This window comes from Balaenoptera ricei, chromosome 10 (assembly GCF_028023285.1).
Source record: "Balaenoptera ricei isolate mBalRic1 chromosome 10, mBalRic1.hap2, whole genome shotgun sequence".
NCBI lineage: Eukaryota > Metazoa > Chordata > Mammalia > Artiodactyla > Balaenopteridae > Balaenoptera > Balaenoptera ricei.
The window spans coordinates 96,845,799-96,903,143 of NC_082648.1; the positions used below are offsets into that span (position 1 = coordinate 96,845,799).

General features: G+C 39.1%; 1 protein-coding gene, 2 non-coding genes and 1 pseudogene across 4 annotated transcripts; 3 read left to right on the plus strand and 1 right to left on the minus strand.

Annotated features, from left to right (window-relative positions):
- Positions 1-4,024: 4,024 nt before the first annotated feature.
- Positions 4,025-42,784, minus strand: DMC1 (DNA meiotic recombinase 1). 2 transcript variants are annotated; one of them, XM_059934853.1, is made up of 13 exons: positions 42,734-42,784; positions 42,008-42,052; positions 40,948-41,094; positions 37,506-37,588; positions 31,050-31,102; positions 29,640-29,681; positions 28,457-28,529; positions 25,101-25,192; positions 24,612-24,685; positions 24,365-24,479; positions 23,496-23,556; positions 12,424-12,540; positions 4,025-4,108 (listed from the first exon to the last, which is right to left on the minus strand). In XM_059934853.1, the coding sequence occupies exons 1-13, from the start codon at positions 42,782-42,784 to the stop codon at positions 4,039-4,041; spliced, it is 1,023 nt and encodes a 340-aa protein (XP_059790836.1). In that variant the 3' UTR covers positions 4,025-4,038. The 2 variants fall into 2 exon arrangements, with proteins under 2 accessions (XP_059790836.1, XP_059790837.1); XM_059934854.1 differs by lacking the exons at positions 25,101-25,192; positions 28,457-28,529.
- On the plus strand, positions 13,945-14,096 carry LOC132373859 (small nucleolar RNA SNORA79). Its single transcript, XR_009505517.1, has one exon. It is a non-coding gene; the product is annotated as a small nucleolar RNA SNORA79 (small nucleolar RNA).
- LOC132373827 (small nucleolar RNA SNORD58) lies at positions 37,911-37,976 on the plus strand. Its single transcript, XR_009505489.1, has one exon. It is a non-coding gene; the product is annotated as a small nucleolar RNA SNORD58 (small nucleolar RNA).
- Positions 38,062-38,801, plus strand: LOC132372803 (large ribosomal subunit protein uL22-like; annotated as a pseudogene).
- Positions 42,785-57,345: the final 14,561 nt, after the last annotated feature.

The following is a 57,345-nucleotide window of genomic DNA, read 5'->3' on the forward strand; positions in this document are numbered from 1 at the left end:
ATTTATTTATTTGGTTGCACTGGGTCTTAGTTGGGTCTTAGTTGTGGTAGGCAGGCTCCTTAGTTGTGGCAAGTGGGCTCCTTAGTTACAGCTCCAGGGCTCCTTAGTTGTGGCATTCAAACTTGTGGCATGCATGTGGCATGCATGTGGGATCTAGTTCCCTGAGCAGGGATTGAACCCGGGCCCCCTGCATTGGGAGTGTGGAGTCTTATCCACTGTGCCACCAGGGAAGTCCCTGTTCTTTGTTCTTTGCGGAATGATTGAACAGGAAAGTTAGAAAGGATGGAAGAGATCATCTGTTTCAATCTCTTCATTTTCTAAATGGATACTAGGTTTCCCCAGATCTTGACTTCCATGTTTCTGATTGTAGCAGGTACTGAGTTCAAGTGGTATCTTGTGCATCCTGGTGTCTGACCCTTAACTGTACCTGATTCTTACTGTTATTTAATTGTGTCCCCCTTAAAATTTATATGTTGAAGTTCTAACCCCCAATTAATCAGAATGTGACCTTACTTAGAAATAGAGTCATTGTAGATGTAATCAGTTAGGCTGAAGTCTTACTGGAGTAGGGTGGGCCTATAATCCAATATGACTTGTATCCTTATAAAAAGGGGAAATTTGGACACAAAGACATGCACACAGGGAGAAAACCATGTGAACATGAAGGCAGAGATCAGGGCGATTCTTCTACAAGCCAAGGAATGCTGAAGATTACCAGGAAACCACCAGAAGCTAGGGGAGGGGCATGGAACAGATTCTTCCTCATAGCCCTCAGAAGGAACCAACCTTGATCTTGGACTTCTGGCCTCCAGAACTGTGAGACAATAATTTCTGTTGTTTAAGCCATCTAGTTTGTGGTGCTTTATTATGGCAGCCCTAGCAAACTAATACAAGCTAACCTTCCCAGGTAAAATACCTAATCTTTATTCTACACTTCTTCATTCGTGTCCACGATACAAACATAATCTCCTCTCATAGGTTAAAGAACTTTGTCAAGTCACCTGTGACTCTGCCTTCTCTTCCTCTTTTTATATTCAATCTCACACCAAATCTTAACTACCTTTTTGAACTGTCCATTTCATTGCTATCACCCAAGTCCCATTCTTTTTTTTTTTTTAAGTTTATTTATTTATTTATTTTATTTTTGGCTGCATTGGGTGTTTTTGCTGCGCGCGGGCTTTCTCTAGTTGCGGCAAGCGGGGGCTGCTCTTCGTTACGGAGTGCAGGCTTCTCATTGCGGTGGCTTCTCTTGTTGCAGAGCATGGACTCTAGGCACGCGGGCTTTAGTAGTTGTGGCTTGCAGGCTCTAGAGCGCAGGCTCAGTAGTTGTGGCGCGCGGGCTTAGTTGCTCTGCAGCATGTGGGATCTTCCCGGACCAGGGCTCGAACCCGTGTCCCCTGCATTGGCAGGTGGATTCTTAACCACTGCGCCACCAGGGAAGTCCCCCCAGTCACATTCTTTATCACTTCACAACTGACTTAATCATAACCGTTCCTAAATTATCTCCCTGATGCCAGTATTATTTCCTTTATCCATTTTCTGCATCTCTATCAAATTAATCCTCCAACTTCCCATGCCAACAACCTCCAATCAGAGCATACCTGAGGCCTTTCCTATTTTTCTCTATAAAGCTTTCCCATTCCTCTGCCTGCCTTTGAGTCTCTGCCAAAAGCAAATGAAGGTCACTGACTCTTGCTGTAGCAAACTCTGAGTAATTAGCCTCTGTTCTCATTTGGTGGTTTTTGCTTATTTCCACAGAATGAATAATCTGTGGAAGAAAAAGGCATGCTTTTTCTAGTGTGTTTTCTAACTTGCTGGGATATAAGCCTAGAGATACAAGCAGCATCTTGGCTATTTACTATGTGGCAAGAGCGTGTCAAAGAACAATAGCAGCATGGAAATGAGCCGAGCAGGAGATGGAGACAGAGAGAAAAGTCCTAATGATTCTCTTTGAGATCTTGGCTCCAGCTGTGGCTAAAGTTAGCTTTACTTCTGGACTTTTCAAACTCTCTTGAGCCAGTGAATTCATGTCTTGCATTTGCTAGTTTGAGTTTCTGTGGCTTGCGACTAAAAGAGTCCTGACCAATAACATCTCTTTTTTGAGTCTCTCTCTCCCGCTTGGAATAAGCCAAAGCTATTTGTACAGTCAGATGGAGAGGGAGGACTGGAAAGACCTGATGCTTTGATCATTGGTGGCAAATTGAACCCTGACCTAGAAAATTTCAGTGGGCACTGCACAATCTGCTATGCTGTCCCAAAGTTGAGCCCCAAGTTTACAGCTTTTTAGTTCACATTCACATGCTCAGCTACTGTTCTCCAAAGTAGGACATATCAGAGTGGCTGGATCCAGAGAGGTTTCCAGCCTTAGCCACGAGCCATATTGAAACCAGCCTTCCCCACAGAACTGTAGGCCCTTGTGTTGAGCCCTGGTTTCCAACTCTACACCAATGGGTAAATTCTCCTTGTCAGGGGGGTACTCAGCTTAACCTAGAAAATTTTTCTGAAATTCAAATCTTGGGAGTTTTATTTCCTTTCCTATCAAACAGCTCTGGGCTCCTATACAAATTAGTCCATTCCTTCTCCAGGACTTGGCATACCGGGGAATCTCTAGTAGATGCTTTTTTTATCAAGTAGCAAAACCTTCCCTTCCCCAGGAAAAAGTGTGCATTTATATTTGCATACTAAGAAAAGGCATTTAACTGACTTTGCAGAATACAGAAAATCTGTTCCACAGTGACTTTTAACATCTGCTTATTCAGAGGAGCAGCTTCTGAGCTTTAAAAATAATAAAATTAAAAAGCTCTTATTTCCCAGAACTCCACACTGTGAACAATTTCTGCTTGCCAGTTTGGTCTCTTTGTTTCCAAATCCCAGCTTCTATACCTTGCACATGCTGTCCTACAGCTTAACCTTTCCTCTCCGATTTTTGGAATCACAGAATCCAAATTAATTATAATCATTTGTCCTCTCATCCTTTCATAAATATTAGTCTTGTCTCTTAACTAGTATACACATTCTTTGAGGGCAGGAACCATACTTCTTTTGTACATTCTTTAGCACTTAGCATTCAATATACAATTGGTGAGTTAATGACTTAATGGATAATCAAATACCTTTTGTAACAAATGGTACTTTCAATACTTGAATTCTCATACAAGTGGATGCAACATAAGAAATGAAATCTTTCTGAGATCTATAAAGATTGTCACTGTAAATATTATTAGTGTTTTAATTAATAAATATTTTTATCATACATACATTTTGAAAACTAGATTTTATTTTCATTTAATTAGAGAAACCAATATTTTTTATACATTTATAAAATTAGTATCCAGAAATTTTACATTTAAATTAAGTTTAATATTTTAAAGAAGATTCTGAATTCTCTACCCAAAACTTAAAATATAAAAGTCATGCTATCTTGACCACCCAAAATTATAAAGTTCCTAATTACCTTCCTTTTTATCTTCCCAATAAAATATGTATGTATCAGAAGTACATTTTTAAAAAGTAATTTCAACTTGTCAAAAAGTCAAATGATTTAAAATTTAGCTTAATTTAATGTTTCTTTTCTGTTGCTATAAATGTGAATATATAGTTTGATATCATAAATTAAAAAGCTCTTTTGTGTGTCCTGTAAACATTCTTCCCTTAAATGTCTCCCTCCTTTGGAAGTGTATTCACTTCTGTGTTTGGGGGGCAGCTGTAAGAGGAGGAGACATTTCTGAGCTCTTAGACTTGCCATCTGCTTAGTGGCTCACTTTGGGAAGCTAAAGTGAGGTACCCCTTCCCCAACTATTTTTCAAAAGGTTTATTCATTCATATACATATTTATATTCCTGAACCGACATACAATGTGTAGTTATTATAAATCAGAGACCTTTAAGATAAATATGATTTAATTCTCTTTTGCTGACTTTCCTTTAATAACACATGAAAAAAACCAGACTCTTACTTCAAGATCTGAAATTTGAGACTGCTTTTCCATTTCTTCAGCTCCTAATAAGCACTAAGAAGCAATTTGCATCAATTCACCACCTACTCCTTGGCATCCCCAATTCCTCCAGCAGTTATTGCGAAGGTGGCTTCATTTTCAGGCATCTCGGGGCTAACAGAATACAAAGGAACACAAGTTTATAAAAAGCTCTATTTCTATAAATACTATATTCATGTCACAGCATCATATTCCTATTAGTCTGAGTCTCCAGAGACATGTGAGCTGGTACAGCTAAATGTGGACTACAGAATTTTCCTACAAGTATTATCAACCATCACAAACATTTATCGAACAACTTCTATATGTAAGGTTCTAAACGTCAAGAAAAACTACCCCACACTTGGAAATAGGCAAAAAAGGATAACTGTGTGCTCTTACAGTGCACTGTCAGGTATTGGGTAGCAGACCCTTAGGGGCTTATCTGATTCTAAATGGGTATGTACCTCATACAACTCAATAACAAAAAACAACCCAGTCGAAAAATGGGCAGAAGACCTAAATAGACATTTCTCCAAAGAAGACATACAGACGGCCAATAGGCACGTGAAAAGATACTCATCATTGCTAATTATTAGAGAACTGCAAATCAAAACTACAATGAGGTATTACGTCACACCGGTCAGAATGGCCATCATTAAAAAGTCTACAAATAGGACTTCCCTACTGGCGCAGTGGTTAAGAATCTGCCTGCCAGTGCAGGGGACACAGGTTCGAGCCCTGGTCCGGAAAGATCCCACATGCTGCGGAGCAACTAAGCCTGTGCGCCACAACTACTGAGCCTGCGCTCTAGAGCCCGTGAGCCACAACTACTGAAGCTTGCGTGCCTAGACCCTGCGCTCCGCAACAAGAGAAGCCACCGCAATGAGAAGCCTGCTCACTGCAATGAAGAGTAGCCCCCGCTCGCCACAACTAGAGAAAGCTGCGTGCAGCAACGAAGACCCGACGCAGCCATAAATAAATAAATAAAAATTTAAAAAAACAGTCTACAAATAACAAATGCTGGAGGGGGTGTGGAGAAAAGGGAACCCTCCTACACTGTTGGTGGGAATGTAAATTGGTGCAGCCACTATGGAAAACAGTATGGAGCTTCCTCAAAAAACTAAAAATAGAGTTGCCATATGATCCTGCAATCCCACTCCTGGGCGTACATCCAGACAAAACTATAATTCGAAAAGAGGCATGCACCCCTATGTTCATAGCAGCACTATTTACAATAGCCAAGACATGGAAACAACCTAAATGTCCATTGACAGATGAATGAATAAGGAAGATGTAGTGTATATATATATGTATATGTGTGTATACACACACACACACACACATATACACAATGGAATATTACTCAGCCTTAAAAAAGAATAGAATAATGCCATTTGCAGCAACATGGATGAACATAGAGATTATCATACTAAGCGAAGTAAATCAGAAAGAGAAAGACAAATGCCATATATCACTTATATGTGGAATCTAAAATATGACACAAATGAACAGAAACAGACTCACAGATACAGAGAACAGACTTGTGGTTGCCAAGGGGGGGATGGGGGAGGGAAGGATTGGGAGTTTGGGATTAGCAGATGCAAACTATTATATATAGGATGGATAAACAACAAGGTCCTACTGTATAGCACAGGGAACTATATTCAATATCCTGTTTCCATAATGGAAACAAATATGAAAAAGAATATATATATGTATAGCTGAATCACTTTGCTGTACAGCAGAAGTTAACACAACATTGTAAATCAACTATACCTCAATAAAAATTTTTAAATGGGTGTGCACATTTCCATTGACTAGACTAATGTAGGCAAAAACCATGAAAGACTTTGAAATGAACTAAAAGATAACTGAGTACCTTCAGCGAAAAAATAGGTTTCCTAACACATCCTTCCAGGTTATCCAAATCTATGAGGACTCCGTGGCTTTCATTGTCTTTGAGCTGTTTTACAACTCCATGAGCTGTAGAAAACTATGAGTAATACAAATTATCCTAGTTCATAGAAATGTAAATTGTGTGAGGAGGAATGCAATTGACTATTGTCTTATGGATATTGACCCATTTTTTATCAATTTATAATTAATTTCAGCATTACTTGTTTGACTACATATGTGTGGTAATTTGATTTTTCCTTTGATCTGGTTATAAAATCTTATTGGTTCCTGCATGAGTTAATGAGTTAAATAAAATCTTTGACATTTTATACTTGTACGAGTCATGATTTCATGCTCTTTTAAATTTTACCTTTTAACTTATTCTACAGCTCTATAGGAGTAGAGATTAATTTGTAGAAAACTGATAATGCAGATTATTCTTATGATGCCAGTCTATAGCAATGGAAATGAATTTCATTGTGTACAGAAACAATTGATTTCTCTCCAGTAGAAAACACAACTTCAAATTTACAATTTATTGCCTGGTAGGATATTAACCAGTTTTGCATCTATTATCAAATTTATTTCAGCATTGCTTTGACCGACTACATAAATCTCTGTTCCTCAAATTATCCTTTGAATCAGTGGTTTCCTCATTAATTAAGGAGTTGAATAAAATCTTTGACACGTCCATTTTATGCTTATTTGCAGAAAGTGATATTTTAAACTCTTTGAAAATCATACTTTAGCATGTACTAGACCCCACAGAATTTACAAAAATGAGACAGAGTCTTTACTCTCAAGAAGCCTAAAAGGTGAGCTATGACATAACAAATATGCAAAGTAAGCTAAGTTCCATAAAGTCAGTATATGTTATAGAACTCTAAGGAAAGCAGAAGTTATGCAGGCTAGGTTGATCAGGAAAGATTTCATAGATAATAGAGGACTTCACAGAAGCCTTTGAGGCAGAAATTGGGGTATTCCATTTCTAGCATGAACAAAAGAGTAGGAATAGAGAAGCTTGTCTTGTGTATAAGAAAGAGAGGAAGAATAAGAAGTTAGGTTTAGATATGTTGAGCTTGAGATACCTGTGGGGCACTGATGTTGAGGAGGTCTGCAAGTAGTTGGAAATGAATATCTAACACTTGAATAAAATGTTAGACTAAAAATAGGAATTTGAAAATCACTGACCGTGAGAGAAAGAGCCTACTGCTACTTTGTGCTGTTATTATATTCAGGTTATGGTGACTGTACGGTAATATTAATAGCTTCCATTTATTAAGTATTTACTAACTATTATGTGTCAGGCTCCCTTATATTATTTCATTTAAACTTTACAATTACTCTGTTGGGTATGTATTATTATCCACATTTTATAGATGAGAAGACTGAGGTTCAGGGAAGTAATTTGATCAAGGTCACAGTGCTGGGAATTGAAGATGCCAGGATTAGAGACTAAGGTATTTGATTCCAAAGCTCATGATCTTAATCAGTAGGCTATATTGTCATGCAAAATTGGTTTTTTGTTTTTTGATTTTGTTTGTTTGGTTGTTTTGTTTTGTTTGGAGGGTGCAGATTAGCTAGTCTACTTTGAGCACACCATGGGTAAGGTTACTTCCCTTAAGAAAGAGCAGAGGAATCTCCCTGGAGGATAGAACATGAGCTATAGATAAAGTAGGTCTTGCTAGACTGAAGTTGGAGTTAAAGAATAAGAAGGCCTGAGTGGAATTAGAAAATAACTTTTTGACTTTGATGGAAAATAGTCAGCCACTTAAAAATGGCAGGAAGACAAGGAGTTGAGAAAGAGGGAAGCCAAGCGAAGTATCTGCAAAGTTGAACCAGGGTTTTTTGCTTGTTTGTTTTGGTTTTGAAACAGAATAAAAAACAATTACTTTAGAAACTTGACCATTTGTATGTCTTTTTATTTTTTGTAATTGTTTAAAATTTGATTTTCCTTTGAATTCAGTAGAGTTTTAATGTTCACTGATCTCAGATATGCTAAGTAGAATAAAATAAATGGGGGTTTTATTCACTCAAAGTTTTAAAGAGAGATAATATACACTTGAGGGCCAGTTATAGTTACTTACGGAAGCAGTAACTATAGGCTATTCAAGGAAAAAGGCTAGGTTCCCTTTTGTAGTCACTCCTGTACTCCTGGGAATTATGAGAACCCTTTTCTGCTCAGTTCTTGGGGAATACTGTTTTAACAAGAAATGTCTTTCTCTTACATCTGTATAAGGTAGTAGTTGAAGCCATGGGAGTAGCTATAGCAGACTAGCTATTACTACCCTGAATAGATAATCCTTAATAAACTAAGAAATAGTGTAGTGGTTAAAAGTGTAGACCCTAGATTCAGACAGCATAGATTCTAATCCTGGTTCCATTACTTATTGGTTTTGTGATGTGGGGCAAGTCCATTCACTTACTCATTAAGAAAATATTTACTGGGACTTCCCTGGTGGCGCAGTGGTTAAGACTCCGCCTGCCAATGCAGGGGACAGTGTTTGAACTCTGGTCCGGGAAGATCCCACATGCCGAGAAGCAACTAAGCCCGTGCGCCCCAACTACTGAGCCTGTGCTCTAGAGCCCGCACGCCACAACTACGGAAGCCTGTGCGCTCTAGGACCTGCGTGCCACAACTACTGAGCCCACGTGCTGCAACTACTGAAGCCCGTGTGTCTAGAACCCATGCTCTGCAACAAGAGAAGCCACCACAATGAAGCCGTTGCAATGCACATCGCGACGAAGAGTAGCCCCCGCTTGCTGCAACTAGAGAAAGCCCGCGTACAGCAACGAAGACCCAACGCAGCCAAAATTTGAAAAAAAAGAAAAAAGAAAAAAAAATTTACTGAGCACTTCCTATATCCCTGTTGTAGGCACTTGAGATCTGTATGTGAAAAAAATAGACAAAGATCTCTGGCCTTGTGGAACTTATATTTGGGGGAAGGACAGACAGACAATAAATAATGGACATAATAAATAAATAAATATGTGATATGTTAGAAAATAAGTGTTATAGGGAAAGAAAAAAATAGAGCTGGATAAGGGAGATTGGAAGCATGGAAACTGGGACAAGGCTAGCTGCAATTTTAAATAGGGAGATCAAGATAGGCATTTTGTTGAGAAGGTAACATTTGATCAAAGACTTGAAGGAGGTGAGGGAGATAGCCAGAAAGAGGGCTATGTGGGGGAAGCTTATTCCAGGCAGGGAGAGCAATAATCACAGAAGCGAGGCCCTAAGGGAGGAGTGTGCCTGGCATGTTTCTAGAATATCAAGGTGCCCACTGAGGTTGAAGCACGGTGAGCAAGGGGGAAAGCAGGAGGAATAAGAATAGGGCCATTCATGTAGTGCTCTGTAAACCAGTGTAGAGACATGGGCTTTTATTCTGAGTTAAGATGGGGAGCCATCGGAGTGTTTTAAACAGAGGATAGATATGCTCTGACTTGGTGTTACAAAGGATCATTCTGGCTTCTGTGTTTAAAATAGACTGTAGAGGGGCAGTGGTTACCTAACTACTTGGGGGGCCTTGGTTTCCTCATGTGTAAATGGGGATAATAATCTCTATCTCTTAAGGTAGTCCTTAAAAACAATGAAAAAGTAAATAAATAAAGCACTTGGCAGAAGCCTAGCACATAGTAGCCACTCAGTAAGTGTTAGCTATCATTTTTAGCATCATGATCTTCTCTACCAAAAAGTTTTTTCTAAAGTCAAGGAGAATTCTTTGTGAGAAATCTTTAGGGACCAGAAAGAAGGCAGTACAAGATGCACAGCAAATTAAGTTTTCACATTTTAAGTTCTGATCTAGTTTTGCTATTTTTATTCAGATTTATGGAAAGTTGACATGACTAACTTCTATGATAATTTTAATTATCCTTTGTTGAGTCTGCAGAACCCTAGTGTTCTCTTAGGACTGTAAAAACTGCAGGGGTTATTTGTTCCTAAAAGTTTGGAGGACTTGATGAAATATACAAATGATTGAATATGTAGATGGAATTCATTCATTTATTAATTCAACAAATAGTTATTGAGCTCTTACTATGTGTCAAGGACCATGCTAGGTGCTGGGGACATTAGTGAACCAGACTCAGTCCCTGTAGTGAGGGAGAAGTACATGTAATCAGCTGATTACAATTCAGAGTGAAAAATGTTTGGGAAAGTTCTAAGCACAGCAATCTGTCCAAGATACAGACCAAGAAATTTTAGTAAAAATATGGAACAATCCTACTATCTACTTAATTCAACAAAGAACATTTGTAACAAATTTCTAGAGATTGCTGAAGCTCCACAAAGCATAGCACTTGCATATGTGTATCACAGTCTTCTACAGGGACTGATGATGAAAAGCAAAATGGTCTGCATAAAAACCAGATAGAGGGGGGAACGGATTATTTAATATTTTTCAATGACAATACATAGTAAGTACTGTGATTCATAAGCCAAAACCAGATTAAGAGCTCATCTGATTCCTTTTTGGCTGATTTTTCCCTCCCTAGGGTAAAGAGTTATTACAAATCTTTACCTTGTTGCCAGGATTGCTAATCAGTCAGTCACAAATACATCTATTATGTCCGAGGCACTAAGAATACAGTGGTAAGCAAGAGAATAGTATCTCTGTCCTCAGGGTATATTTACTGTCTAGTGGGGATGACATATGTTACATAAATCATTACCAATGGAATGTAAGCTCATGAGGGCAGGGCCTTGTCTTTTGGTTTTGTTCACTGCTCTATCCCCAGAGTCTAGAACAGCTGATATGTAATAGGTTTCTCTGTAAAAACTTATTAAGCTTATAACTCTTTTTTTGTACTATTTGATTTTTTTTTTTAAAGTATTTGTTTATTTATTTATTTATGGCTGTGTTGGGTCTTCGTTTCTGTGCGAGGGCTCTCTCTAGTTGTGGCAAGTGGGGACCACTCTTCATCGCGGTGCGCGGGCCTCTCACCATCGCGGCCTCTCTTGTTGCGGAGCACAGGCTCCAGACGCGCAGGCTCAGCAATTGTGGCTCACAGGCCCAGCCGCTCCGCGGCACGTGGGATCCTCCCAGACCAGGGCTCGAACCCGCGGTCCCCTGCATTGGCAGGCAGACTCTCAACCACTGCGCCACCAGGGAAGCCCCATACTGTTTGATTTTATTTATTTATTTTTTACCATGTACATCAATTATGTTGTCAAAGTTTATTCATATATTTGCACATGTATATATATGTATAATATATATAATACTTGCATGTACATACATATATATAAAATGAGTGTATGTGTATATATATGTACATCTACACATATGCATACACATACACACACACACACACACACACACACACACGTATGACTCCTTTTGAATTTGGACAGAAAACCCCAATGGTTTCAGTTTCCACAGGAGAAGCTGAAGGTGACATGACCTTCCAGAACATTCCAGCACCATCTTTGCAGGGGGAGACAGGAGAGGGGTAAGAAGTACTATGCAAGCCTTACAGGAAAAGCCACATTATTGCTTTTTTTAACAATAAAACCACCAGCCTCCTTCCAAGCTGCATACTTGCAAATCTTGAAAAGTTCGAGAAAAATCTTTAGCCCCAGCCCCATGCCAGGCTCTAGTTTTGCAGTTTATCTCTAAGTGGCTGAAACATTAGTTTTCTCACTCTAAAGACTGTTTCCTTACTCTCTCGGTTTATCAGCTTCAAGGGCCCAAGGAACTTTCTCGGATCAGAGAGGGGCCTAGGTCTGCAAGAGCTGGAGCTAGAGGCCTGGAGCCCAGCAACCCTACCAACTGGCCCAGCGGCACCCTATGTGTTGAAATCCAGCTCCAACAGCGGTCCCACCAGCCCCAGGTCTCTGAGACATGTGCCCAGAGAGCGACCAGGGGCCACCCCTTCCAGCTCAACCTTTCTAGACCCAGTCAAAGTCATGACTCCTGAGGAACAGCTGCAGGGAAGGCGGGGGTACCCTCCCCTGCCATCCCCTCAGAGATAAACACAACAGATGGGCAAAAATGGGGGAGGTCCATAGAGAAGGGTCAGCAGCAATGCTCAGGAAGGGGTGGGTAATACCTCCCCAATTCAAATCGCTTTAGGTTTGTTGCTGGTAAAATCTAAGCTTATAACTGTTAATTAAATAAGTAAAGTACTGTGAAAGAATAAAGGGTGTAATATAGAGTATTAGCTTAGAATGTAAGGGTCAGGGAAAGGTTCCTTGAGGAAGCGATGTTTAAACTGAAACCTGAACAGAAAACTGGCAGAGAGAAAGAAGAACATCCCTATCACATGCTGTACTTTTCCTGTATTTACCTCACTTCAACTGGAATCAATTATTTCATTTTCTAGCTTCACTGTAAGATTTGGAAGGTCGGAGACCAAGTCAGTTTGTCAACAAGATCCCCGAATCCCTAGAACCCAGTATGTAGTAGGGACTTCCTAATGAATTGAATACTTTTTGAGAAGGAAATTCAAACATGTAGTGTCTGCCAGTGGAATAATTATAGCCTCTCAGGAGAGGCAATTCTATATAATACCATATGCACAAGAATCTGATTAAGATAAGAAATATTTACCTGTCATAAATCTTGGCAATTCTCAGCTCTCCTCTTCCCTTTCGCAAGCTTATTCTTGTTGTTGAAGCATGAGCTAGAATGTGTCCCCCGATGGGTTTTTTGGGGTCGGCCTGAAAACTGAATTAATAAAACACCTTTTCAGGTTTCATCATATGGACTATATACAGTACTACCTGCAATTACAAGGCAACTTTTCTGTGGAGTATGGCAGGGGACAGAGTAGGTTTGCGTTCTAAACAAGCAGAGGCTTGTTCATAAACCAGGGAATGGGCTAGAGTTTGGAGCTGCTATGTACCCCATTGCCATCCAGTTCAGGCTTCTGAGATTCCTATGATAAATGGTTCATGTTTTGTGTGATTTTTTAAAAGAAAAAACACAAATAAAACACTACTCACTGTTTTAGGATAAATCTTGGGGTTAAGCAATTTTTCTTTACAAAATACAAAGATTGAATTTATTCATTCATTCATGTATCAGAAGTATTTATTAAAGGCTTACTGTGTGCCAAGCACTATTCTAGTCTAATGAATAAGTAATACCCAACCCTCCCTCATGATGCTATGCTGTAAATGAGAGCAGATTGAGAACCTCCTTCTTATTCATTAACTGTACATTGGAAGCCTTCAATGTTGTACTGGTTATGAATTTGAGGTGAGAAGAATCTCAGAAATATCTTTATCGCTGATGTCTAAAGTTTATTCTTCTAAAATAGGATACAGAAAAGATAAGCTCTTACTATGATCTTATCAATTCAAAAATAAATTATGATTGCAATGTAGTTACAAATATTGACACTCTTGAGAGATATACTCACTAGGGGACTAACACTCACGTGGCAAGAAGTGAAAGGTTCTTAATAAACCTAATATAGTAAGCCTTTCAAAAAAGCCTAGGTGCAAAAAGCCTCCGCAAAATACTAGCAAACCGAATCCAGCAACATATCAAAAGGATTATACACCATGACCAAGTAGTATTTATTCTAGGAATGCAAGAGTGGTTCAACATAGGAAAATCATCATTGTAATATACCATATCAGTAGAATGAAGGAGAAAACCACAAGATCATCTCCTTTGATGCAGAAGAAAATCTAGGCTTCAAAATCATCAATAAATGGAACTGAACTTAAACTAACAGGTTACACTTGATCAAAATAAATTTTGGTGTAGCATAATAGCCTTAGCTTTGGGAGAATTCAGTTGCAAGTCAATTCAAATTCTGCTTGCTCCATGAAGTTCAGGATTCTGTTTACTGTAAGCATGAGGCTTGGTGTAGTGACGATGTGGCTGATTGACGCGAGGCTAAAGAGATTGTAGGTTAATGGGGATATGAAGCTCTCTGGGAAAGGAGTCTGCTAATATAAACTGCTGCATTTATTTTATTTTATTTTTTATTTTTTGGGGCCACACCTCGCAGCACATGGGATCTTAGTTCCCTGACTGGGGATCGAAACCGCACCTCCTGTGTGGAAGTGCGGAATCTTAACAACTGGACCACCAGGGAAGTCCCAAACTGCTGCCTTTTGATGGCTGTTCATTTCACTGCTTAGAGTCTTAGGTGGTGGGATTTTAGTCCATCATATATCTAAGCTGACTTGTCTTCACTCAGGGTACCACGGGGATGGGTTGGTTGGCTGTCCGTTAGTGCCTTCTGATTTTTGCGGAGTCAAACAATTGAAAAAAATAAAAAATAAACTGCTTCTTGATTAAATGGCTCACAGGTTAGGACAAGCTGGCTGGGGTTGGATAGGATTGATTGATTCAGCAGGTCCAACGTGAGAACAAGAACAGAGAGTTAGTTTTGGAGTGAACCACTATCAAGAAAGTAGCATCCAGGCAGGTGAGACTGACAGGAGTTAAGAAGTCAGAAGATAGGTTGCTTTACTCAGACAGCTGAAAGGGTAGTAAAGCAATGAAGCCCTTTCAGTTGGATGAAATAGCTAGAGATGAATTGTCTCTATAATGCTTACAGATCAATGCCACTCTTTTTAATGGAATAACTCTAAACCTTCCAGGTTACCCTCCATTACAGGTGGTTCTTCAAGGTCTTAAAAGAATCCTATGTTCTACATAGATGGGCTGCTTGAGGGCCTGATGATATTCTCAGCTGGGCTGTGAACTCTGAACTTGCAAACACTGTATTTATGCTTCTTTAGCGCATTTTTCATGTCCTGCCTTTAGTGCTATTATTATTTACATATTATATTCCCCCTCAATCCCTCGCCTATTACCTATCACTAAGCTCCTTAAGGGCACATGACATTGTATTCAGCTCTGTAGCAACCAGCCACACAGTGGGTGCTCAAAAATATTTTTTGAACTTAAGACATAGAAGTTACAAAAATACCAAGGAGAATATTGGGCAATAGAAAGATAGGTGCCCCCACAGCAGGTAGACCAGTTAGAAACTGCTATGAAGAGGGGACAAGAAAGGAGAGTCGGGGTTTGCTAAATGGGCAGAGAGAAGTTTTAACAGCTATGTTAATGCTTCTCACAGATGGTCTCTCCATACTGCCTAGTAATTCTTCTATATGAGCATGGTTAACCTCACCTCCCTTTTACCAAACTTTCAGTAGTCTCCTTAAGCGCTCTTTTCTGTTCTTTTCCCTAACTTTGGATGACATTGCCTGCTTCTTCACAAAGAAAAGGAGGGCTCTCAGGAAGACAGTCCCTCAACTTCTGCTTCTTTTTTTCTGCTACCTACATACAGTCCTCCCTCGGTATCCACAGGGGGATCCGTTCCAGAACCCACCTCCCCACCATGGATACCAAAATTCACGAATGCCCAAGTCCCTTATATAAAACGGTGTGGTATTTGCATGTAACCTACACACATCCTCCCATATACTTTATTTTTATTTTTTTAAGTTAAAAAAAATTTTTATTGGAGTATAGTTGATTTACAATATTGTGTCCTCCTCTATACTTTAAATCATCTCTAGATTACTTATAATACCTAATACAATGTAAATGCTACATAAATAGTTGTAAATACAATTTAAATTCTATGTAAATAGCTGCTAGAGCACAGCAAATTCAAATTTTGCTTTTTGGAACTTTCTGGCTTTTTTTATTCTGATTATTTTTGATCCTAGGTTGGTTGAATTCATGGATGTGGAACCTATGGATACGAAGGGCCCACTGTACTTATCTACAACTGTACTCATTCTTCCTCCTTCCCTCTCAAACTTATATTTTTTCTTATTTCAGCAAGTCCTCTTATACCTCAATGCCTTTATAAACTCAATTATCTCTGAAGCAAAAGCCCCTTTTCTACTGTGTTTGCTCATTTAGCTCCTACTCACCCTTCTTGAAAACCATGCCTGATACCCTGAAACAGAGTAGAGCCTACCTCCCCTGTCCTCTCATATCACTATGTATATAACTCTATTAAAGCACACTACATTATAAGTTTTAATTCATGGGTCTCATTCCCCAACTATACTCTAAATCCTTATTCATTTTAGTAACTCCAGTGCCTAGAAAAGTACCTATAATATAAAAGACACTCAATAACTCTTGTTGAATGGATACGGGAAGAGAAGACAATTTGGGTTTCCTCCAAATTAGATCCTTTTAGACACAGATTTGTGATATATCTTCAAAGAAGCTGTAATTCAAGGAACTTTTAAAGGGTGTTCTGACAGAAAGGGAAATGTAAAAGGAGACAGGATTTCCCCCTAATTAAAGTAATCCTCCCCGCCTCCACCCCCTTACAGATAATCTAATGAAGAGCAGGAATCTGTAGGTTTTAGCTGTATGGCTATGTTTTTTTCTTAGCAAATTATTGTTTGTTATTACCAATGTGGTATCCTATGCACAAAAGAGAATAGGTACTACTGCCTGTCATTGATTACTACAGGTGAAGAGCCTGAGTGTTAAGAATGTTGTTTCCGGACTTCCCTGGTGGCGCAGTGGTTAAGAATCCGCCTGCCAATGCAGGGGACACGGGTTCGAGCCCTGGTCCGGGAAGATCCCACATGCCACGGAGAAACTAAGACCGTGTGCCACAGCTACTGAGCCTGCGCTCTAGAACCCACGAGCCACAACTACTGAGCCCACGTGCCACAACTACGGAAGCCCGGGCGCCTAGAGCCTGTGCTCTGCAACAAGAGAAGGCACTGCAGTGAGAAGCCCGCGCACCACAACGATGAGTAGCCCCCGCTCGCCGCAACTAGAGAAAGCCCGCACGCAACAACGAAGACCCAACACAGCCAAAAATAAAAATAAATAAAATAAATTAAAAAAAAAAAAAAGAATGTCGTTTCCAAAGGGAGATGATTTTGAATGAACTAAATGAGAAATAAATGATAAGATCTGCAAAAGTGCTAAGAAATCATATAGGAAAGATAATATGGGGAGAAAAAAGTCCTAAAAAGTGACTCATAATGTAAGAGGTTATACTTAATTAAAATAAATTGCAACATAGAGTAACAGGCTTAGCTCTGGGAGAATATCAAGCCAATTCAAATTTTACTTGTTCCATCAGAGTGTTCAGGATTCTGTGCAGAATTTCATGTAGAATTTATGGCTCTTGACTTTTCTTGTAGGTCACTAACACTTTGATAATTTAATAAAAGATATAGACTCTCCCCCAGAAAAATGCACATATGTACACATACAAAAATTTTCATATAAGCTTAGGAGATTCATGGACCACCCCGCCCCCTGCCCCAGTGTGGTTGGCTATTAAGAATAATATTCACAACCAAGATTTACTGAGCCCTTACTATGTGGCAGACACTCTTCTAACTCATCTAATTATTTCCCTTTGCTTGGATTCCATATTTAGTAAATAGCTTTGGACTAAAATTTGGATTCCTATAGAGGTCTGCCTACAAGGAGAGAATGCTCTGGTCAAAAGAACTTCAAATGTAGTTACATTTTTCTTTATCAGTACACTGGCCCTCTGATCTTTCATTGAGTCTCATGAGTTTGATTAATGTGAGTCTGTCCCTGAGAAATGGATTTGTACTCAGTAGGATGACCAAATCAAATCTCTGTCTGTAAGGCTGAGGGCCCTGAACACTGGTCAACTTACCAGGGTAATGGATACATCCCTGCAAAGCGCCTCATATGACAGCATGCTAACCTTTCCCCAGGCACATACAGCCTCAATGTGCTAAGTGGTGTAAGAGCTTTAGAGTTAGACCTGGGTTCAAATTTTGGCTTATCAGCCAGCCATATGACCTCAGGAAAATTGTTAATCATTCTAAGTGTCTGTTTCTTCATTTTAAATGGAGTATAATAATTGTACCTAACTGGTATGGTAGTTGTAACAATAAAATGAAATAATTTAGGTAAGGCATTAACCCAGTGACTGCAATTATTATTATCTGCCTTCCTAATCCTGATTCACTTATTATCTATGTTACCTTGGGCTAATTATTTACCTTTATGAATCTCAGTTTCTTTAACTGTAAAATGGGAACCAAAAAAACCCCCTTACTTTTTAGGTCTGTTGTGAAGATTCAAGATATATTTAATCTAACTCATTGGGAGCCTACTACATGCCAGGAACTGTGCCAGGTCATCATAAAGTATTAGATTTACCCTTTCAGTAATCTTGGCACATAAGAGATACTCAATAAATAGTAACTATTATTATTTAACTAAATGATTCAGTTAAAACACTCTTTCAGTGACATGTAAATCAAGAAACATTTCTTAAAGTTTCTTTGAACTTCTTGAGTATTCTAGCAGTTATAAACAAGTCTTGAGGTAAAGTACAAGAAGGTGTAATAGCATTCCACATTCTTTTAGAGGGCTTTAATTTACTTCTATTTCTGACCAAGTAAAAACGGCTTCAGAAAACCACCCACATGCCTCCTTTAGCCTACTCTCTTATTTCCCCTTCTTTTATGTTATCTTCTCTTCTTTCCTCCTTTTCTCAGGGGATGAGGGAGTATGATGAGAAGGAGGAAGAGATGGGGGTGGATATTAGGAATAAAGAGGGGCCAAGAAAGATTGTTTCATTTATCCCCCTCTGGTTGAACAGGATACAGCCTGTTATATTGTTGACAGTAAGATCCAGAACCTCCTGACCTTCCAACTGCAAATTAGGGTGCAGGAAGTATAGGATTATGGTGATGGTAGGGCAGGTGATATTTTTCTGGGAGTGAGATAGGAAGAATAGCACAGTGAGACTAAAAGAGCATAAACTTTGAAGTCAAAGATACCTGGGTTCCAAATCTGACTCCTGTTTTTTAACTGTATGATTGAGCAAGTAGGCACTCTGAGCCTCTGTTTCCTCCTTTATATATTAGGAATAATAATAGTGTCTACCTCAAATACTGGTTGGAGTGGAGACCTTGAGGGGTCTGGGCAAGGGCAAACTTGAGGGACAACTGGTACTCCTGGTACTTTTGACGTGCTAAGGGTTAAGCTTAAAGATGGAATTTTTGCGAAGAGGTCCATTGAGAGAAAGACTGGGTGAACCATGTCCGAGAGAGGAGGATGTTTTGAGATTAGAGGAAGATAAAGAGAATCTTGGTGAAAAAGAAGAGACGGTTAAAAAAAAAAAAAAAAGGAGTATGTTTAAGAAGTTTTGTTAAATAACCCCCACCCCCCATTTCCTCCCAAAATATGCAGAAAAATCTACACATTTTTCAAACTTTTGAAGGTAGAATTTGGGGGGGGGCGGTTGGGGGGTTGGGGAGAGATATAGCAATATACTGAGACTGGCTTCATAGAACAGGGAGGTCTAGGAGGCTGAGTTATGTTGGGGTGATATGAGAATTATATAAGATGATACACGAAAGCACTTGGCACATGCTAAGCAACCAATAAATATAAGTGCTCTTAATTTTGAGGGAGAGGAAAGTAAAATTCAAATAATTTAAATGTTGCACAAGGTCACCATGCTAGTGACTTTGGTTTAATGTTTTTTCTCTAACCATATTGCCTCCTTTTTTAAAATAATTAATTAATTAATTAATTTTTGGCTGCATTGGGTCTTCGTTGCTGTGTGGGGGCTTTCTCTAGTTGCAGTGAGCAGGGGCTACTCTTCGTTACGGTGCACAGACTTCTCATTGCAGTGGCTTCTCTTGTTGTGGAGCACAGGCTCTAGGCACGCGGTCTTCAGTAGTTGTGGCTCACAGGCTCAGTAGTTGTGGCACACGGGCTTAGCTGCTCTGCGGCATGTGGGATCTTCCTGGACCAGGGATCAAACCCATGTCCCCTGCATTGGCAGGCAGATTCTTAACCACTGCGCCAACAGGGAAGTCCCGATATTGTCTCTTAATTTATACTAATGATGTAGAATCAGTAAGTGACATCCTTAAAGAATAAACTGCACATTTACAAGACTGCAAATGTTCTAAGATGACTTTTAGGGAAACAAATACACAAATGAAGTACGGGGCAACATCATGGTCTTATTTGTTACTTATCTTATTTTTGCTGTGGTATGGAGCTTTACAGGCTGATAACTTTGACTTTATTTCCAGGCCTTCATCAACTGGATCATTCTAGTTCTAAAATCTGTATCTGTAAGCCTCATCTAGGAGTTACTGCTCTGGTGTATCATATGGCAGCTCCTCGCCTCTATAATTTTGTTCCTTTTTAATACAATGTGCCATCAAGTATAATGCATGGGATAGAAGCCTCAATTATTGTCAGTGTACTTGGGTACTCATACCAATTATAGTGATATTTCTCTGACAGGCTCCAGGGGAGTTGCAGCTTGGAGTTCCTTAACACTGAGAAACAAAGATATTTCCTTTATGGGAAGTATTCCAATAGCATTTGAAATCCTTTAGTTTAAAGCTGTCTGTTTTCTTTTTTAATTTAGCTGTGGCAATTTATGTGCTTTACAGCACATGCATTTAATTTGTATTGTTATAATGTACTTTAGAATATACTATAGTGAAACTTGTTTCCCTATAACTTGGCTAGGTGGAGGAGATGCTGTTTCAAAGCAGATTCACCCAGCAAAAATACTAGTCTTTGTTACCTTCTTTGGCTCTTTTCTTAGCTTACTTCATTATAAATCTCCTCCCCTCTTTGAACTTCTGCAATTATTTCCTGTCACCTCTCTATTTTTCTCTTATTGGAGTCAATTCAAAATGGTTTTACTCTTTTTGAAACTTTCTACAAATATAAGAAAAAGAACCCTATCTGACCTAATTTCCACAGACTTCCTTTGTCTTCTAACTCTAGATGGATAGTTTTGACCTCTTCAATGTTCCCTCCCTACACCTGAAGAAAGAACATTGCTCTTTAACTTGTACTGTTTTATTTGAATGCAACCCACTTCCTCCCTCTGAGCCAATGAGTCATTTTATCTTTTTAAAGCGAGCCTTAAAAATCTCCCATTTCTCTTCAGTTTAAAATTATTCTCTTTGTGAAGTACTTCATGTCCTGTATATGAAAGACACCCTGTAAAACAGAGAATATTGCCTTAACCACTCAGGGACTACAGACAATGCATGACCTACCAAGACTTTAAAATTTTGAGTTAAATGGACATCATTTATTTTTTTCCTAGTGGAGGCAAGGCACATAGTCTCTTTTGTTCACTAGTGAATTCCTAGAACCTTGATACATAGTAGATTTTCAATAAATATATACTGAATGAATAAATGATTGATTTCCCCCTCCTCAATCTTTTTAACTTGCTTGGACTTCCCTGGCGATCCAGTGGTTAAGACTCTTTACTTCCACTGAGGGGGTGCGGGTTCGATCCCTGGTAGGGGAGCTAAGATCCTGCCTGCCACACGGTGCGGCCAATAAAACCCAAAAATCAAACAAACAAAAAAACCTTGCTTAAAACCTTTCGTGTAATTAATACTTTTCACATTGGAATCTCATGTAATTAAGTAGAAAATATTCATAAAAGCATATTGAAAGTGAGAGCTATAGCAAACTACAGAAGATGCAGCAATACTCTTAGGGTTTAGTTTAGAAAATGCCTAAAGAGAGATATATTCATTTCAGTACAATTTACATAATTTAGAATATCATATCAAATATCTTCTAACATATATGTCAATGACTGATTTATCTGCTACCAAATGATGTACTGACTCAGTTTTAAAGTAACAGAACTTTGTACTGCAACCATCAGAGTAATGATTTAAGCAAGAATCTCCAATGGATATTAAATCCAATGGGTGCAGAACATGATATTTACACAAGTCTCAAAGTATCACCCCACGAATTACTTATTAATTACAAGCAGGAGAAGGTCTTTTACAATGGAGAAATCTTGTGAACACCATCTTAATCACATGATCAAACTTATCACTAATAAAAGGACAAACTGCCAGTGTGCCTCCTGATGCAATATATGGAAAAGGTCGTAACATCACTTATATATTAGTAGTTTTTCTGCCAATGAGAAAAAAATCAACTCCAAATTGAGAGACATTCTGAAAAACAGTTGGCCTGTGCGCTTCAAAAATGTCACTCACTCCCAATACAGGGGGCATGGGTTCAATCCCTGGTCGAGGAACTAAGATCCCGCATGCTGCACAGCGCCACCAAAAAAGAGAGTCAGTGTCACAAAAATCTAACGAAGGTTGAGGAGCTGTTTTGATTAAAGGAAACTAAAGAGACGTGACAAGTACGTGGGATGCATGATCCTTAACTGATCCTGAATCAAAAACAAAACAAGAAACCCCCCAAACTACAAAGGATATTATTGGAACAATTGGAGACACTTGAATATAACTATGTATTGGATAAATAGTACGCCAATGTTAAATTCCCTGACTGTGCTAATTATGTTTTAGTTATGTAGAAGAATGTCCTTGTTCTTAGAAGAGATATGCTGACGTACTAAGAAGTGATGTGTCATGATGTCTGCAAATAATTCTCACTGGTTCAGAGAAAAAAACTCTCAAAAGGTTCACAAAACATACACACTTTTACATATATGAGCATGTGTGCGTATGTAGCATATAGAGAGATTTTACATACACATGCACACTCACAAACACACAGAGGGAAAAAATGTGGCAAAATGTTAACAACTGATGAAACTAGGCAAATGATATTTGTGGATTCATTGTGCTAGTCTTGCAACTTTTCTCTGGCTAAAAATTATTATAAATAAGAAGTTGCTGAAAAGACCTTTAAAAAAGCAGTACATAGATTCAGGGCTATTTTGACTGCTTATTCAGATACATAATGCTCAAAACTCTTGATGGTGGCAACTGAACTTTCTTCGAATTTTCTTTCTGTTTTTTTTTTTTTAATATATATTTATTTATTTATTTGGCTGCGCCAGGTCTTAGTTGTGGCATGCAGGATCTTTTTTTTCTTTAGTTGTGGCTTGTGGGATCTTTTAGTAGTGGCATGCAGGATCTAGTTCCCTGACCAGGGATCGAACCCGGGCTCATTGCATTAGGAGCACGGAGCCTCCACCACTGGACCACCAGGGAAGTCCTTCTTTGAACTTTCTGTTTCACTATACTACTTTAGCTCTCCTTGTCTTTCTTTTTTTTTTTTTTTAATTTAATTTAATTTATTTTTTTATACAGCAGGTTCTTATTAGTTATCCATTTTATACATATGTCAATCCCAATCTTCCAATTCATCACACCACCATCTCCTTGTCTTTCTATCCACTGCCATCTTTCAAGCAGAGCCATCAATATGTTTATTATGTACACAACTACTTCAACAAATTCTGAATATGCCTAGTGTGGAGTGAAATTCTGTTTCTTCAAACAGGAGACTTCTCTCATAGGACCTCTTATAAATATATCTCATGTATATCCTGTAGAGAGCCTGCTTTTTTTGTTTGTAGGCTAACAGCTTATCAGTGCATTAGAAACCATTCATGTATCTGGAATATAAGTTTTTATTTCCCTAAGATCTTTTTCTTATTGTCCTCCAATATCCTTTTAGTCCTAGACAAAAAGGAACCCAAATTATCTCTGAAAATAGTTAAACTATTGCTTTGTTTTATAAAAAAACTAGAGAAAAATAGATCTGGATAACAAATAGTGATTTGTGACATATCTGTGTCCACATCAAGGCTGATGATTTTGGAATTATTTCCTATTCTACACTCTAACCCTTTTGATATTAACTTTTGTGAAATACAAAAGCAGAATATTAGGGCTTACGTCATAGTTGCTCCTGGGTCAGCAGTCATTTGATTGGTCACAAACACAGCCACATTATATTCTGCATCAAGAAATAAAATTAAGAAACTAAGAGAATGACAATGTGAATATTAAAAGTTCATTGCTTAGATCTCAGAGTTTAGAAATATTGTGCCATGAATTTATTTGATGAACAAGATTACATTCCTGTTTTTACATTGATATCATAAGTTAAAGTTATTATTGTTATAATATTTAGGTACCTTATTGTATTAGAATCAGTATTTTTGGTTTAAAAAAAGAGATGTATTCCCATGAAGGAAATTTTATTTTTAAAAAATGGATTGCCTCCTGACATTATTCTGAGCTTCTCTACAAAACCTACTTAGCAAACAGTCACAGGTGCTATTCTGACATCACCATTTATTTAAAAAATCTGCCTTCTGAGGGACTTTCCTGGTGGTGCAGTGGTTAAGAATCCGCCCGCCAATGCAGGCGACACGGATTCGAGCCCTCGTCCAGGAAGATCCCACATGCTGCGGAGCAACTAAGCCCGTGCGCCACAACTACTAAGCCTGCGCTCTAGAACACGCGAGCCACAACTACTGAGCCCATGTGCCACAACTACTGAAGCCCGCACGCCTAGAGCCGGTGCTCCGCAACAAGAGAAGCCGCTGCAATGAGAAGCCTGCGCACCGCAGTGAAGAGTAGCCCCTGCTCACCGCAACTAGAGAAAGCCCGCGCACAGCAATGAAGACCCAACACAGCCAAAAAAAAAAAAAAAAAAAGAGTAGCCCCTGTTCACTGCAACTAGAGAAAGCCTGCACACAGCAACGCAGCCAAATATAAATAAATAATTTATTTTTTAAAAATTAAGGAAAAAAATCTACCTTCTGAGATTTTTTGGAGTCGTGACAACATCTGGGCCAGTTTTTGCTGCCGTTCAGCCAACTCCCCACGACCACTGAAATCCACTCGGAAAAGTGCCATTATTGAATCAATGATCTGTGTAGGATTAATGTAAAAATAAATAATGCATTTGGAAATGGAAGGAACAAGTTAATTTGAATTGGAATCAATAGAAGAAAGATAATATGCTAAATAGCTCTAGATTGAGCAATATTTAAAAGCTCGTACCAATAGTTTGAAGATGCCAGCTTCTTCGTGGAACTTTGCTGCTACATAATCAAGTAGCTCCATCTGATGTTCACCTGGTGGGAAATGCAGTGGGAAAATGTTATAAAAACTAGAAGAAGCAGAGGCTAAGATCATGTATGTTCTTGGGAGTCAGGCAAAAGAGAGTCCTTGAAGGATTTTCTTAATTATTTATGACTTTATTAAATATGATTTCATATTCTACATTAGCATACATACCAAATGCTACCTCATCCAAAAAGAATGTTACTCTCCATTTCAAAGACAAAGAATAAGAAATAATTTGAGAGCATTTCAATGTCTAAGGACTTACCAGATGATAAAATTTGTGGACTGACTAAATAAATTTGGAGAAAAGTAAAATAGAAAGAGAAAAGAATAGTGTCAAAATGTTGTAAGCATCACTCAAATAATAAATCAGTGCTGCCAACCTTAAAACAGCCTAAGCATCCAATTGCATGGGGCTCTTACTAGTATATGCACGTGCATAAAGTACATTGTCCAGGACTGCATCATGGTCTACATTGAAGCGATCAGCAATGTCCCGAAGGCGATCTGGACGGCTGGAGTATGCCAGGATTAAGGATTCAATAAATCAATTCCAAAAAGTTTAGACAACAAATACAAAAAATAATACCGTAGCAAGTGTATCAAAGAGAGGCAAAACACTGTACCTGCGAAGGTATTCTGGAGGATACTAATAATTAGTTAAAATCTATATCAGACTTTGTTTTTCATAAGTGCCTCAATTAATGAATACCTTAGATAGTGATAACAGTGATAGAAATAATGAGACAGTAATGAATTTAAATATTAAATTATCTAAACAATAACCTTGGAAGTTAGTTGTTATGGCCTCTATTACATTTTACAAAGGAGGACACTGACAAACAGAGATTAGGCAAATGACTCAGGATTATGCAGCAAATCAGTTCCAAGAGAAAAACTAGAAACTAAGATTTGTGAATCTCTGTTGTTCTCAGTTCAATAAATATAGACCTATTCTAGGAAGATAATATCACTGAATTATAATTCAAGTCACTTCAAAGTGAATTAATTCACTCTCTTCATATTCCTCACTTGTTCAACATGAAATAGTTTAACATATCACTAACCACGTGTTGCCAACAAATGATAAATTTGACTACATAAACCAAAGGGTTAAAAAAGTAACTTCAAGGGTCCAGAAGGGAATTATTATCATATAGTTTTTGGTTTATTTAGGGTTTAAAATCCACTTTCTTCTAAAGGAGTTGTGTTAGCCTTCTGAAATTAGTAAATTCATAGGGGGACAAATTCAGTGTACCTGAAAAGGTATTCTGGAAGATGCTAATAATCACATACCTATCTAGACTATAAAGGAGTAATAAACATTCTTTATAGGTCTTTGGTGATCCCAACAATATGTCTATAATATTCTCTAAAGTGAAGTAAGATAAAATAAAATGCATGTCTGTGGTCTCATTTCACTTTGTTTACAGTATTTGTATAATACTGATCATACTATAAGTAACTGTAAAGTAAGAACTATTTATAATCTTATTTGTGACACTTGGAACTAGTTCAGTAAACATTTAATTGAATTGTCTTTAGGATTTCCCAGCCATCTCTGTCCTACAACACTATATATGTTTTCTTCAGAGCTTTAGTGACAGCCACTTAAATCTTCTATTGCTGCTGAGTATACCCAGTAGATGTTTTTGGTGGACAAATCAAAGAAGACAAGGAATTGGTAGAGGCAATAAAAAATGTTTTTCACTATGTCAGTTTTTACAAAACCGGGTGACTATGTAACCAGGAATGTAAAAGTTGGGCTTATGCTGAAGGGAAGTTCAAATCAATTTACAAATGTTTATTAACTGATTCCCGTATGGAATCAGTTACCATATTAACCAATTACCAGTGCAAGGCACTGTGGAGGATTTAAGGGTCATAAGATAATCTATGCCATAGGTAAGTGTAAAACATAATTATGTAGGCAAAATATAAACACATAAAAAGAAAAGTACCAAGAGAGAGCAGTATACATGTAAGAGACACTGAAAGAGTGAGAACATTCCACTCGGGCCCCTGCATGTCCTTGTTCCTCCCAGCTGTTCCTCCCTATTCCCTCTTGCATGTGACCTGGCTCCTAACTGTTTCTTTCAGCCATTCTTGATAAAATCCAAATTGCCCAAACAGTGGCAGCTATTCTGCAAGAACAATTCCTCCCTCTCAAGAACCATCCTTAATCCACTGTTTCTGAAACTAGCTGAACTCCAGCTGAGTGCCTCTTCCTACAGTCCTATTGTTAAAAAGAATGTCCTCTGAACCTGATATCTCCTCAAACTACCGTATTTCTTCTATTTATTGGTTAATTACACACTGCCTCAATTCCTTACTGTTTATTTGCAACAAGCTTCCATCATCTTACTTTACTGCAAATGGCCTCTTGGACTCCTAATTGCAAACCTCAGTGATATTTTTCATTTTGCACCTTCTCTCTCTCTCTCTCTCTGTGGAACATCACTGACTACCATTTTCTTCTTGAAACTTTCCTTATGCTTAGCATCCACAACCAGATATCCTCTTACTTTGTCTGTCTCTATTGATTCGTCTTTTTAGTCCCTCTTCCTAGACATAGGCACACCCCAAAGTTATGTTCTCAGTTCTCTTCTCTTCTCTCTATGTAAGTTCTCTTGCCTCCCCCTGGCTATTCTATCCATATCCTTGGCCCTACCCCTTTCTCAAGCTGAGTCCAACATTTCCAACTGCCATATGGTGGATGTCCTTCTGTACCTCATATTCGACATATTAAAATGAAACATCATCTTTTCTCTGAAACATGATCTTCCCAATTCTGTCATCATTATTTTCCTAGTATCTAGACAAACCTAAGAGTGGTTTCCCAAGCCTCTCTTTCTTTTGTCTACCAAATACAGTCATCAAATCTCATTACTTGCCTAGAATATTGCAAAAGAATCCAATTTACACCCATCATCCAGCTTCAAGGCCCTTCATGTCTAAGACCCACATTTCCAGTCTTGCTTTCTGAAATAACTTACACTTCAATAAAACTGCAATTCTTTTTGTTACCCAAACAGGTTCTTCTCTTTTTCCTTCTGTATTTTTGTTCAATTCAGACCTTTTCCTTTATTTGAGACCATGACTTTGAATGAGTCAATAATCTTCTATCTATTAAGTTAAATCTTTGGAGAAGTAAGAGAATTAAAAACAAATAAGATGTAGTTTCCTCTCATGTATTTGTTTTGTCAATTTTATACCAAACCCATTTGGAGAAGTGAAACCTTTTTTTAAAAAAGGTGATTTGAACATAGAAAACAAACTTATGGTTACCAAAGGGGAAAGAGTGGTGGGGAGGGATAAATTAGGAGTTTGGGATTAACATATATACACTAATATATATAAAATAGATAACCAACAAGGATCTACTGCCTACTGTATAGCACAGGGAACTATACTCAATATTTTGTCATAACCTAATAACCTATAAGGGAAAAAGAATCTGAAAAAGAATAGATATATATGTATATATACATATATATATATATGTATATAAAACTGGATCACTTTGCTGTACACCTGAAACTGACACAACATTATAAGTCAACTATACTTCAATAAAAAATAAAATAAAATAAAATAAAAATTTCAGGGGGAAAAAGTGATTTGCGAACTCGACTAGCAACTGTTTTCCCTTGGCTTTTCTCATTATTGCTGGTTTACAGGGTGATCACAAAATGACATATTTCAAACAAATTCTCTTTTATAGTAACAGTACTATATCTCACTATTATGTTAGCAACTTGCATAAATAAAAGGGTTACAAAGTATTTTCTGTATCAATGAAGATAATCTTTCCTCCTGAGTAACCACCTGCTCCTGGAAGTTGAGCTGTCACTAGAAAGCAATTAAAATTTAGTTAATATTAGTAAGAGTGAATAAACTTTGTACAAATGCGTATATAAATTAACATGGTATTTAGGCTGGTTGCAACTCTCTAGCCATGTAGCAAAGAATAATGATCCTTTAGTTTCTAAACAGCATGCTATATTTTTATATTACTAACCAGTGGTAAAATTATAAGTATTCTGCCAGCATAGTAGTAATTCAACAAAGAATGTCAATATCTTTCACAATGGGAGATATTCATGAAATTTAGTTCTCCTAAAGAAGTAGAATTTAAGTATCACTAACTTTTTTCTGTAAGAAATAATCATAAATATAATTTATGCTACATAACTCATTTAAGTAACTTTTCAATTAATGTATGTCAAAATTTTAAATTCATTTTCTTTATATGTAGTAGTTAACACTAAGGAATTACTTTACATAAAGTACATGCATTATTTCATTTATTTTTCAAAACAACCCTAAGTTTGGCACTATCATTACTCCTGTTTTACTGATGGGGAAAATCTGAAAGGTGAAGCAACTTGCCCAAGGTCACGCAGCTATTATTGGCAGAGCTATTTTGATGCCAGAATCCCCTTATTAAACACTTTTCCATGCTCCTTCTACTTAGGTCAAAGAAATGTAGTGTGATGTCTTTATGCAAAAGGAGGTATTTTTGCTTATTTTGCTTTAGAAACATTTAAGTCTTTTTTAGTTCCAACCTTACTCTATGGAAAGTAAGGAATTCTAGGCCTCAAAAGATTCTGTGACATTCTCATAAATATAATATAGAAAAGATGGAATGGGAAAAATCGAGACCATGAATGAATACCTCTCTCCACCAATACATTCATATACCCATTTACCTCCTCCGTATTTCCATTCATGTGTTCAGAGTGCAGTACATACATCACCTCAAGCATCACACATTCAAAGACCAGCTCTGGTATTTGTGTAACCATGGGCAGTTTATGTAATGTCGCTGAGTTTTAGTTTCCTTGCAAGTTTGTTCAGATTACATGAGATTATGTAAGTACCAGGCACAAAGTAGAATAGTAAGTGATAGCTATGATTATTATTGTTATTGTTATTATTGTTGTTGTTACATATCCTTACCACAGAGGGTATGAGAGAGTTGGGTTTTTCCAGTTCGAAATTCTGTGAAATGTAGAAAAAAAACATACATAGTTAATTTTTAGATATTTTCGTAAAGAATAAATATGGCCTCAGAGTATGGTTTTCTTTTCCAACTGTCAAATCTCACACATAAAGTACCTCTGTGTCATGAATGGATTCTGCGTATATGAATACCAGTAGTAAAAACAACTTTTAAAAGGTTTTCTTTTTCAGAACTGTCCTTTATATAATAATTAACTTAAACCAAATTTTCCTTAAGAATAGTTATATAAATGAAAGTTTAAGACTCCACCACAGGAATGAGAGCCTGGGGTTCTCCCACTGACCTGAGATCCTCAGGGGGGATCCCAGAGGGATCCTCAGATTGGTGGTATTCCCTAGCTACGAACAAAAGCAAATTCTCTCCAGAGAGAAATGTCCCCACTCACCAATTTAGGTCTATTGAACTCCAACAGATTAAAATCAAGAAATAAGCTCACAAATATCAATGAATACAACAGCAGGAAAGCCATTAAGACTGAGAGTCAACTGAAATAATTAAACACAGATTTATTTCTCCAAGTCAACAGAAACATCAACACCAAAAAAACAAAACAAAACAAAAAAACGGGACTTCCCTGGTGGTCCAGGGGTTAAGACTCCACGCTCCCAATGCAGGAGGCCCGGGCTCCATCCCAGGTCAGGGAACTAGATCCTGCATGCTGCAACTAAGAGCCCACATGCTGCAACTAAAAGATCCCGTGTGCTGCAACTAAGACCTGATGCAGCCAAATAAATAAATAAATAAAATAAATATTAAAAAAAAAAAAAGCAACAACCAAAAAACGGATTTAGTTCTCTGAGGACTGAAAATACTGGAACTGTCAGGAATAGTACGTAACATAGCTATGCATGAACTTTTTTTTTTTTTTTTGACCACACTGTGCGGCCCGTGGGATTCTTGTTCCCCAACCAGGGACCAAACCTGGGCCCTTGGCAGTGAGAGCGCAGAGTCCTAACCACTGGACCGCCAGGGAATTCCTGACTTTTTTTTTTTAATAGAGGATACAATAAGGGAAGGGAAATCCATTCTCTATGTTCCTGAAACATGTATTTCTTAGAAATAAGATCGGTCTCATTATACAACTACCCCCTGAAGGTATGAGAGAAAAAAATTCTAATCTCTTCTATAGGAATCAGAGATAAAAAGATGAAAAATGACAATAAAACTCATCTGTTAATGTTGGAATATATTTTAATTGCAGCCCAGAATGATCTTGCATTATGATAACTGATATTTCACAAGTTCCAAAATAGATACAATTTACAATTGACTACTTAATTATATATATATGGGTGTGTATATATACACATATTTTTCATATAACAAAATATTAAGGTTCTACCTACCTCCAAAAGCTTCTGTGATTGCCATGCTTTCAATTCCACCTCCTAGCAACTTACTAGAAATAGAAAGTAAGCTTTAGTAACGGGAATAGAAATAGAGATATCAAGAAAGGAGAAAGTGCTAATATCATTAGTATCATTTATATCTATCTATATATCTTTCTATCTGTCCAACATGAACAGGAATTCTTGGCTGAATAAACGGCTTCCCACCTGTTTAGATCACAGGTTATACTGTGTATGGGCAGGGGGATCAACAAAACAATTTATAAGCCCTGTTGTTCTTACTCCTGTGTACCAATAGGAAATGGGCTATGCAGGGCTTATATTTCAGTAATTCTAAAGAACTGAACTGGAGTGCGAATAAATGATTTTAGTTATTAATTGGGTTTTTCATATTGTGCTGGGACTATGTTTCTAAAAGTCAACTGAATATCCAATTTTTTTTAATGTACTGAAAAACATGAAAAATAGATTTTAGGAGAATCCAGTGATTGTCACCATTACTGGCTTATCTCACACAAACCAAATTCTATGAAGAACATGTCAGAATAGAAAATATTCAAAGACGTGACAGGTAACGCTAGCAGACAGAAGAATAACTGTCAGATTTTGACAGTATGCACTTAACTGGTAATGCAGTGATTCAGCGCATTTAATACATACTCTTGATATGGAAAGACCTAAAGTTAATTAATCTCATTCATTCATTTAATGCAACAAATATTAATTATGGCAATTGTGCTAAGACCTGGTAAGAGCACTTTTAAAATCTTTGTAGTTATTTATTTATTTATTAATTTATTTATTTTTGGCTGCGTTGGGTCTTTGTTGCTGTGCACCGGCTTTCTCTAGTTGCGGTGAGCGGGGGCTACTCTTCGTTGTGGCGCACGGGCTTCTCATTGCAGTGGCTTCTCTTGTTGCAGAGCACGGGCTCTAGGTGCATGGGCTTCAGTAGTTGCAGCACGTGGGCTCAGTAGTTGTGGCTCACAGGCCCTAGAGCACAGGCTCAGACAATAACAGACAATAAACATAATAATAAACACAATAACAGACAATAACATAAGTAAAATGTGTGGTATGTCAGTTGTTATTAAATGGTATGGATAAAAATTAGATCCAGAAAGGGGATAAGATGTGCTGAGGATGAAGATGGGGAGTTTTCGAATAAATTTTCAAATAAATTGATCAGAGAAGGCCTTAGTGAGAAGTGGACATTTTAGCAAAGACCTGAAAAACCTGACAGCAAGTCATGAACGTAATGACGAAAGAGTGTTCCGGGCAGAGGGAATGCTAAGTGCAAAGGCCCTGAGGTGGGAGTGTATCTGGCATGTTCTAGGAATAGCAAAGAAGTTAGTGTGGTTGGTACATAGTAAACCACAAGATGAATTAAAGATGAGCTTAGATTTGAGATTAGAGAGGATTTTGGCTTTTGCTCTGAGTGAGATGGGGTCATTAGGGTGTTTTGGGCAGAGGAGTGTTATGATCTCACCTATGTTTTAATTTTTATTTTTAAATTTTTTTTAATTTTTATTTATGGCTGTGTTGGGTCTTCGTTTCTGTGCGAGGGCTTTCTCTAGTTGCGGCAAGTGGGGGCCACTCTTCATCGTGGTGCGCGGGCCTCTCACTATCGCGGCCTCTCTTGTTGCGGAGCACAGGCTCCAGACGCGCAGGCTCAGTAGTTGTGGCTCACGGGCCCAGCTGCTCCGTGGCATGTGGGATCTTCCCAGACCAGGGCTCGAACCCGTGTCCCTGCATTGGCAGGCAGATTCTCAACCACTGCGCCACCAGGGAAGCCCTGACCTATGTTTTAAAAGGATTATTCTGGCTCCTATGTGAAGAATAAATGGTAGGGGCAAGGTCTAAAGGAGGGAAGTTAGTTAGAAGTTATTATTAATAATCCAGAAGAGATACTAATAGGTGTTTTAGACCAGTGAGGTAACAAAGGAGAAGGTGGTGAGAAGAAATTGAATTCGTATTTCTTCTCTTTCTCTGTACATATATAGACACAAATAGAAAAAAAAAAAAATATATATATATATACACACACACATATATATATATAAACTTTCTATTATGGACAATTTCAAACATACAAAAGTAGACAAAAACAGTATAATAATGAACCTTCATGTACCTATAACTCAGCTTCAAAAATTATCAGCTATGAACTCATGGTCAACCTTTTTTCATATAAACCTCCAACCACTTCCCTCCCTTTTCATATTACTTTAAGCACATTCTAGGCAACATATCATTTCATCCTAACTATTTCAGTAGGTATCTCTACAAGATGAAGACTCTTATTTTTAACATAACTGTATTACCATTATCACACTTAAAAAATTAGTAATTCCTTAATATCAACTATCTAGTAAGTGTTCAATTTTCAGTCTCATATGTCTTATTATCCGTGTGTGTTTGAATCAGTATCCAAAATAAGATCCACATATTGGGATTAAGTGACATGTCTTTTAAATCTCTTTTAATCTCTAGGTCTTCTCCCTGATTCCATCTCTTTTTTTTTTATTCCTTATAGTTTATTTGTTGAAGAAACTGGTTGGTTTTTTTTAATATAAGGATTGTTTTGTTTTTTATAAATTTATTTATTTTTATTTATTTATTTTTGGTTGCGCTGGGTCTTCGTAGCTGCGCGGTCTTTCTTTAGCTGCTGCAAGCGGGGGCTACTCTTCTCTGCAGTGCGCGGTCTTCTCATTGCGGTGGCTTCTCTTGTTGCAGAGCATGTGCTCTAGGCACGCGGGCTTCAATAGTTGTGGCATGCAGGCTCAGTAGTTGTGGCTCACGGGCTCTAGAGCACAGGCTCAGTAGTTGTGGCGCACGGGCTTAGTTGCTCCGCGGCATGTGGGATCTTCCTGGACCAGGGCTCGAACCCGTGTCCCCTGCATTGGCAGGCGGATTCTTAACCACTGCGCCACCAGGGAAGCCCGGTTGGTTTGTTCTGACTAAATATATTTGAAGGTAGAGCAGCCAGGATTTGTTAATAGATTAGAGTTAGGGTGTGAGAGGGGAAAAGAGGTGCTAAGGATGACACTAAGGTTTCAGATCTGAGGATCAAAAAGAGCTCAGGATGAGGGAGATTTTAGGAGGAGCAGATCTGGGGCAAAGATCAGAAGTTTGGTTTCAGACCTGTGAAGTCTGAGCTGCCTAGCAGACATTCAAGTGGAGGCATATTTGACTATGAACTCTTTTTTTCTTGCAGTTTTTTGTGAGGTCAGGGTTTTGAGGAATACTTTGAAGAAATACTGCTTTTGTTCAAATTGATCTTGGCCACTGCTCTGACTTATGAAACAGTAACTCTGCCTACTAAGGTAGAGAAAAAAAACCACATTCTAGTCAACTTGCATTGGGAAGATGATGACTATGTCTCAGGAATCATAAGATGATAAATAAAAAGGGAATTTAAAACTGCTGAGGCTGAAGAGCAAAACCAACACTGCATTATTTCTTCTAAAATATTCACTCTAACAACCGATTTTTAAGTAAAACCAAAAGTGAAATGGAATTTCCTTCATCAATGGAGAAGAAAAGGGAAATGAAAAGTTAAACTAATTTTTTAAATGGTTTATAGATTAATATAGGCTGATTTAGAAACTACTTATATTTTGGGTCTGAATTTCTTGTAAGAAATTTAATCCTGTTTTTACAAGCAGTCTGGAATTTATTTGCTTCAGTTGCCTTTTGAGAAAAAAAAAAAAAACTTCTGCAAAATAGGAAGCTATTTCTACTACTTATAGTCAAAATAACAACCTGGGGCTTCCCTGGTGGTGCAGTGGTTGAGAGTCCGCCTGCCAATGCAGGGGACACGGGTTCGAGCCCTGGTCTGGGAGGATCCCACATGCCGCGGAGCGGCTGGGCCCGTGAGCCACAATTACTGAGCCTGCGCGTCTGGAGCCTGTGCTCCGCAGCAAGAGAGGCCGCGACAGTGAGAGGCCCGCGCACCGCGATGAAGAGTGGCCCCCGCTTGCCGCAACTAGAGAAAGCCCTCGCGCAGAAACGAAGACCCAACACAGCCAAAAAAATAAAATAAATAAATAAATAAGTCAGGAGCGCTTTAAAAAAAAACCTAACCCATGAAGGATTTTAAGTCCTTATAAAAAAGCTACAGTAATCAAGACAGTATGGTACTGGCACAAAAAAAGAAATATAGATCAATGAAACAGGATAGAAAGCCCAGAGATAAACCCACGCACATATGGTCACCTTATCTTTGACAAAGGGGGCAAGAATATACAATGGAGAAAAGACAGTCTCTTCAATAAGTGGTGCTGGGAAAACTGGACAGCTACATGTAAAAGAATGAAATTAGAATACTCCCTAACACCATACACAAAAATAAACTCAAAATGGATTAGAGACCTAAATATAAGACTGGACACTATAAAACTCTTAGAGGAAAACATAGGAAGAACACTCTTTGACATAAATCACAGCAAGATCTTTTTTGATCCACCTCCTAGAGTAATGGAAATAAAAACAAAAATAAACAAGTGGGACCTAATGAAACTTCAAAGCTTTTGCACAGCAAAGGAAACCATAAACAAGACGAAAAGACAACCCTCAGAATGGGAGAAAATATTTGCAAATGAATCAACGGACAAAGGATTAATCTCCAAAATATATAAACAGCTCATTCAGCTCAATATTAAAGAAACAAACACCCCAATCCAAAGATGGGCAGAAGACCTAAATAGACATTTCTCCAAAGAAGACATACAGACGGCCACGAAGCACATGAAAAGATGCTCAACATCACTAATTATTAGAGAAATGCAAATCAAAACTACAATGAGGTATCACCTCACTCCTGTTAGAATGGGCATCATCAGAAAATCTACAAACAACAAATGCTGGAGAGGGTGTGGAGAAAAGGGAACCCTCTTGCACTGTTGGTGGGAATGTAAATTGATACAGCCACTATGGAGAACAATATGGAGGTTCCTTAAAAAACTAAAAATAGAATTACCATATGACCCAGCAATCCCACTACTGGGCATATACCCAGAGAAAACCGTAATTCAAAAAGACACATGCACCCGAATGTTCATCGCAGCACTATTTACAATAGCCAGGTCATGGAAGCAACCTAAATGCCCATCAACAGACGAATGGATAAAGAAGAGGTGGTACATATATACAATGGAATATTACTCAGCCATAAAAAGGAACGAAATTGAGTCATTTGTTGAGACGTGGATGGATCTAGAGACTGTCATACAGAGTGAAGTAAGTCAGAAAGAGAAAAACAAATATCGTATATTAATGCATGTATGTGGAACCTAGAAAAATGGTACAGATGAGCCAGTTTGCAGGGCAGAAGTTGAGACACAGATGTAGAGAATGGACATATGGACACCAACGGGGGAAAACTGCGGTGGGGTGGGGATGGTGGTGTGCTGAATTGGGCGATTGGGATTGACATGTATACACTGATGTGTATAAAATTGATGCCTAATAAGAACCTGCAGTATAAAAAAACAAACAAAACAACTAATACTAAACTTTCATTGGGTTATTTGTATGGAAATATGTTAATATAAATGTTTCAGACATTACATGAAATTTCTAAAAATCTTATATTTGTATGTGTATGGAAATATGTATGGAAATATGTTAATATAAATGTTTCAGACATTACATGAAATTTCTAAAAATCTTATATGTTCTGGTATAATGTTATATGTAATAATCCTAGTTATTACTTTAAAATGTATATCTCAGAAATAACTAATTTTCTTGTCAACTGCATTATTATGAACTTTCATCAAATCTTTAACTGTGGTCATTTTTAAGTCTTTTGTCATTTACAGACAGTTCTGGGTGTACTCTGATGATTTTGCAAATATGTTCCTATAAAAGGGTTTCATCTTCAAGAAATTCATGGAAAAGACTCTGACAAGTACAGGTTTCTGGTAACTGACTGTACTGCTGAACTGAATGAATAAGCATTTTCAGAACTCTAATGAAAAACTGATGAACTCATAAAAGTGCTAACAAAAGATCAAGATGAAAAAAAAAAATTAATTACATGGGACTGAGTGAACTGATGAGGATGAGTATAATTTTTGTGACTTTCTGTCTGAATTAAAAAAAAAAAAATCCCACAAGGACTCAGAGGCAAAGAATATACAAATCAATTTTCACTGCAAAGTAAAGGAGCTGTTACAGTGGAGGATTACTGGACTGAATGTCAATATTATGACATAGTATGAGTGTGTTTCATGTTTGGTAATTGCAATCATTGTTGCTTTTGTTGTGGTCATCCATGTACAATGCTTGGTGTCAGTCTATTTATCTCTTGTAAAAATAAAATACAGTGTGTGTGTGTGTGTGTGTGTGTGTGTGTGAAAAAAAAAAAAAAATAACAACCTGGATAGAGGAAAAGAAATACAGTATTCCAAAGATTGTGCTTAGTGGTTATAAAAAATATGAGATACATACTCAAATTCCTGGCTCCCAGTGCTGATATGGAAAACCATCTTCCTCTTTTCACTATACTCAAATGCAGTCAGGAATCCTGGTTCCTACAGAAAGACAAAAGAAAAAGTTCAAAAAGGGTATAAGATGATGGTTTTAATTTCAAATCCCACCAAAAGCTATATACTTGATTACCAGGGTCATCATTTGATATAAGCTACAGTTCATTTGTCTTTGAAGGCAGCACAAGATCATGGTTAAGAACATAGGCTCTTATCTTAAAATAGATAACCTTGTTAATAGATAACAAGGACCTACTGTATAACACAGGGAACTCTGCTCAATATTCTGTAATAACCTAAATGGGAAAAGAATTTGAAAAAGAATAGAAAAAAATAGATTAATTAAATTAAATTAAAAAAAAAAAGACTGCAATGATGACATTTCTTAGGACACCTTTGGATTAATCATGAAAACAACAACTCTCTGGGTATCTTCCGGCAGCGTTTAGTAAATATATAAACTATATGAGTTACTGTAAATATATGTTGACAGAATTATTCTTGCTTGCTTCCAGGTGACCTCTAAAAATGGTTCGCTATTCACTTGACCCAGAAAACCCCACAAAATCATGCAAATCAAGAGGTTCAAATCTTCGTGTTCACTTTAAGAACACTCGTGAAACTGCCCAGGCCATTAAGGGTATGCATATCCGAAAAGCCACCAAGTACTTGAAGGGTGTCACTTTAAAGAAGCAATGTGTAGGGGTGGGATAGGGAGGGTGCGAGGGAGGGAGATGAAAGAGGGAAGAGATATGGGAACATATGTATATGTATAACTGATTCACTTTGTTATAAAGCAGAAACTAACACACCATTGTAAAGCAATTATACTCCAATAAAGATGTTAAAAAAAAAAAAAAAAAAAGAAGCAATGTGTGCCATTCGGACTTTACAATGGTGGAGCTGGTAGGTGTGCCCAGGCAAAACAGTGGGGCTGGACTCAGGGTTGGTGGCCCAAAAAGAGTGCTGAATTTTTACTGCACATGCTCAAAAATGCAGAGAGTAATGCTGAACTTAAGGGCTTAGATGTAGATTCTATGGTCATTGAGCACATCCAGGTGAACAAAGCCCCCAAGATGTGGCGCAGGACTTACAGAGCTTATGGTCGGATCAACCCATACATGAGCTCTCCCTGCCATATTGAGATGATCCTTATTGAAAAAGAACAGATTGTTCCTAAACTAGAAGAGGAGGCTACACAGAAGAAAAAGATATTCCAGAAGAAACTGAAGAAACAAAAACTATGGTCTGGGGATAAATGCTGCAAAAAAATAAATGCAAATAAAAGTAAAAAAAAAAAAAAAAAGAGTTAAAATAAAATTTAAAAATTAAAAAAAAAAGAGTTATGGGGAAGGGATGGTGGTAATGGCTGCAACAACAACGTGAATGTATTTAATACCACTGAACTGTATACCTAAAAATGATTAAGATAGTAAATTTTATGTTGTGTATTTTACCACAATAAAAAAAAGAAAAAATTAAAAAAAAAAAAAAAAAAAGAACACAGGCTCTTGAGCCACCCTACCAAGGTTCAAAATATGTCTCTAATACTTATTAACTGTGTGATGTCAGGTAAACTACTTAATCTTGCTGTACTTTGGCTTCCTCTTTTGGGTCAAATGGGGATAATAGTGTCTCTTTCATAGGTGAGTTGTAAGGATTAAATGAGATATATTTATGGCATAAAGTAGAATCGTACTTTACTAAGTGATTCAGTTGATTTCATTCAATAGCATCATTTCCCCCAGCTCTAGAAGTTGGAAGGAGCACAGGAATTTCAGTTTTCAATATTCATGATACAATATTTTTCATGTTAGATATACTACATATTGGTTGAATTAATGAGCTACAGCTGATGCAGTGTTATAACTAGTGAAAATAGGTCCTGATGTGGTCTAATGTATTCCCCTCTTTGTTGTTTTATACTATGACAGTGGTTCTCAAACTTCAGAGAACTTGAAGTGGGGGAAAAGCCCATGCCCAATCCTAATTCAATGAGCCTGGGCCTCTGTGTTCTTTACAAGCCACTCCAGATGATTCTGATACATACCACTGTACTGTGAAGTTAACTGTCTCTCTCTGTCTCTGTCTGTCTCTCCCTCTATGTCTCAATCGCTTTTTCTTTCTTTCAGAATAAACAGCTTTAGTTAAGAAAGGATAAGACTCTTGGTGCATTAGTAGGTACATGAGAAGGAGAGAGGTTCTTTTCTTTGGTAATAGAATTATTTTCCAAAGAAAAGAAGACTAATGCCTAGGAGCTATAAAGTAGCAGTTTCCCAAACCCTGGGTACTGCTCTAGGGCTTCATTAGATACCCTGGCAGTTATGGAACTGACTTGCAGGTATACTGCCCAAGAGTACTCAGAAGGTAAAGCAACTGAGCTGTGTTCAGAGCAGTTCACTTGGGTCCTCTCCAAGCTCAGGACCACATTGCATCACTCTCATGCCTCGACTGCCTCTGGGGAAGGAAACCGGATGGCTGTCAGTGAAGAGACTTTCTAGGACTTGGTGGGAATGAGAGCCTCACATACACATGTAGAAATGGAGAAGCCTGCTCTTCTGCAAAGAGGGAGACTTTGCCTTTCTGTATATTCGTATTTCCAGAGCTAGTGCTTCCAGTGGCCCCAGCTCTACACAAAAGCTTGGGTCAAAGGCATGTGTTTTTGCTTGGAGCCTCTCAGCTGCATAGGTCTCTTGCGTTCTATGGGCCCAGCTACAAGGTATAGGTTTCACTTAGCTTTAAGCTCAGGTGCCTCAGTGAGCACATTCTTGGTCATATCTATCTTAACTGCACACATGTAGACCCAGCCACTGCTGTCGTTTTCAAATGCAATGCTCTCTTATCAAATGCCTATAGCAGGAGAGAGCAACTTCTTTGTTGCTGAGCACTTCACAACAGCCATAGATACAATGTTTGAGGAGATAAGACAAAAATAAGAAGGAGGAAGATAAAAAATATGAAAAGGAGGGAATTCCCTGGCAGTCCAGTGGCTAGGACTTGGTACTCTCACTGCCCGGGGACCGAGGTTCAATCCCTGGTCCCGGAACTAGGATCCTGCAAGTCACGTGGTATGGCCAAAAAAAAAAAAAAGAAAAAAGAAAAGGAGAAGGAAAGGCAGAGACACAGAAAGGGAAAAAAGTAATATAAGGGGAGACAAAAAGAAAAGTTTTGGTAAAAAATAATTACCTTCATAGTTTTCCAGGTCTCTTAACCCTGTCTCATTCTTTCAGAAATTAATTGCTTTGAAACCGACATGATGAAAAGTTAAAATGGGGCGTATAATATCTTGTGATCTACAGGAATTCAGAGTTCTCACAATAGTTTCTACTGTACATAATGAGAAAGGCTACAGAGACTCACAGGGCCCTTCTAAGCTAAAACAACAAAGAATGGATTTTGCTTACAATAAGCTTGTTGGCTGCCTCTTTAATCTTGTCCACTTTTGCTTCTGAGAGCCCTTTGACATTGCATAGCGCTCTTCTTGTTGTCATTTGTATCCCTTTGATGGTACAGATGCCTACTGACTTCAGTTTCTTAATGTCAGCCACATTCTGTAAGTAAAAGAATGGGTGCAGCAGATTGAGAAAATGCCAGCCTGAAAGGCTCCCATACTATGTCATGTGCTTTTGTGTCCATCTACTTCCATCATGATGCCAATTTTATACAAGCAGCCAGGTGGAACCCACCCACCATGTAGCCAAATGTTCTGGAAATATCTGAGTAGAACATACCCAGCATGATGCCAAATGTTCTGGCTGTGCCCTGATTTCCCAAGAATGTTAGTGAGACCATGGCAATGTAACAAGGAATTCAAAAGAAAATTCTGTTGGTAGGAAAGCTAACAAATTTATCACACGTTCACCCCCTCAGTTCAGCTCCTTCCTTCTACAGAACTTCATTACCAAAATGTTCTTTAAAATTTTTTAAAAGATTTTTTTCTTTACCCTTGGAGAATGCAAATAACTACATAACCAAAAGACCAGGATTTTCTCTTGCTCCAATTTTCTAAATTCAACTGAAAAAGATTAAATGTGAGGGCTTCAAAGGGTAATGTCAGAGAAGTTTTACTGCCAACTGATTGCTATTGAAATTCATCTAGCTAGTTACTTAAAGTCTTGATTTCTGTCAACGTCATTTAATCACATGACACAGAAGGTGAATTTTCTGTTGATGAAAACAGTAGGTAGCTCTGAATGCCTCCAGCTGGACCAGTGGTTCTCAACTGGGGGCAATTTTGCCCCCTGGGGACACTTGACAATATCTGGAGAAATTTTTGGTTGTCACAACTAGAGAGTTGCTACTGGCATATAGTGAGTGGTTAGGAGTCAGGGGTGCTGCTAAACACCCTAAAATGCACAGGACAGTCTCCCACAACAAAGAATTACCCAGTCCCAAATGCCAATAGAGTCAAGCCCGAGAAACTCTAAAATGGACAATTTCACACAGCATTGAAAAAATACTTACAATTCCATGTTTTTGTAACAGGTCAATGTCTTGAAACAAAGATTCCTAAAGGACATGGAACAGAAAAAAAGGAGTGTTGATTCTTCATATCCACTGTTTCCATATTTTAAAGAGTTAATTCAGTATTATGAGTCACTCCAAAATGCCTCAAATTCCACTTCTCTAGACAGACTGAGGTAGGATCAATAATGCTTTTTCAAACACATTGTTACATACTTAAAAGAAGTGCCAACACTGAAAGCGCTGTGAAGCCCAACAGGCACTCGTGATCTTAGTTCCCCGACCAGGGATCGAACCCGAGTCCCCTGTAGTGGACACACGGAGTCCTAACCACTGGACCACCAGAGAAGTCCCATGGCCTCTCCAAATTTTTAAGACCTTAATCCAAAAGAGTGGAACAGCACAATCTATTTTTAAATATGTTTTCTCAGTCTTCTTCCCCACCAGACCGTGCACTCCTTCCTCTGCTATTCAGTACCAGTAAGCATAGGTACCAGTATGGCCATACCAGTTGTTAAATTATTAAAATAGTTTCATGCCAGCTGCTAAGTAGCTAATCTTAGCACCCCTTGCCAAACAAGTTGTTACATATTTGTGATATTGCCTCTCTCCAGAACTATGTTTTATTTCTAATCTCAGTTTCTAAAAATAGTAGTTAACAGAGAAGGAACTTCATTTTTGTAGAATGACTGAGTGTCCACATATCTTTCAACATTCTAGCCATACTTCTTCATCTTGGAATCCTGGTTCTTCCAGCACAACTTGATCCTCCTTCATATTGAAAGGTGAACAGCAGAAAAATAATCAATTCTGGAAAAATAAGAAATATTAAGAAGTAGTCATAGATCATATAGTACAAAATCCTTTGCCCATAGACCTTCTTGATTTCATTTCAGATATCAAGGACCAGAAGGACAATGAGAAAAATATTTAGTTTGGAACAACTGGGCTGGCCTATCTTCTTTCTCCAAGCCCGTGGCATTCTTTCGTTGGTGTGTGTATGTGGGGATGGGGACTTAGTTTCTTTTCTCTTTCCTCAAATCTGGCCACTTTGTATCATCTTTCAATTTCCTATAGCACAATTAATCATGACTAATGATATCTTTTTTTGTTGCCTTGGAATGTTATTTAGAAGTAGAATATTAGAATTCCATATTGTTATTCAACTTTTATGTTGCTTAACAACACTCTTAAGAACTTTGGCCTTAAGTCACTCTTCCTTGTACTCTCCCTGGCACCTAGAACTTAGTCTATCCTCAAAAAAAAAGATACATTTTTTTTCTCATATTTGAGGGATGACTTCCTGCTTGGGAATTATGAATGGGCTCTCTTGTAACATATATATTTTTGTTTAATAAAACAGATGTATTTTGTTTTATAGTATTTACTAGTTTCATGATGTATTTTTTTTTTAAGATTTAAAATTATGGCAGATACCCAATATTTAAACATGATAAAATATTAGGGCCAATAAGCAGATAAAGAGTCTTTGATTTAACACTATAGCAGTTGTTTTAAGATCTCAGGAATCTACAAGGTATGACTGTGTTCATTAGAAAACGTGGTCCAAGTAATCGGTTTTCTTGGTCTATTCCATCTCTTCGCTTAACACCAAATTCGGGTTGGGGCCCGGCCCAGAAGGGGAACAAACTGCTAAGGTAGAGGTATGGTCGGTACCACCTAGTACCTCTGAACAGCAAAGTATTCGAGGCAAACGAGGAGACAGTGGAGATGGATTCTTCTGGAGTACGGTCCCTCATTCAGATAGCTAATCATATGTATGATAAGCCCAAATTCCACAGTGACTGTCCTTTCTTTTCTCCCTGATAAACAAAGAGATTGTTCTCCATCTATCTCAAATAGCAACTGACGGGGTGAACAGCTGAATCCAAGGTAGGGCTCCCGGACACCTCGGCTTAAGGCACCAGAAGCTGTCCCTCATCGTGGGGACCGCGGTCCAGATCACCCTCACCGCCTCCACCCGCCTCCAGCCGTTTTCCTGACACCTGACTCCCTCATAAGAAGGCCGAGGAGGCCTCTTCAAGACTTAGGTCCGACTTGGTTTAAAATAAGGATGCTGGAAATCCCTCGAGAGCACTTAGATTCCCTCCGGGGTCTGGGTTGGGGGCGGGACGCACGAAGCCACCAGCCCAGGGCCCGGCAACGACAACCGAGTATGACCAAAGAAAGGAAACCGAGTTTCCCCTCAGATTCTTCACCCGCCTTCCCTTTTTGCCACAAACTCCACTCGTACCCACAGTCTCCCGGAGGTTTTCAAGGTATCTGAATCCCTTCCGCCCCCCGCCCGGGCCTTCCAGTCCTCAGGGATTCTGCCTCAGAACCAGAACGCGGAGACTGGCGTCCCGTCGCCGACAGAGAGGTTTGGCGCCAAACGACTAGTTCGGGCGCGCCGCTGGCGTGGGCGGGACCCGGACGGAGGGGCGGGCCCACCGTGGGCGGAGCGAAGAGCGAGGGGCGGAACCCGGGGCGGGGCAGAGGGCGAGGGGGCGGGGTGGCGGGAGGGCCGGGGAGAAGGGGAGCAACTTGGAGCAGCAAAAAGAGCCTCTGAGGATGGCGCGCTGGGGTGAGGCGGGGCGCTGAGGTGGAAGGAGTGTGCTGAGGAGAGGGGCTTTGGTCGGAGGGGAGGCTGGGTCCTCTCTAGACCGGAGAGAGATGCTGAGGTCAGGGAGAGGACGGAGGTGGGGGCACTGAGGAGACGCATCGAATTAGCGGGTACTGAGGTGGGCGCTGAGGTGAAGACAGGCTGCTGTGAGAAAGAAGGCCTTTAGGTGGTGCGTGTTCTGATATGAAGAGAGGCCGCTGGAAAGGGGTCAGGAGGTGGAAGACCATGAGGCGGGGGGGAGGGGGGGTGTGCTGAGCGGAGGTGGCTGACGTGGTGACAGGTGACATGCAGAATGCTTATCTTAATCAGGATCCTCGGGTTAGGAGGTCGAATATGGGGGTCTTTCCCCCTGCTCAAGGCTTTTCTTTTCACTCCAAGTTTTTCATATCTGACTTAACAGTCTGTACCTAATACCTCAGTCCGCGTTCCTACTTTCTCTCCTTTCTCTGTGACTCTCTTACCATTTGCCACTCTAGTCTGTGAGTGAGGCACCCAAGGCCCATTCACGATGGAGAGTAATTTTTCTTCGTCTTAACTTGAAATTTTAAATAGACAACAGAAGCCAAACATATTTTGATCCAGCTTTTAAATAGAAATTTTAGGCCAGCCTTCATGCCAGCAGAGCCATCTCTGGCGGCGTCATCCTCCTCCCCTTCAATGGAGACTGACTGTTGAGGAGAGTCATGAAACACTTGAAAGAGCATCTGTTGAGGTGGAGGCTGCGATGTATCTTGGATGAATATCTGTGCAAACAGTTCTTTGGGTTCAAGACCTAGTACAGGGCGACCCTTTTTCTTCAGTGTCTGAATCTTTTTTTGCTGGAATAAATAGCAAAAAATTCCCACAATATCAGCTGGCAGTTTGTAGGACATTCCCCTTCCCCCCAGGTGGATTGTTTAAAGAGCCAACAAATAACTGCCATAATTCTTCAAAATCTGTTATTTTCCTGAAACATAGCCTGTCCATGTTAAATGGAAATTAATGCCCATTTTTGACATGAACTGGATAGTGATGAGAGGCTTTCACTTTGGGCCTCACCTAAAACAATTATAGTAACTTCTGAGCAACTTGTTAGATGGAGACATCAACTGTACAGAAGAGCTGCAAAGAGCACAGCAAGATGATTTAGGGAAATATAACATATGTAGTTTGGTGTAGTGACAGCTGGGAGAGAGAAATGTTCATAATATTTGAAGGTTGTGTGCAGTACACTTAAAGAAACTGAAGCGAGCTTGGTAATGACAAATTCGTGAAGTAAGTACAAAAATTTCATTTGGATAGGATATTGATGGTTATATGCAACTTTAAAATTTTTTTTTAAAAAAATCCAAAACCCTGGGGTAGTTCAAAAGTACACTTGAAGATCTTTCCACTCAAATCAGAACCAAAAACAAAAAAACAAAAAAAACACTAGTCTTTAATACCTTACAAAAATTCTGAATATGATGAAGGTGGCATTTCAGATCAGTGGGGAAATGAATTCAGTGAATGGTGTTGGAACAAACTAGGTAGTCATCTGGAAGAAAAATAAAATTGCAATCATACTTCACACCTTATACCAAAATAAATTCCAGATGGATCAAGAAATTAAATCTGAACAATAAAATAATAAAAGTACTAGAAGAAAACATGAGAAAATTTTTTACTCTCTCAGAGTAAGAAAAGTCTTTGTAAGTATGACACAAAACTCAGAAGCCGTAAAAGACTTATAAGGATGACTGTATTAGAGAAAAATCCTGCCTGGCAAAATGCTACTTTCCTATCCTAGATACAGAGCATGGCAAACCAAAGCTTTTGTGTCAATTAGTAACCAATTAGTAATTGTGTCAATTAGCTTTCCCAATTTCTCAAATCCTTCAGCAAGTCCACAAGGTCTCTACAAAATTTTTAAAATGTGTGTCATTTTATGATATTCTAAGAAATAAAAAACAGGGCTTCCCTGGTGGCGCAGTGGTTGAGAGTCTGCCTGCCAATGCAGGGGACACGGGTTCGAGCCCTGGTCTGGGAAGATCCCACATGCCGCGGAGCGGCTAGGCCCGTGAACCACAACTACTGAGCCTGCGCGTCTGGAGCCTGTGCTCCGCAACAAGAGAGGCCGCGATGGTGAGAGGCCCGCGCACCGCGATGAAGAGTGGTCCCCACTTGCTGCAACTAGAGAAAGCCCTCGCACAGAAACGAAGACTCAACACAGTCATAAATAAATAAATAAAAGAACGTGAATTTCTTTAAAAAAAAAAAAAAAACAACAGGCAGTGGAATTACAGGTGACCTGAATTTTAAACCATTACACTTTACTGCCCCTCTGTGGACAACCACCTTACAATCAAATAGAGGCATATAACTCCACCGTGTACAGTTGAGTAGCTTCAAACTGGTGCCTATGGATGTATATTCTTGGTTTAAAGAGCTCAAATTTGAGAAATGCTTTAGTACAGAACTAAAGAATGAAGGGTCATTACAAAAAGAGAATTTCATTGGGTATACCTCGCCTTAAGCACGTTTATTTTTTAAAATGTTTATTGACCTTACTATTTGTTAGACACTGTACTAGGCGTTTGTTGCCAGGGATTCAACAACAAACAAGATACAAACCCTAGTGTGGGCTATAGATAAGTTTATAGGCAATTGCAGTAGCGTATATACATATACATACATACATACATACCAGTCATTTGAGGCTTTTCTCATTTATTTAGATTTATTTCCAAATTTGAAAAACTTCCAGCTTTGGCACACAGCTACCCAGAGAGGCATGCTCACGACCATTTATTTAACCAACATTTATTAAACACTGTTGGACCCAGCTCTCTGCTGGATATGGATATAAAGACAGGTCTCTACTCTCAAGGAGGGATGAGTCTACTAGGGAAGACAGATACAGAAACAGATAATAACACACATGGTGAGATAAGAGGGATTATACACACAGTTGGGAACCAAGCAGACCTCTCCCTGGGGGATCCTCACAGAGGTGGTGACCCTTAATTTGGGGCTGAAAGGATAAGTGAGGATTTGCCAGCTGGGCAGGGTGGGAAAGGCAGAGGGAACACAGAGGCTTATTTAGGGAGCTGCAAGTGGTTCTGCTGGAGTGAAAGGTACTAGGGAGAAAGGAACTCTCAGATGCCAAAGGTAACGTTTGTTGATAGCTAACACATCACTTAACTTCTTTCCACAGATGAACACATCTACTTCACACAAAGATACCATGAGGTAGGAACTATTATTATCTCTGTTTACAGATGATGGAACTGGGGCACCACAAGGTTAAGTAACTTGCCTAAGGTTCACAGTCTGGCTCCAGTGTTCAGGCTCTCAGCCTATTAATATGCTAAACCAGTATATGACAGATCTTGTATGTTCACATGTGATTTTATTTTCCATTTATAGAAGTATGATATAAGTCCACATAGGCATGGCAACTATGCCAGACTTATAGTACAGTTCAGCCATTTACAAGCTATGTGGTCTGGGGGAAAATTTATTTAAACCTCTTTGTGCTTCAGTTTCCTCATGTGAAAACCAAGAATAGTATTGGTACTGAGTTGTTGTGAGAATTAATGGGTTAAGATACTTGAAGTATTTGGGCTGCCGTGTGGAAAATGGATTGGAGGGGGCAAGAGAGAGGGCAAGGAGAATACCTAGGAGAACACTGTAAAAGTCCAAGACAGGGCCAATGGTAGCTTCAACCAAGAAAGGCCTCAGTTTGAAAATAGAGAAAATTGTACTTCATTTACAGGGCTATAAGAGAAGACAAAATAATCTGTAAAAATATGTTTAAAAGTACCTAGTCCCCAGTAATGCCTTTAATGTTTTTAAGTAAAATGTTATAATATCCCCATCACCCAACTTCAGCAATTTTCATCACATGGCCAGTCTTGTTTCACTTATACCTCCATCCACTTCCTTCCTTTCATATTATTTTGAAGCAAATTCTACATGTCATATAATTTCTTCTGTAAATGTTTCAGTATGTATCTCTAAAAGATAAGGACTCTTTTTAAAAACATAACCCTAACACCATTATCACACCCCCCAAATAATAATTTTTAATATCAAATATCCAGGCAGCATTCAAAAAACCAATTGTCTCATAAATGCCATATATTTTTTTTTTTTTTAATTTTTTTATTTTTTAATGCTATTCTTGTCTGCTTACATTCTTTTTTTATTTATGTATGTATGTATGTATGTATGGTATGGCTGTGCTGGGTCTTCGTTTCTGTGCGAGGGCTTTCTCTAGTTGTGGCAAGCGGGGGCCACTCTTCATCGCGGTGCGCGGGCCTCTCACTATCGCGGCCTCTCGTTGCAGGCTCAGTAATTGTGGCTCACGGGCCGAGTTGCTCCGCGGCATGTGGGATCTTCCCAGACCAGGGCTCGAACCCGCGTCCCCTGCATTGGCAGGCAGATTCTCAACCACTGCGCCACCAGGGAAGCCCCATATATTTTTTAAAGCTTGGATCAACTGGGGTCCAAAAAATGTCTGCATGTTGCAATTTATTGATGCTTTTTAGGTCTCTCTTAATCTATAGATTTCCCTCTCTTTTTCCCTTGCAACTTATTTGTTTAAAAAAAAAAATGGAGTCATTTGCTCTGGAGTTTTCCATAGCCTAGATTTTGCTGATTGCATCCCCTTGGTGTTAACATGCTTCTCTGTCCTTTGTATTTCCTATTATGATAGTTGCAGCTAGAGTCTAGAACAGACCCAGATTTGATTATTTGGTAAAGACTATTTCATAGGTGGTATTGTGGTCTACCATCAAGAGGCATTTAACGGCTTTTTATCTTTTGGGGATGTAAGCAGCCACCTAGATCCATTAATTCATTAGGGTTTGCAAAATGGTGATATTTTAATTAGGTGGAATATTTCTAAAAGAGAAACTTCCCCTCATCTCTTGTTTGCTTACCTGCTAATACAGTTCATATGGGAATGGCATGATAAACGCTGATTTGTTTTCTTTATTTGCTAGTTTTCAAAATAATGAATTGGTTCCCTAGTATCCTTCAATGGTGACCAGTTAATTTTTTTAAAGTAATGATATGAACGTATGGGTGAAAACATGTTTGACATGCTTCAATCCATGGCTATTATTATTATTATGCTTAAATTGTCCCATCTTAAGCCAATGGGATTCTCTCTAATTTGGCTACTGAGTCTTTCTGACAGGACTCTCATCTTTGGCAGCTTCCTTGCTGTCTAGTATGACAAGATGTTCCATGTTCATTTCATGATTTTCCTGCCCTAGATCTGGAACCAGACACTTCTTCAAGGATCCCTGTATCCCTTTTAGTGCAAACTGTATTTCAAAACCACAGTCCAGGTCATTGCTACTTGGTCAGTCTTTATTTCTAGGGCATTTCAATGGACAGAGTTAGTAGGTTTCTTTTGTTGTTTGTCTGTCTGTTGTTGTTTTAAAGCTTTAAGGAGGTATAAATGACATACAAGAAACTGAACATATTTAAAGCCTGTATATGGTGTGTGAACCTGTGAACCCTTCACCACAATGAAGATAGTGAACATAACCACCATGCCCAAAAGTTTTCTTGGGCCTGTTTGTATTCCCTTCCATCCTCTCCTCCCCTCCCCTCTTTAGCAACTAGTTGTTTGTTTTTAAAGATAAAATATATCCTCAATTCATAATCAATTCAAAATCAGGACTATAGCATTTTAACTTCATTTCTTCTAGTTTAACATCTGAATTTCCTTACTTCCATGCTGAGAATACTGGTTCTCAGCCACAGTAGGAATGACAGAATTGGGGTATTACACAATTACTCATTTGCTTTATCCCACATTACAGTTAATGCTTCTTAAATGTTAGTTCCCTTTGACACTCTACCCTCTCTCCACCCCCCACTTATAAAGGGCAAAGAATTCTTCACCATGATTTTCCCTTGTAATACTTACAAAGAGCAGAGACAGATCTTTTCATCTTGAACTTCCTGAGAGGCCTATGGTTATGAGTACTCAGTAATTTCTGGAAGGGGTCTGAGCAGGGATGGTCTTGGACCCAAGCTGTACAAAGGAATATCCTGAAAGACATGTCCTGGTTTCCATGCTCAACATGTCCTGGTTTCAGGAGAAGAGTGTACCTTTTAACAGCAATGGTAACAACAATGACAACAATAACAATAGCTGGTAGCAATTACCAAGTGAAATATGCTAAGCCAGGGCCTTTGCATAAATTATCTCATTTAACTATCACAACAGCACTACCTTCCTAGGCAGGCATTCCCTTTCTGCATTCAAGAAAACAAGTTCAGAAAAGTCAAGTCACAAAAGCTACTAGGCCTAAGGCCATATATCTACTATGAAGCAGAGCAGGGATTCAAAGCCCTGAATTTTCTGGGGCCAAAGCTTGAGCTCTTCCCTTTTACCCTTCTTTCATCCCTTTACTTGGGTAATGTTCTCCAAGAGGGTCTCCTAGAATTACACTCAGGTTCAAGTGAAGATGTTTATCTGTGGGGGACATCATAGGTCCCAAGAATATACTTAATTGCTTCCTGGTTCAGGCAAATGGCGATTTGCTTGATTTTTTCCCTCTTGGCTGGGTTGGGCAGACTGTTCTAACACAGACCACGTTACTCCCTTGTGCCCAAAGGCCCAAATGATAAAGGCCAAGCCCCTCAGCCAAACTGCAGGTCCTTCTACACACTGGCCCCTGTACCTCTAAGCCTCAGTGAAGTCTCTCTGGACTTGGTTTTTCTTGGATTCCACACAAACCTCTAGCACAGCATTAATGCATTTATTGGTTTACACATCCTCCCCCTCTTCCAGACTGTGTGCTCCTTAAGGTCAGGGACTATGTCTTTTTTCATCTCTGTATCAACAGGACCTGGTATGTGCAAGCATGGTATAGGATAGATACCTAGTGAATGCCTCCTCAACCTCTCCAAGCCCCAGTGTCCTCCTAGGAGAAATGGAGGTAACAACACCCACCTTGGGGAGAGAAGGGGGCAGAAGGGTTAATCTGAGATAATGTTTGAAAAGGATTTAGAGCACTTAGCACATAGTAAGTACTCAATAAATGATGTCTCCTATGATTACTGTTATATAATACATATAATACATACTAATATATACTCTATAGTGTTGTTATTAATAAACAAGTGAATGAAAGAATTAGTAAGCAAATGCATGAATGAATGAGGTGACTTTATGTCAATTTAAATCCTGACTTTGGCCCAGGGTAGGAGAGGACTTTAATATTCTTTGTCCCATGGACTGCGAATGACTAAATGTATTGCAGTATAATTTTTTATTTGTTTGTTTTGTTGTTTCTATTTTAGATTAAATCCAAAAACATGTGCAGGCTTCATCCAAAAAGTTCTTCTGATTCTTGGATAAGGATTCATGCAGGTGAGCTGGAAGGTGAGAGGATAAGGAAGACTACTTTTTCTGCATTGGTTTTGACTTCTTGATGACCTTTCTGTGGATGAACCATAAAGATACAAACAGAAACAGATTAAAAAACCATTGTGAGCAAGAGAATGAAGAAAGGAATCCCCAGGATTATATAAACAGCCTGGAAATCAACCACTTAGAGTGAAGCAGATCAGAAGGCTGGGAAATGAAGGTGGAATTGATAGATTATGTAAAGTGTCTGAATGTACTGGGAGACTTATACAACCAAGGGAAAATTTGGAGATAAACTGAGGTGAGTACATAAAAAAAGAAAGAAAGAAAGAAAACAGGCAGATTGAAAAAGAGACTTAGTTCCAGGGATAGCAAAAAGTTTTGCAAGAAATAAAAATAACCAAAGTATACTCTGTAGCTCATGGCAGTGGTGTTGATAGTATAATAATGCTGATTAATGATCCAACCAAAATCACAACAGAGACACATTGGGAGGATGGGAGAGCGGAAGTGTGTGCAAGTGAGAGAGAGCCCAGTCCTCACTTTTCCTAGTGTGAATTCAATAGATAATGCCTAGCACTAAAAAATCAAGGAGCCAGAGCACCATGGTATTTAGACATATGGAGGAAAACAAATACCAAAACAATCAGTTAAGAAAGTGGAAAGTGGGCTTCCCTGGTGGCGCAGTGGTTGAGAATCTGCCTGCCAATGCAGGGGACACGGGTTCGAGCCCTGGTCTGGGAAGATCCCACAGGCCGCGGAGCGGCTGGGCCCGTGAGCCACAATTGCTGAGCCTGCGCGTCTGGAGCCTGTGCTCCGCAACAAGAGAGGCCGCGATAGTGAGAGGTCCGCGCACCGCGATGAAGAGTGGCCCCCGCTTGCCACAACTAGAGAAAGCCCTCGCACAGAAACGAAGACCCAACACAGCCATAAATAAATAAATAAAAATTAAAAAAAAAAAAAAAAAAGATATCTTATAAAAAAAAAAAAGAAAGTGGAAAGTGTTGCTGGGGAATGGGAAAGCGGGTCCTGAGGAGTGCAATTTTTTGTAACAAGCTTTGTAGAACTATTAATTAGTTAATTTAATAAGCCTTATATTCTGCTTTGCATTGGTTAATTCAATCAGTTAATTTAATGTGCCTTATATATTACTTTGCATCACGCACTGTTCTAAGTGCTTTCTTTACAAATGTTAACCAATTTAATCCTCATAACAACCTTATGCTATACATAATATTATCATCCCCATTCTACAGATAAAAAAACTGAGATGCAGAGAAGTTAAATGATTGCTCAAGCTTACACAGCTAGTAGGTCGTGGAGCTAGGATTAAAACCCAGGTGGTCTGGCCCCAGAGTTGCCTCTCTATTTGATTCTTAAAGGATGAATATGTATTACTTTAATTAAAATAAAAACAAAAATTAAAAAAGTGTGATTTTTAAGAGGCTTTATTCCTAACTTTGAACATAGACAGACAAAGTTCTAAAATGTAATAAGTTATTTTTTTCTATAAGCAATTAACTGGAGCAGAATGCTAAACACACATTAGCTAATCATTAATTCCCTCATCAAGAATTTGCTGAATCCCGGGAATTCCCCGGTGGTCCGATGCATAGGACTCCGCACTCTCACTGCCAGGGGCCCAGGTTCGATCCCTGGTCGGGGAACTAAGATCCCGTAAGCTGCATGACACGGCCAAAAAAAAAGAATTTGCTGAATCCCTACTATGTGCCAGTCACAGGAACAGGTGCAGGAGACTCAATGCTTAATGATAAAAGGCCCTTGGGAGACTTACAGTACAGAGAGAGAGACAGACAACTCCATGACTACAGTAGGACATATTCGGTGGAGTACAAAATAGGCAGTCACTAGGGCAGTCTGGGGAGATTTCCTGGAAGTGACAACATCTGAGTGGGCTTTAAGGGTCAGATAGGATCTAGCCAGATGAAAAAGTGGCCAAAGTATGTTCAAGGAAGAGGAAAGAGCAGTGAATACTTGTTAAAATGAACTGAATTGGTTGTTTCCTCTTCCATTCTAAATTCTAAAATGGATGTCAAAAACAATAGTATTAAAAGCCCCTCTTAACCTGGAGATTCCATAGCCTAAACCAATGGGGTGCAAACCATGCTGCTATACTCCAATATCAGTGGTTGTTTCTCTAATCAAAGGAAAAAACGAATTGATAAAACTTTCTTCATATTAAGCTTACCTCTTTTTAAATATTTATTTATTTATTATTTATTTATTTTGGCTGCGCTCGGTCTTAGTTGTGGCATGCGAACTTATTACTTGCGGCATGCAAACTTATTAGTTGCAGCATGCAAACCCTTAGTTGCGGCATGCATGTGGGATCTAGTGCCCCGACCAGGGATCAAACCCCAGCCCCCTGCACTGGGGGCGCGGAGTCTTACGCACTGGACCACCAGGGAAGTCCCAACTTTACCTCTTAAGCCTTGTTAGGCTGTAGCCCAGGCCCTGGAGTCTGACTACTGGTTTCAAATCCTGGCTCCACTGCTTACCAAATGTGAGCACCTGAGCAAGAGTCACTAACCTCTCTAAGCCTCAGTTGCCTCAGTTGTAAAATGAGGATAACAACATCCCATATCTCACAGAAGTGCTGTGAGAATTAAATAATACACGTATCATGCTTAGAAGAGAATAAGGACCTGGCAAACACAACTGTGTTGTGTGCTCAAGGTGATAAAAACAAATGAGTAAGTAAAAGTTATAATTAAGAGAAAAGTTAGTTGTGATTTCTTAACATATTATGTGTTATGTTATTTTAAGATAACTTGGCAGCTATCTAAAGATTCATATTTTATCTTAGTCAATAGTCCTTTATTACCAAAATAATTTGGTAATATTTTTATAGGTTTCTGCAAAGAGCACTATGACTTCTAGTTGTCCTGTCCCTGACAGATGGGAGAATCAAGGCTCTGAACTCAGGAAAATGCCGAGTAAGTCAGCATCTGATCCTTTACCCTTCAGTGCATGTGCACTTGAAGCTGGCTTTGTCCTCTATTCTAGCGCAGAAACTACGTGAAACAACTGCTGGATGCTTTCTCAAAAATGGGTCTGCCCCAAACCTCCCAGTCCAGAATGTTCCAATGTAGTTCCTTGCACTGCTTTGGGCTCAGCAAGTTTTCATGGTATGGAAGGTCTGAGAGCTTTGAGGAGAAGTGCTGAACTCTGATCTTCTGTGTGTGTGTCAGGGAAAGCTTCCTGGAGGAGTCATTATTTGCACTGACTTTGAAGAAGCAGGAGGAGCTGGCTGGGGAAGGAGGCCGGGGTAGGAGGGGAAATTTTCCTGCAGAAGAAGAAGCTTGTGCCAAGCATGGCCTGGAGGTTGGAAGAACTTGGCCTCTTAATGCAGCTGCAGGGGCTCAGTGTGGCTTGAAAGGTGGTTGGGAGTGGTGGGTGAAGACAGAGGAGAGAGGGGAGGTGGGCAGGGCCACCTCATGAAGGCCTCGAGTCTAAGAGTTTGGATTTTATCCCTAGGATCCTTAGGGGTTGAGAAGAAACTGCAGGTTTTAAGCAAAGGAGTAGCCTGATGAGATATGGATTTTTGAAAGAGACCCATGGGGAGCCTGGGCCTTAACTCAAGTGAGTCTTAGTTGCCTCCTTTGAAAAACAAGAAAAATAGGGGGACTTTCCTATTTTTGGTTAAGAATCTGCCTTCCAACGCAGGGAACGCGGGTTCCACCCCTGGTCGGGGAACTAGGATCCCACATGCCACGGGGCAACTAAGCCCACATGCCGCAACTACTGACCCCGTGCGCCACAACTACAGAGCCCACGCGCTCTGGAGCCCACCTGCACAACTAGAGAGCCCACGCACCACAATGAAAGATCCCACGTGCCGCAACTAAGACCCCACGCAGCCAAATATAAATAAATATTAAAAAAAAAACAAGAAAAATAAAATTTACCTCACAGGACTGTTCTGAGACTTCAGTAAGATAACCGATGGAATATGCCTATCACAGGGCCAGGGAAAGCTTCCCTTCAATTTCCCTTCCAGTGTTTGTAACAGGAGGAGCAGGTCTGCTCTTCCTCAGGCTCCTAAAAGTCTGGGGTCACCAGTATTTAATGATCTCTGAAAGAGGTGTCTAGGGGGACATTTTTGGACACAGGCTGTGCCCCATCTGAATGTGAAACTTTTAGACTTTGGAGGCTCTTCCCTATGAATAAGAACTTGTATATTTTCTGGAGCTTCGACATTTCAGTCCCCCATGATGGGTAAGCACAGGGTAAGGACTGCCCTAAGAGATGAGAACCCAGCTGGTCCAGGGCTCAGAAAACCAGGGAGTCTTTCTGGGCTGGGCCAGACCAGTGCTCTCAAGCAGGCTCGAAGGCTTCCTTGATTAAGGAATGTAAGAAGCTTATGAAAACAATAATATATTGCCTATTAATTATTGACAAGTTCTATGCCAGACTCTTTATATGGGTTAGCTCGTTTACACATTAACAAACATCCACATTTTTTATGGCCACGGAAACAGGCCTGGAGAATTTAGGTAACTTAACTGAAAGTCACAGAGGGGGCAGGGCAAAGATTCAAAACCCCAGATCTTTTTAGAGTCAAAGCTCCTTCTACTGCTTCATCTTCTCCTGTGGGGGAAACTAAAAGGTAACTCCCTTACCTGGTTAATTTTTACCTGGGGTTCATCCAGAGTAGTCATCCCCACCCATAGATGGATCCACAATGGATCCATTATAGAAGAAGATAGTGGAACTTCTATTTATATATTTTTATCTCATTCTTTTTAATTTCTATTTTCTGTATGTTTTATATTATAATATACATATTATATTAGCATAGAACTATATATATTATTACTGAATAATTAATATATTATTAGGGGCTGAGTTCTCATAAATGTTTTACTAAGAAAGATACAAGATCAAGAAAGCTTGGGGATTACTGATCAAGTGGTATAGTCAGGGTTTCATGGAGAGGTAAATGTTTGCTGGAGACTTTGCAAATCCCTCAAAGTACATACATACTCCCTTCATGGACACCACCATCTGTCATCAGGACTTTAAAAATCCAAATATGGCCACATAGTTCCCTGTTTAATATCTTTCGTGGCTCCCCACGACTTAGAAAATAAAATCCCTTCATGGTTTGTCCAGGAATCTTCTCCAGGCTCACCTCTCCTGGAGCCCCTCACACACTTTCTTGACCTCCTGCCACATTACTTCCTGCCTCTGAGCCTTTGCCTCTATTGCTCCATCTACTGAGAATGCCAACCCCTTGCCTCATCCGCCTCCTCCTGCCTTACAAGCACCTTATCTTTTCTAGACTCAGGTCAAGGGACACCACTTCTATAAAATGTGTCTGCATGGCTCCCAGGCCAT

Coding starts and splice junctions, on each gene's coding strand:
- DMC1 (XM_059934853.1), bottom strand. CDS start 42,784: ATGAAGGAGGATCAAGTTGTGCTGGAAGAACCAGGATTCCAAGATGAA. Junction 28,530..29,639: donor ACTCTCTCATACCCTCTGTG/GTAAGGATATGT, acceptor ATTGCTTTCTAG/TGACAGCTCAACTTCCAGGA. Junction 25,193..28,456: donor ATTGATACAGAAAATACTTT/GTAACCCTTTTA, acceptor GGCATACTCCAG/CCGTCCAGATCGCCTTCGGG.